Genomic DNA, 72,089 nt, shown 5'->3' on the forward strand with positions numbered 1-72,089 from the left:
ATTTTGGTTCACGCCAAGTGAAGGGGGTGACCTTTAGAGCGCCCAAAAGTAAGATAGTTATATAGATACGCTCAAAGTCACTGAAGTTGGCTAAGAAATGCTTCGCATTTTAAATACCGGCTCATGGTGGCAAGGCAAAACGTCTTTGGTGGAAGGCTTGGTGAGCAAGGTGGATGACGGTGGCATGTTGGAAGCATCGTGAATGACGGTGGCATGATGAAAAAGCACATGACAGTATGTGAAGTCACTTACTTGTAGTGTTTAATTCTTGTATGCGCGGAAATGTACGTTTACTGTCAAAAGAAACTAACACTGCTCGTTAGGCTTTCTAGCACGTTTATTTTTTTATTCCTGTGGTATGAACAAGGCTACAATTTTTGTGGAGCGTAGAATATGTGGCCGTGAATATATTTACATTTCGCGCACCTACATTAGTTTGACATCCTCGATGTGTTTCTTTGTTGCAATGTTTAGAAAACTAGAGGTACCTCTATGAACAGTGAGAATAAAGTTTTATAACAGCGCGCAGTTGTCAAGAAATAAATGAGCTCTAGTTCGCAATGGCCCCTTTGAATGTTAGAGCAAAACATAGCAGTCACTTGTCGCCACGCTAGAAACGCAACTCTGGCAATTCTTGTACACTCTATTGCTAGAAGCATACTTTCAAGTAAAAATGTGCGTCTGAACTTGCATATACTTTCCATTTCAACCTGCATCGAGATGAGCCCAGTGAATTTAACTTTCACTGTTTTGTTCTACCACCATGATTTCCCCCAAAAATTAGTCCTACCGACTGAGCTCGTACAAGTGTTATCAGTGTTTCTGGATTTCAGAATACACAATTTTGACGAGTAAAATGACTATACAGCACAGCTGCGGCATCATTTAACCTAAATGAAGCCGTTTTTTATTTTGAATGGTCCCCATGCAAGAAACGACCAACATCGATGCGCCGCGCTTGCAGCACTTCCACCGAATGTACGCCTCCCCTCACCGACAGCCACCAGTCGCACTCGCCAGCACTTCACTGGCTCTTATGAGAGAACACACACTCGTCAATTCGTATGCATACTGAACTAATATGATAGCATAGTGTTTGTGGCGCACTGCATTCCTTTTAGCCAAGCCGTTATGTAGTTGTTTCTAACGACAGAGAAATCAATTGTGTGGGCGTATCTATTGAATGAGCATAGAAGCGTCATAAAGCCTGAACAGATATCACCCTTAGAAGGAGCAAAAATCGAATAATAAACATCTCAGTCTCCGCCGATAAGCTTTACCTGCTCCTAAGTTCACTGTGGGGCAAGTAAAGTTTTTTTTTAATTGTGGTTGTAAATTGTAACACAAGCACAGCACTGTTTTCATTTTTACAGTGGCAATCGTTACAGGAAGTATTTGTTTGTGTTTATCTAAAGTGCAATTTTTATAGCAGACACAGATCCCATCCATCTCGAGAAAGTGACAAACACAACTCAAGTTAAACAGTGACCTTGTGAGTTAACTACTTCTTTAACACCAAAGTTGCTATCTGTAGGCGTGGTGCAGTAGTACGTTTGCTAAGGTCAGAATCCGAATGTGGCTGGTTTGATTCCGCGCTCTCGCACATTTTTTACGGGTGCTTTCTTCATATATTTTATACAATTATTTTCACTACTTATTTAGTGGCAGCTTGTCACTGTGGTTCTGACGCTGCTTCACACTCCAGCGTTGCCGGCTGAAGCACGCCATCCACTATCCGCTGAGCCATACGCCACCATACACCTTGTGCCACAAACATTTCCTGCACCATAATTCACCAAAATGGTGTATGGTGGATTTCACCATTCCTATGGTGGGCGTTTTATCAATAGGGTTGGCACTCTTCAAAACATTTTAAATATATTTAAAGCAGATTATATTTCATGGAGACTTGTCTGGATGAGTGAGAAAGTCACTACCTTCGGAGCCCACTGAACAGTCACCTCGGAAAAAGCAGCCGAATCGGTTCCGAAACGTTGGGTCAACTTATATATTTAGGAATCAAACTTCTCTTACTCTAACCTTGTCCTGCGTTACCAGCAGTATCTTCCGAACAATATATTGGATTGCACTGTTTATCAACATTTCTCGTCTCATTTCTTAGATGGCGTTGGTATATATAGTGTGTGCATTAGGATGGACGGACGCATAGACATACGGAGTTGTAGATGGGTGAATGAACGTTGGAAAATTTTGTATAAAGCGTCGGAAGTATAGGCACCGGCCCACGATACTACGCAGTTCTTTGACGGACGCAGGTTTGGGGAGTTCGGCCACAGCCCGAAGCTTGGCTGGGTCAGGAAGAATGCAATCCTTGGACATGACGTACCCTAGGATGGTTATTTGCCGTGCAGCAAAGCGGCACTTCTCCAGATTTAGTTGCAAGCCGGCATCGCTCACACGTGCAAAAACGTCTTTCAGACGTTGGAGATTGGTGGAGAAATCTGAAGCGAAAACAAAAACGTCATCGAGGTAACACAAGCACGTGTGCCAGTTTAAGTTGCACAGAATGGTGTCCATCTTGCATTCAAATGTCACAAGTGCATTGCACAGACCAAACGGCGTGACGTTCAATTCGTACAAGCCTTCGGGTGTGATGAATGCAGTCTTCAGTCGAGCGTCATCAGCCATGGGTACTTGCCAGTACCCCGAGCGAAGATCTAGAGAAGAAAAAAATTCGGCTCCGTGAAGGCTGGCAATTGCGTTATTGATGTGCGGTAGTGGGTGAACATCCTTGCGACTGATCTTATTGAGCCATCTGTAGTCCACACAGAACCGCACAGAACCATCTTTCTTCGCAACAAGAACAACAGGAGCCGCCAATGAACTATCTGAGGGCCGAATAACGTCGCGTCGGAGCGTATTGTCAACCTGCTCGTCAATTTCTCGACGTTCAGCAGGCTACACGCGGTAAGGACGTTGCCGTAAAGATGGATGGGCACCAGTGTCGATACGATGTGTAAAAGTGGATGCGCGACTGACAGAACTTCGCCCGACATCCAAAGAAGAATGATATTCTTGCAACAGATCCAGAAGCTGGCAACGCTGTACCGACGTAAGGTTGTCATCAATGTAGGGGTCAAATACATCAGGCGATGATGGATCAGATGTGAAAACAACACTGATGGTACGCGAATTGGGACAACGCGAGTGATCGGGTACGCCCAGGATCTGTGCGTCATCAACTGGTTCCACTCTGCCGAGACATTCCCCTCGAACCAGGGGAGCATGGTACGGAGATGGGTTGGTCACAAAAATAGCAGCGTTGCCCTAGGGAATTCGCACGGTTGCGAAAGGTACTAGCAACTATTTTCTTCTGCAAGCACGGTCGGATAGCGAAACGAGTGCAATTGTGTCGGAGAGATTAGCTCAGTAGACCGATAAACCCGTCGTCGTACTTGTAGGCACTATTGTATCATTTTTCACGAGAATCTTGCTCAGTTTTGAGGGACTGTTTTCAGCCGTCAAATGCGAGAAGGCTGAGAGTTAAATTTCGGCGGTGGCACAATGGATGACGGCGTCAATGCGGGAGAGAATATCCCATTTCAAGATGACGTCATGAGAGCATGCAGGAATGATGATGAACTAGGCGACATACAGAACGTCCTGAACTACAACGCAAGCTGTGCACGCTGCTGTAGGATGGATACATCGCAATTTAGCAGTACGAAGGAGCAAACCAGAAATTGGCGTCGTCCCTTTTCGAAGCAAGCGGCAAAGGTTTTCGTCCATAACTGATACTGCAGCGCCAGGGTCAATAGGAGCAGATGCATGAACACCGTCCACGAGGACGTCAATGACATTACATAGGCGACTTTGTCGGCTTTCACAATGCAATAGCGTTGCAGCCCTTGCCTCGGGGACTGCAACGACTAGTTTTCCTGCTCGTGAGCAGCTGAACTTCGCCGTATGGGGTACAGGGAACGATGTCGTGGATACGGTGACCTTCGAAGAGACGGACCTGGGCGAGACGGCGGTGGCATAGACGCGGTTCTTCGTGACAGGGACGGCTGAGCTGGCAAGCAACAGGCGAAGAAATCGGAGCCGGCTGTACGCAATGGCAATAACGGGCTACGTGACCAGCGTAACCACAGTCAAAGCAAATGGACGGTTGTCGGGTGTGCGCCACCTGTTCGCCGGGGTAGGTCTCACTCATGTCGCAAAAGCCGGTGGACGGAACGGTGGCTGCATGGTGGGCTGAAGCTGAGGCTGAGGGGTTACGTCAACATACGTAGCGGGCATACCCGCTGCAAAGGACGGAGGTCGAGCGGCAGCTTCGGTGTAGGTCAGATGGGCGGGTGCTGGAACGACTCGAGGTGGCCTGGCGACCACCTGGGCGTAACTCAGGGGCGCAGAAGACGGAGGATGTAGGGGGTGGTACGCAGACATCACCTCCGCTGTTTTCTGCTCAATCACTCGATGGATGGGAGGGAGAAGGGTAGTAGCCGATTGTTGAACAGCTGTTTGGTGGGCCAAGGGTAGGAGAGAGAACTGACGCGCAATTCCCTCACGGATGAAGGACTTTAGGTCTGCCATCAACGCCACTTGGTCACAACTGGCCTCTAAGCCAGCAAGCGTTGCAGCTCGTGGTGGAGAGCGACGGGTCATCGAATGCTGCTGCCGAAGCTCCTGGTAGCTCTGGCACTGTGTGATGATCTCAGCCACTTTGCCAAGTTTTTTAGTAAGCAGCATTGAGAAGGCATCATCGTCAATGTATTTCATGATGTTTCGGATCTTGTCAGACTCGGACATGGTGTGATTGGATTTGTCGCATAGGTCCAGGACATCTTCAATATACCTTGTGAATGACTCACCAGCCTCCTGAGCGCGTTCACATATGCGCTGCTCGGCTTGCCGCTTGCGAACAGCAGTGCGACCGAAATTGTGGATGGTTGTGGTATAAAAATCGGACCAGGTTACAAAATCTAACGAGTGGATGTTGTACTACAAAATGGCCACACCCGCAAGGCAAAACACCAAGTTGGTCAGCTTGCCGTCCTGGTCCGATTTGTTGGGGACGCTAACGCACTCGTAAATGGAGAACCAGTCCTCCACGTCAGTGCCATCAGCGCCAGTGAACATGGGTGGATCGCGGATTCTGGGGACATCGGGAAAAGGGGGTGGCATTGGAGAAGGCGTTTGCTGAGGGGCGTCGTGGGACATGGTAGATGGCAGGCTACGTGATCGTAGCTTCAAGGGCATTGAAGGGGAGTGCAGCACTCTACCAATTTCTGAAGGCGTTTATTGGCCGGCAACCAGCGAACATACACCATGGCGACAGTCACGGCCAAGCACGGACTCTCAGCGCCAGCGGCGTTCTTTTTGGATATATGCATATATATATATATATATATATATATATATATATATATATATATATATTGTAATGGAGAGGAAAGAGACAACACCCGATTCTGGGGCAGCTGTTCTTATTCTTCACTTCGTCTTGCTCTGCTTCATCCAGCTAGCTACAAGCACCCAGAGCCCCGATTCCGCTGCTCTTTGTCATCAGTGCTCATCACACTCGGCCATGGCGGCCAGTGCGTGGAGAGGTGGGTGCGGTTGGCTGCATCGTGGTGGTCGGACTCTTCCACGCTTGAAATTCGTGTGAAAATATTTTGGAGCAAAATCCAGTGGCCGACATTGAATGTGTCGCCGTGGTCATTCGAAATGTCGGTTAAAATGGCGAGGTTTGCTGGGGTTTGGCGTAAACTTTGGCAGATAGCGACTCTGGGTTACGACTTTGTGTTTCGGTGGTCTATAACATCGGCCATGTTGCCACGCTTCCAGTGCGTTTTCCGACGGGCGGAATAAGTTCTGTCGCTGCGGTTGATCTCGTCTAAGGTTCGGCGTCTTCGGAAGACTTGGTGAAAACAGTTCTGGTGGGTGGCATTGGCTTCCTCGCCTGGGTCAGACCCGTCTAGGCTGTGACTTGGCACGCTGAGGCTGTGTTTGTTGCCTTGGGCGGCCACACTGTCACTGTTGACGTTGGGCATTGGCATTCGCTCGCACCTGGGTCGATGAAGACTCGGGGGTATGAAACTGGTTGTACATCGGTGGTCTGTTTTTACGACGCTGTAACATGGTGTAGAGATTTGGTGGGCGACAGTGGGTGTGTTGGAGCAGTCGTTGCTTGTCGAGTAGACATTTATGTCGTCTGAGTGGGGTGGTGTGGTTTTTATGCCCATTTCAATGCTGAGCCGGAAAATGCTTGCGCAACAGAGGGTGAGTGTGAGCGCTCACAGGCCGCTGGACACAATCATGATGCGACGTGCCCACAGCTTCCTTGCTGTTATCGCTCTTGTTTTGACCGAGCTGGTCATGGCCTGAACAATCAGGAGCGATTTCCATGGTGACGACTTCATGAGGGTCTGCGCGACGTTCAGGTTGTACGTTGAGAGTCAGAATGGCGTGCTTGTCGTCGTCAGCGAGATCGTACATCATGTTGCCAGAAAGGCCGATGCTGGCTCTCTCTGCCTGGAACGCATTGATGTATCTCACACGCTCGGCCAATGACTGCAGATGTGGTACACACTGGTCCAAAATTCTCTCCTTGCTATCCATGGTTGTCTCCGACAGCTTTGTCTTGGAAAAGGCATTGCTTGCTGGCACGGAAGTTTGTGAGATGGATCCCGGTGTGGAACCTGGCATACGAAGAGCAACGCCTGCCTTAGAGCCTGTTTCAGTGTACCCTGCGGATCGTTCACCCAAGAGGTCATCAAAGCTTACGCAGGGTACAGCTGCAAATTCATGGCGGTTCAGTGTGGGTATGTCGTTTGAGTGACGTCCTTCACGAGGCCCGTTTTGATAGTGGTGTTTGGCTGAGCTGAACTTGAATTGCACGACGGCACAGAGTCCGAAAGCTCAAGTAAACTGCAACGCCTGACTGCAACCTGGAGGCGGAAACCCTCCTGCGCCTTATCCTCGGTTGTCGTCAGGTTGAACTGGGTGGTGGAAGGGTGATCAGAGAGCGTCCGGCCGAAGGCAGCTATGAGCTTGGAGCTCCACTCCACCCAAGAGTGCTGCTTGAAGCCTTCATACCGGTGCCACGCCGCTGCACCTTCCCGAAGACGGTTTACAGCCACGGCCCATTTTTGATTTTCTGTCCAGGCCTCGCGAATTGCTATCGCGTTGACGGTTGCCACCCAGCTGTTGGCGTCGTTCCGGACCCCGTGGAATTCCGGTAGTTCGCAGATGGCTGGTGATTGTGAGGTGGAAGGTGGCGACGCGAAGCAGTCGAGCTGGTGTGAAAGCTAGATCAGAGAAGACCGAAGCTCCCTGCGTTGCTCCAGTGTGCTTGCCTCAAGGTCGTATGAGGCAGCTACATCCAACACTGCGTTAATGTCCCATGATGCTGGCAACATTGTAGGAGCTCGCTCGGCGATAAATGCTGTCAGTTCGCTAGCCTCGACGCGGAGTAGCGCGATGGTATGCCGCAGGTCTGCGGTGCTGTCGGGCGTTAAGCCTGAAGTGTCACTGATCGTGGTCTTTGAGTAAGTAGCAAATGCAGCACTCACCCTGGTGTGGTCGACGAGCAGGGAAGCCTGGGCGTTCCGTGGCGGCTCGTTTGTTGTAAGAGTACCACAACGGGATTGTAGGCCATGGGAAACGTGAGCGGCATTCCCAAGGGACAGGAGCCGGTGCGGATCCCTGCCGTGAAACGGTGGCAAGGTTTCAATCACAGGTCATCTCCTAGAACCACAAGGGAGGCCTGGACACCGTCCACAGGTGGTCTGAAGGGTGGCTGAAGCGGCGGGTGGGACCCCATCGCTAAGAAAGCGTGAACGGCGTTCCTTGATGGAGCAGCCCGCACTGCCGACGAACCACGAAGACACGTACCGGTCTCTTCCCGCAGAGGGTTCACTTGTCGGCTTGCGCTGACGGCAGAATCTATAGCCAAGGACGCGTGGATGGCGTCCCTTGTAAAATGGTACCGTGAACGTGTACTGCAGCCGCCCAAGAGGCCTTGACGCCGTCCCCGAACGGTGGTGGCAGTGGCTGCAGGTGAACAGCTGCCAAGGAGGCCTTGACGCCGTCCTCAAGCGGCGCTTATCGCGGTTGAACGTTGGCAACTGTCCTGGATGAGGAAGCCGGAATGTAAGACTTCTTTTTCGTCGACTGCGCCATTTTAACGGAGAGAAAAGAGACAACACCCGATCGTCGGGCAAGCTGTTCTTATTCTGCACTTCGTCCTCCTCTGCTTCATCCAGCTAGCTCCTCGTACCCAGAGCCCCGATTCCGCTGCTTTTAGTCATCAGTGCTCATCACAATACATACATACATATATATATATTTATATATATATATATATATATATATATATATATATATATATAAATATATATATATATATATATATATATATAGGCAGGCATTGTGGTTGAGAGAGGTTCTCCGTGAGTGGTCTCAACGTGGTTTATTTCGACATTTCGGCCTGGAGTCTGGCCTTCATCAGGATTGAGGGTACAGAAAAAACTGTACCCTCAATCCTGATGAAGGCCAGACTTTAGGCCAAAACGTGGAAATAAAGCACGTAGTGACCACTCTTGGAGGATCTACATGACTATATATATATATATACATAATGTTACTTCGAGTGAACACGTGTTAAAAGGCGTGATTTATCACAGACGAGTTTTTATTTGTTTCATTTTTTGGGCAATACAACTTATTGTCCGCAGTAAGAACAAAAGAAGGTAGTTTGGTTCCACAGAGCGCTACGGAGGAGAAGCCTAAATCTGTGGCATGTAACGTGATTCAGAGAATTTCGCGACTCCGGAATCACTTGCCTCTTAAATGGTATACGCTTCTTCATTTAACGCACTATCCTATCCTTCATCCGGATATGCAATGCCGTGTCAGCAGTTAAGCATGCATGAACCAGTAATAGAAATGAAAAAGGTGGGATTGAAAATAGAGAACTAGAAAGAGAAGTAAAGATGAAAGAATAGATAGAAATACATAGAGAACAACAGCAAAAAAAAACAAAAAAACAGAATAACAAATACTGGACAGTATAAACAAAGAAGGTTGCCGATGTCCGCATTTTCTCATCCAGGAAACCTGCAAAATTGCTATGTTTGTTGTTGCAGCATGAAACTACTGCAAAAGCCACAATTTTCGTCATTTGCGACTTCGTTCTCAATGTGAACGTGGCTCCAAGGCACTTGTGTTTTAATATAAAGTGTTCTCTGATTCTATACATTGTTATGTGCGAAAAGGATTTTGGTTAGTGAACACGGCTTTCTGAAAGGTGCCGCAGATTGCGGCTGTCCACGACACTAATTGTCCTACCTTTGCGTCTCATGTTTGCATGCTTCACGCTCGCTGCGCTCCGAGAAGCGTTTGAATAAACCGGGTCTCGTCAAAAGTTCATGAAATCAATAAGACATATTGTACCATTTATCAATAGATAAACTGTCCGGGCCAGTGAATACGCCCGAATTAACCATTTTTACGATCTAACGCGCATTTAATTAAGAAGCTGTTGCTGTACTGGTGGACTCATTTAGTTAAACATTAGCGCATGGTTTTTTTCAAGATTTCCTCAAAACACTTAGCAAGTCAGGCGTATGAATCGTTTAGAGAGTGCAAATTCAAGTTTTTTACGTGATTGGAATAAAAAAAATTCTCCGTAGCCCTCCAATTTACAATGCTGAGTTCAGCATCCAGTTTTCAGAAGAAATGTCCACTCCAAAATGAACCTAAATGAGGCAAGGGCCGAGAAACCGTTTGGGGAATTTTCTCACTATGTTAGCATAGGAGAATTGAAGCAATGAAAACAACACTAGTATTATATTTCATATAAACGATAATAAATCATCTTTTTTGGAAAATGAATACAAACTTCACAACAAGAGCTAATGTGACCCGAATCACTATAATTTCTGTGACTCAAAGCTACCTAAAACATGTTGCCAAGGCTTAGGGGGTTTGCGTCGACTTGAATTGACTTGTGTGTAGTGCCAAATACAACAAAGACGACAAACACAAGCAGACTCACAACTAAAAGTTTATTGAACATGATATTAACGTGCGCACACACGTGATCGCGGTTATGTAGGCAATCAGATCTCTCTAGTATGCGGTGATATTTATATCAGATGAAGTAAAAGGCGCACCAAAGTGACTCTACAAATTCACCCCATAAAACAGGAACGCAATTACAAATTATAAAGTCTAAACCTAGGAGCACACCACAAAATCATCATTGTAAGGTACTGCATTTTTTCAGGAACGCAATTTTAGAAAGTTATTATTCAACTCTTTTGAACGATGTTTTCATGAACCAATTTCCGAGAACTACAAAGTCATTACTCCTGCCTGTACGACGAAGTGAGCACATATATATATATATATATATATATATATATATATATATATATATATATATATATATATAGTCTAGTAGATCCTCCGTGAGTGGTCACAACGTGGTTTATTTCGACGTTTCGGCCTAGAGTCTGGCCTTCATCAGGAATAAAGATACAGTTTGTCGGTGCTCAGCTTTATACAATCTCAAATCAGAGGGCAAGGTAAGAGGGAAAAAAAGAAAAGAAAAAAAAGAAAAGAAAAGAAAAGGAAAGAAAAAAAGAAAAAAGAGAAAAATAATATACGGTGAACGCCCCTCGGGTGCCCCCCTTCCACTTTTCCTTCCACTCCCCCCCATCTCTCTCCCCCCTCTCCCCTTCGCCTTTCTGATGTCAGCGGTCTGTGTATGTTTCCGTTCACTAGCGCATTCCTCCCGATCAGACGGTCCCTCCTGGCACTGGCGGTTCGGTGTGGGGCAAAAAAGAGCTTTTCAGGAAGTCCTAAGCCTTTAACTGCTCGGGGTCCCGTAAACAATTCGTCGTAGAAGGACGGGGGCCGCGTATTGTGGCAGAGGCTGGTCAGCCGGCATTTTAGGAAGTTCTAAGCCTTTAACTACTCCGCGCCCTGTCAACATTTCGTCGTAAAAATAGGGGTGCCCCGTATTGCGGTAGGCTGTGCAAGCGCGTGCAATGCGAATTCCTGGCCCGCTTCTAAATTACGCGTGTCGTGGGGGCCTCCCGGCTGTGCACATGGTTGCTGTTGGGCATGTCCTGCATGGCACAATTGATTGGGTAGTAAAATAAAACAGAAAACAGACGACAGCTGCACTTAGGAAGAGTAGTTACACTTGGAATTGTTTTAGGTTGTCCAGTGCCCTACGCAGCTGCAGTGCCGTGAACTCAGTTACTATTTTCATCGTTGCCGTTATTGTTTTCTAATGATTTAATTGCTGCAAGTGTACCAGGATTCTCATTTATTCCTCTATCGAGGGTGTTAAATCGGTGGATAAGGTATGACTCTCTTTGTTCACGTTCTCGATTTGATTTAAATCCCGTCTCTAAGAGCGTTATTGATAGTTTGTCGAATGCATGGTCGGGAAGATTGAGATGTTTTGATAGAGGTAGACTTGGGGCTGATTTCGCATGGGCTCTGTGATTATTGAAGCGAATCCTAAATGGTGTTTCTGTTTGTCCGATGTACTGCATACCACACACGTTGCATTCGAGTAGGTACACCACATTAGAAGAATCGCATGTTAGGTTTCCTCGTATGTTAATCGAAAACTTGGATTGCGTGCTGGTTGCTTTGTCTGTTTCTCGCATCGCCTTACATACAAGACATCGTGGCTTTAAGCAAGGGCGGCATGAATTATTGGGGGGTGATGTGTTAATTTGGGAGTGGACAAGGGTGTCTTTGAGGTTACGTGGTCGTCGGTAAAGGACGCCTGGAGCTGATGGGAATGCGCGTTTCAGACGTTCACTTTGTTCCAGAATGTTGTAATGTCGTTTAAGGATTTTGTTTACATTGGGGAAGTTTGTGCTGTAAGTCAAGCAGAGGTTTGTTCGTTGTGGGTCTTCTCGTGGTGGTCGCTTCATGAGTAAGTCTTCACGCTTTAGTTTTCTCGCTTTTTGAACAGCGTCATTAATTACATGTGGGGGGTATTTTTGTTGCTCGAGCATAAGTTTTAGCCTCTGTGAGCTCGTGTCAAAGTCAGCGTCTCTAGAGCAGATTCGCTTAAACCGGTGAGCCTGGCTGTATGGAATACTGTTTTTACAGTGGCGTGGGTGATCGCTTTGGTAATGAAGGTATTGTTGTCGATCCGTTGGTTTCCGATATAGGGTTGTAGAGAGCTTCTCTTCTTCTATCGTTTTTTCTCTTTTTTCTTTTTTTTCTTTCCTTTTCTTTTCTTTTCTTTTTTTTCTTTTCTTTTTTTCCCTCTTACCTTGCCCTCTGATTTGAGATTGTATAAAGCTGAGCACCGACAAACTGTATCTTTATTCCTGATGAAGGCCAGACTCTAGGCCGAAACGTCGAAATAAACCACGTTGTGACCACTCACGGAGGATCTACTAGACTATATGCAACGCTACGGCCACTCAACCACCATGCCTGCCTACACAAGACCGGCCACAGGCGCACCTCCAGTCGAGCAGGTCTCACGGAATTTCCCTAAACATGCACCAACTACAGCCATCATCGGAAACTCGCAAACAAGGTATTTACATCGGCATTTCAACCCACATGAGAAGACGACACCTGCAATCATTTCCATCCGCGGAGCCTCTACATTCGACATCGAGAAAGAGCTTGCTGGCATACCACGATCTGTGACCACGCTCGTTTTTCACGTCGGTACGAGTGAGCTGGCGTCGTACGGACTAGACGAATCGCTACGCCGCCTTCGCCGCCTAGTGAACAACACGCTTCGGACACGCCAGGAACTCGAAAGGCTCATTGTTTCATGCGTGTTGCCCCGGTACCTCAACCTACACCTGCAACGATCGAACGAACAATTCGTGCACCGCTTCAACCGGGACGCTCGTCAATTCAACGAGACAGTCAAGGCCTACTGCCGGAGACCCCGCAAGGTGTCATACATCGACTACCAATTCGAGCAGTTGCCACCAAGACGCTTTCTTGCTGCGGATGGGCTTCATCCGAGTTTTATGGGTGTCGCTTTGATTGCCGAAACCCTCAAGAAAGCACTCGGTCGTGGAGATCTTGAATCTACAACGGGGTGGTCGACTCAACCAGCAGCTCCCGTGAATATACGTTCAACACAACAAGACACCCACGAGAAGACTTCTGCATATCAACATACACCAGGAGCCCCACACCCACCCAACACCACAGATGAGTTCCCGACGATCAACGAAACTGTGACTCCCGCGAGCCTCAAGCACCCCCTCACCATCATCAACAGCGCACCACTACTAGGGGGGAAGTCTGCAGAACAGCCAACACGCGTCCCTCCATTGCGGATGTCGAGACCAGAAGCACTACACGACAGCACCACTACACCACTCCTCAAAGGGAAGCCTGCTGAACTACGGAACCGCGTCCCCCTATTACGGACCCCGGAACTGCCAACGAACACGTTCGCCGGGAGCCCAATGCCGAAATTCTCCCCACAACGACGAAGGACTGCCGGACATAACTACAACCTGCGCACCTCATCAGTGCCATCCCCGCACCCAAAAGAAGATTGACTTCTGAAATGTAAGTCCAGCTCATCACTTCCCAGTTGCAGTGCCACTTTCCTTAAAGTACGAAAACTTGCTGACAAACGAATTAGACATGAAATGCATAAATCAACACTGCAAGTGTACCTTCGTGCTAGAATAGCCCCCAAGGGTATGACACTCTCCCTCACACCAGCCGCTACAAATCTAGATAAACACGACCAAAAAACATGGAAAAACGTCCTCCTTGAGGCATCCCTTAAATTAACAGAAATTGCTCTTAATCATAGTGACAAGCAGGTAAAGAAACTGGTCGCTATGACCGACACCATTCTCCGCCACAACACTTTATCGAACGAAGAAATCACGCGATTAACAGAATTTGAGCAGAATAAATACCAAGCCATCAGGGCCACAAAACTTCATAAACTCGAAAGAGACCATGTGCCCAAACCCGCGTTCCCTGATACAGCGCCTTATCATTACAACACCACCACCCAGGAAAACACTAATGGTACAAACGAGCACCCATCTAGGAACACACCGTGTGACACTGTGGTTGTAAACTTATCGGACACGAGCTTGTCACCTGACGAAGTAAAACTGCTATCTAAGGGACTAAGCTTCTGCCCGACCACAAAATTTTTCGATGAATTCCACTTACTCCGAGACCTCGACAACTTCGCTCGAAGCTTAAGGTTGCGCGAATATTTCTTAGATAGACCTTCTAACCACAAAACAATTCACCGTCGTAAATCAAATGATTGGACACCGAACAGTAATCGAGACAAGTGCTTGGACCTTTATATCACCGCAGTACAGAAAGATATAGTACACGAATACCACAGACAGAAAGGAAACCGAGAAAACTTGACCAAATCTGAAAAAATAAGCATGAAAAATTTGGCATCTAGGACAGACATAACAATAAAACCCGCTGACAAAGGAGGAGCAATTGTAGTCCTTAATACAACCAACTACCTACAAGAAGCATACCGCCAACTAGACGACTCAAGATTTTACGAACGCCTCCCAGGTGATCCGACAGACAAATACAAACGTATCGTATCAACAGAACTAAAGAAACTGTTGGACGCAGAAAAGATAACCAACACTGACCACAAACTGATGCAAGCAGCATACCCTCGTCCAGGTCGCTTCTACATCCTCCCAAAAATTCATAAACACGGCAACCCAGGTCGACCAATCATATCAGGCATCGGTACAATAACTGAACCCATATCAGGGTACGTGGACAAACTAATAAGCCACATTCCATGCACCCTCACGTCGTACATAAAAGACACCACACATTTTCTTCGAGACATTGCGGGTATCTGTGTGCCGAAAAACTCGTACTTGGTTACCCTTGATGTCTCTTCATTATATACAAATATTCCTCACGATGACGGCATAGCTGCACTAAGAAACATGTACACAAACCATAGACAATCTAACACCCCAGATTTCTCTGCCATTGCAACATTGACGAGGATGGTTCTCGAAATAAATTCATTCGAGTTTAACCAAGAGTACTTTCGACAAATCAGCGGGACCGCTATGGGCACCAAAATGGCACCTAATTATGCCAACATATTTATGGGAAAGCTAGAATCTGAATTTCTCGCACAAAGTTCCTTGAAACCAATGTTATACAGAAGATACATAGACGACATCTTTCTTATTTGGACCCACAGCGAGGACGAACTTCTCAGCTTTATAGACACTTACAATGCTGTACACCCGAACATACACTTCACACACACATACTCGCAAGTTACCGTAAATTTTCTTGATGTTACCATAACGATAGAAGAAGAGAAGCTCTCTACAACCCTATATCGCAAACCAACGGATCGACAACAATACCTTCATTACCAAAGCGATCACCCACGCCACTGTAAAAACAGTATTTCATACAGCCAGGCTCACCGGTTTAAGCGAATCTGCTCTAGAGACGCTGACTTTGACACGAGCTCACAGAGGCTAAAACTTATGCTCGAGCAACAAAAATACCCCCCACATGTAATTAATGACGCTGTTCAAAAAGCGAGAAAACTAAAGCGTGATGACTTACTTATGAAGCGACCACCACGAGAAGACCCACAACGAACAAACCTCTGCTTGACTTACAGCACAAACTTCCCCAATGTAAACAAAATCCTTAAACGACATTACAACATTCTGGAACAAAGTGAACGTCTGAAACGCGCATTCCCATCAGCTCCAGGCGTCCTTTACCGACGACCACGTAACCTCAAAGACACCCTTGTCCACTCCCAAATTAACACATCACCCCCCAATAATTCATGCCGCCCTTGCTTAAAGCCACGATGTCTTGTATGTAAGGCGATGCGAGAAACAGACAAAGCAACCAGCACGCAATCCAAGTTTTCGATTAACATACGAGGAAACCTAACATGCGATTCTTCTAATGTGGTGTACCTACTCGAATGCAACGTGTGTGGTATGCAGTACATCGGACAAACAGAAACACCATTTAGGATTCGCTTCAATAATCACAGAGCCCATGCGAAATCAGCCCCAAGTCTACCTCTATCAAAACATCTCAATCTTCCCGACCATGCATTCGACAAACTATCAATAACGCTCTTAGAGACGGGATTTAAATCAAATCGAGAACGTGAACAACGAGAGTCATACCTTATCCACCGATTTAACACCCTCGATAGAGGAATAAATGAGAATCCTGGTACACTTGCAGCAATTAAATCATTAGAAAACAATAACGGCAACGATGAAAATAGTAACTGAGTTCACGGCACTGCAGCTGCGTAGGGCACTGGACAACCTAAAACAATTCCAAGTGTAACTACTCTTCCTAAGTGCAGCTGTCGTCTGTTTTCTGTTTTATTTTACTACCCAATCAATTGTGCCATGCACGACATGCCCAACAGCAACCATGTGCACAGCCGGGAGGCCCCCACGACACGCGTAATTTAGAAGCGGGCCAGGAATTCGCATTGCACGCGCTTGCACAGCCTACCGCAATACGGGGCACCCCTATTTTTACGACGAAATGTTGACAGGGCGCGGAGTAGTTAAAGGCTTAAAACTTCCTAAAATGCCCGCTGACCAGCCTCTGCCACAATACGCGGCCCCCGTCCTTCTACGACGAATTGTTTACGGGACCTCGAGCAGTTAAAGGCTTAGGACTTCCTGAAAAGCTCTTTTTTGCCCCACACCGAACCGCCAGTGCCAGGAGGGACCGTCTGATCGGGAGGAATGCGCTAGTGAACGGAAACATACACAGACCGCTGACATCAGAAAGGTGAAGGGGAGAGGGGGGAGAGAGATGGGGGGGAGTGGAGGGAAAAGTGGAAGGGGGGCACCCGAGGGGCGTTCACCGTATATTATTTTTCTCTTTTTTCTTTTTTTTCTTTCCTTTTCTTTTCTTTTCTTTTTTTCTTTTCTTTTTTTCCCTCTTACCTTGCCCTCTGATTTGAGATTGTATAAAGCTGAGCACCGACAAACTGTATCTTTATTCCTGATGAAGGCCAGACTCTAGGCCGAAACGTCGAAATAAACCACGTTGTGACCACTCACGGAGGATCTACTAGACTATATGCAACGCTACGGCCACTCAACCACCATGCCTGCCTATATATATATATATATATATATATATATATATATATATATATATATATATATATATATATATATATATATATATATATATATATATATATATATATATATATATATATGTGTGTGTGTGTGTGTGTGTCTGTCTGTGTGTGTGTGTGTGTGTGTGTGTGTGTGTGTGTGTGTGTGTGAAAAGTTTATACGCCACTGACCATTACTTCTTTTGATTCCGCATTTTTTATGTCGCCCACACCTTATGTGAAGTTACTTACGGAACCAATGAGGATATATTAAATAAATAAATAAAAGAATGCTTACTCAATATACCCACAAAGAGCTTAGCGTGAAGATGCCAAATTTATCGCCAAATATGTACATTATATGACAAATCCAGAAATGACGCTGCTTCTGTGATAAGTGATCAGTTACCAAGACACATTACCTATTAGCAAGTGAAATATGCAATTACACTGCAGGATGATCTCATGGTACGAGCGGCGATAGCAAAAAGCTTTGTGATTAAAAGAAAGGCGTGTGTTTTTTTTTTCCAAAGCCTGTATAGATGTTCACCCTATTAATATATTTTATTTACGTAACCTCGCGCATTCCTTTAGCATTCTGTTCTGTCTATCATGAGACTGTTCCGATCGTCTTGGTTACTTGACTTCTTCTAACGATCTGACATGTTTTCCAGCGTGCATGAGAAAGATGAAGTGAAAAGTAAGTTTAGGAATACTTCATTGCGAAATAGGGCTTGACATATTATAATATGAGGAATGATGCGTCATCTCTGATCATATTTTGTTTTCTCTGTTTAGCTCAGAACCAGGTTTAAAATAGAAACACTGACCACACAAAGCATGGATCTATTATCAACAAAAGTATTAGTACTAACATGTTAGCTGATAGGATGATCTGCCTATAATTCCTCAGCTGCTATACAACCTCGATACATGTGAATGCAAACTGACAAGTGATTTAGCATGCCAGTTGCGTCTAAGTGAATATAAAGTGTAAAAGGCTATGTCAAGAAAATTTTGTGTCAACTGAGTTCCAGCAAGCCATTCGAAGTGCTAAAATATCACCCCGCTGTATTCGCGCCATCTTTGACACATAAATAATCGCTTAACTTGCTTAACTATTCAGTCCACCACCGTTGTATCCAAGATTTAAGCCACCAATAACAATGTCAATATCGCTGCTCAACGAAGGTTTTTTATAGTCTATTCTACATACTCTGGCAAAGATGTAGAAGTTTGCGAATGTAATCATGAAGCACATTTTTGTTTCAGATAACAAGTAACTATGCGCGTTTATCAAGCAGACGTCGTCATTTTACTGGGCTTGTTTTTTCATCTCTCTACATTAGACCAAGGACCAACTTGTGTGCTTGCTGTAAACCCTAAACTAGGTTGGTACACATTTCTTCTCTTGCTTGGTCGAACGTGAGCACGTTTTCTGATATAAATTCAGATTTATGTGATTCACTACACAACCAGCTGAAGGTCCCCCCAAAAAATGCTTACACACTTGGCTTTAGGTATGTTAATATTTATTGTGAGTTAGGGCGCCTATATATTAAACAATCGACGCGTAATTCGAATGTTGTTGGTGTGGTGCCTGAGTGGCACAAGCTGTCTTTGCACCGACATCTATATTTTTTCTTTGATGTTCTTTTATGTTACATTTACTAAACTGCAAGTCAAACATGCAAGCGTGCCTTTCCTTCTATAGATACGAAGATTGATGCTTTGATTAGGCTGCGTCTACAAGAAAACGAAGCACTTGATCAATACTCCATTTTCTGTCGATATATAGTGAGGATCCAGTTCTTGGACACTTGGTGTCTTAGTATACAAGCGTTAAGCGGTAAACTTCCAGCTGACGTTAATATGCCGTTCTATTTGACGTTTGATCACACACATTTTCCCAGAAGGCAACCCTCATGGGCATGCGAAGAAGGTGGAGGAGACGTTGCGTTTCCCATAAATGCGATCTTTCTGGTGCACCTTGGTTATGGGCGATTTGGGCGAAAGGTATAGTTGTTTATTGTTGGTGATGAGGCGTCACTCCAGCTTGCCTGTGTTCGCGCGACTCTGCAGTCACACGAGCCTTCTCTTGAGAAGAGGCATGGCGCGGTTTACGGCACGCTTCCACTTGCCTCGAAAGAGCTCTGGGGTCGGTTTGCCGCCACTGTCATTTTGCGGCAGTGATTCCAACCCTGCTTTCCGCACCGGTAGCAGCAGCATATATGCCAGTGGAACTTATCCTATTTTGTACGGTGGCGTAGGCGAAAGGAGAATGAGCGGAGCCTGCGCGGTTCATATTGAATGGAGCTGCGCTGGGACCTCTAGTGTTCTCCTATGTGAACTCGGGCCTTCTGTTGCGCAAATTCAGTGGCCGTGTGTACGGCGCAAGGAAAAAACAGGCTCGACCATAAGCTACTTCGACTTTAAAGGTACTGCACACTCTCTGTTATGGCTGTGAGAGGCGCCGGCTAACACTCGCAGAGTTAAGAGAAACACAAGCCCCCACTAAAATAACTTGGAAAGTGGCTGCAACTGCTCCTGAATTCGTAAGTAATTAAATGTACTTTCCGGAGGGTGCAAGTTTGCTCCCTATCTCCGGAAAATTGACTTCTGCTTAACTTCAATTCCTTGTCGCTTATTTAAAAGACGAGGGCAAAGACCACAACTGCAAAAATTCAGTGCTGTTTCAGCACCCATAACGGGAGCCTTCTTCACAATTTCTTAGTCGGCAAAAAAAGCTAACAAAAAATGAAAGATTGTGACTCATGCTTCTGTTCCTGAGGCTTAAAGATCAATGTACTCTTCTCTTTTTGTCGGCATACTAGTCATTTTACTCAAACATTCTCTAACCAGCGAGTTTCCGTCGAAGCCTCGATTTCAGTTTTCTTATGCGTTGCTCAAGTAATTCGCGACATATGGATATTTCTGAACACGCCTTTATTTCGTTTCCGCCTCACCTCGGATAATATCTAACCTCCATGGCCAACTTAATTGAGAGTGTTCGTGCCCGACTACGCAACATTGTCATGCTGGGCAGTCCTGGGGATCTTCAGACTACAACGTACCGGTATTTAGGGTTGTTATCCGGATTTTCAACGAGGTGTGCTAACATTACCAGCTGAACAGAAGGGTCTTGCGTCTTCCTCTTATGAAACTTTGGAGGGCCGAAGTATTTACCCTCTGCATGAATCAAACCAGGTCGTATCACAGTCTTCATTCTCACAGCCAGATCGTTGAAGGCATTGATCCAACATGCCCAGCATGTGGCGCCACATCTACGTTAGACCACATTATCTGTCAGCGCCCCTCATTTCAGAGTTTTCAGTGCATGTCCGAAAAAGAATGGAGCTCTAAACTCAGAAGCTGAAAATTTTTAGATCGACTTAGGGCTCCCCAGGGGGGCAGGACACGGCCTACCCCTTCCGGAATGGGAGCGGCCCACGGCTTTACTTCCTTCGAGTAGTGTTCCTCAGGACTTCATTAAAGTTCTGTCTCTGTCTGTCTGTCCGTCGTAATTACTAAACTAGAGCTGAAGTTCGCAAGCGATGAACTCTACAGCTTCCTCATCTTATTCATTGTTGGAGAAAGGAAATGTCGCAGGTCAGCAAAGCCCCGTGTAGCTGGAGGTACCTAGGTTTTTTTTAAGATCAACAAAATACTGCTCATAAGTGTACAATGAACCGGCGCACATGTGTCCTAGTGGTGTTCTCCTTGACCCTGTGTTTTTTTTTCTTTTGATCTCTTTGTTCTTTCCCCCCTGTGCTGGACAGCAACGGACTCCTATGAACCATCTGCTCTGTTTCGCTCAAGTTTGTGAAAAGTCTTTTTGAAGAGTACTAGCGCCAACAATGAAGTCAGCCTACAGAAGAAAATTTTCGGGAAACGAAAACACCCAAATAGAAATATCTTTGTCTTCCAAATGAATTATGCGCCCATCGTCATGACAACGAGAAACTGACCTTCTTTTTGCAGATTGTGCGAAATTCAGCCCGCATTTCTGATAGACACATTTCTGCCTGTCGGAATCTTGGTACGCGAACACTCGACAATATCCCTTTGAATCACTTAAACACCAAAATGCCTGAGCAACCAGTTGCTCTTTTGTTTTGCTCCTGCAGAAATAAGTTAGTCGCTCTTTTTATGAAATATGGTTTGCGGATGTGCATGATTGAGCATCCGCATAATATATTTAGTAGACTGAAGCAAGGAGTTATTCGCAGGTGTCTGAACAATTGTTATGATAAATTCCACGATTTTAATGCAAAAGTGTTCGTGCGTAGTACACCACATCGGTTATTTTTCGTACCTGCTGTGACTTCCTCCTTAGTGCTTTTCCAAGAAACTTCATGGTCCTACTCAACGTAACGCAACATCACCAGGACCTAACAGGAATGTAGAGTATCCTATCCGCCATTCACATCACTCTGCGAAAAATTCCTGTAAAGCCACATTTCAAAGGAAGATCAGGTTACGTGAGTTTTTCAGTATTTTGCTACGAAAACTGTCGCAGCACATTTCATAATTCAATAAATAGTTTTTAAAGCAAATCTTAAGAGAACGAGAGGTTCGTTGTAGCTGTCAAATGAAACCAGGTTGAGCTTATTCGTCTTTCCAAGAAAAAAAAGATAGCAACTCTCACAAAAAGGTACTACAGTCAGTGGCTTTATGAGGCGGCAGTCGCTTCGTGGTAGGACAGCAGTAGGCAGTGAATAGGGTAAAATATTAACATGCAAGATATAACAAAGATACACAATAAATATTGATACATAATAAACAATAAAAAGCATCATGAATAAGCCAACTTTCTGTGAAAGTTCATATTATCGTCGAAAAAAGTGCGGATTAATTGAGAGAAAGTCACATTAGACAGCCGCGCACAAAATGTATTTTAGTTTTTTGGGGATGTTTTGTGAAGCTTTATAATCACTGAGTATACGTTGTCAGGCACTGTCATACGTTCACACATGTCGCTTCAAAACTACAACACTCGAAGACCGAATAATTTTTTACAGCATTCGCCTAAATAATGAATCCTTAGCATAGGTAAGGAAGGAATAAATGGGATAAAGAAAGACTGGACCGGTTTTATGGTTGCTCTGGCTTAACTGAACGTAACAAACGAACTCGCAGTCACACACCGAATAAAAGCATAACCAAATCGCGAATAGTTGTGTGAAAAAAGCAAGATATATCAGCATGTATGGTATTCTGCAAACAAGATAACAACTGTAGAAAGAGCATGACTGCTAGCATTATATTGCATAAAAGAAAGAACTTCGCTATTTTACAGGGAAAGCTGTCATGAGATTGAAATTTGGGCCACGTGTGGCGCCGTAGTTGTCTGCCACCGCTGGTGTCCGTAACCACATCGCACGATTCAAAAAATCTTAGATTTCACGCAAAGCCGAAGCAATGAACGTGGTAGCAACAAATTGAAATGTGATGCGCAGAATTGCCAACAAATCGAAACGTCCCCCACGCTTTTCACACACAAATGACGCACAAAACGTGCTCTCAGGTACAGACGAACTCGAATGAGCGTCTCAGTTGTTATTTCGCTGTGTCTGAAAAGCGAGACCTTTTCGCAAACCGAGACAGTGCACTGATTGCATGATCTTTGTGAGCGAACTAACTAAAACAGAATCATTCCAATAAACTCCGAACGCCAGCCAAGACGCACGATCCTCCCTATGGCGAGAGAAAGGCGCGCGAGTAAGCGTAGAACCCTGCTCTGGCGGGCAAAGTGCACGTGGGAAATGAGAGCGCAGCCGCTGCGTCGTGACGATGTTGCGACGCGGGCTCATTGCGCCATCTTGCTAGTAAGGCTGGAAATACAATAGTTGCCCCTCCCCGGAGATGCCCGCCATCAATGGTGAGACGTACATATAGATACCTTGCCATTTGAACTTTGAAGGATGTGTTTCTCGGTAGCTCAGTGTTTAACAACTCGAACTTACGATTCAGAGCACCCTAGTTTGATCCCGCGTGCCGGAGTCTCTTTCGGGATATTTTTGTTTCTTGGATTTTGATATACATAGATACGTATGAATATACGCTGAGTTACAGCAACGCCATCATCGACGCTGACGCCGGTGGCTAAATTCAGCCTGGAGTGGCAATATAACTGCTATCGCAATAAAAATTCAGTATCAAGGACGCAGTAGAGCTAAAGCCCAGGTCCGCTGCGCGCCAGCCTAGTATTCTACCACTGTGCCAAGCTGGCGCTTGGGACTCGTTCGCAAACTTGCGTTTGCCAGTGCTGATGTCTGGAAAGGAATCATGTTACTATGACTAATAAAACACTTTAGAATAGCAAAAGAACAACGAGGCGTCGCACAATGCGAATAACGTAACAAGTTGGTCGTCCAGTGGTCCAACCCATTACAACAGCTTCTTCTTGAGCACATATTAACTGTAGCACACCCCCACTTTAGGCATAACTCCTCATCGTCATCAGCCACTGCAAAAACAATCGCACAATGTTTATTACAAGTGTTTTGTGTACAATCCACTTCTCAAAAAAATTACGAAACATCGCATGGTGAACGCTGACCTATTAACAAGATAATATTACTATTATTGCCGTAATATGTACCCAGTAAATGTGCTTGCAAAATGTACCCAGTGAGTGTTTAGAAAAGGCTGGTAAAGGCTGCTCTTATAGCAGTTGTTGTGACTTTACTGCACCTTCCGCGCAGGCCTGGCAAAGGCCCGAAAAATTCTCGCAACACCTGCAGGGAACACTTCAACTTTGGTGGTCCCCACTTATTCTTCTAATACGCAAAGTATGTGCATATTTTATTGTTTTGTCGCTTGCACCATTCACTGCAACATAGGGTGAGAACTTAGCCTGTCACGAAATCTTGTAATACTAAGGACTAACCACAATCATGAGCACGCAGTAATTCTGCAGTAAAGAAACGCGGCATTTGTTTTTTTTCCCGTGCTATAAACAGAAACGTATTGAATCTCTTAAAACATGTCATAGGCCCATGTGCTCGGACTTCGGTGGACGTTAAAGAACTCCAGGTAGTCGAAATTTTCGGAGTCCACCCCTACAGAGTTTCTTATAATCATATAAAGTGGTTTTGGGATGGTAAACGTCACATATCTATCTATCAAACATTTTCTGGTTTGCACTTATGAACTCGAACATAGCAACTGCGGCCTCGGTTTCTGCCGGTGATTCTGATTGGCCAGGAGCCTGTTCGAAGTTCATTGATGAAAAATACTTTACATTTTTAGTCCATGCACGGCTTTGCGTATCCGCGAAAGGACGTGCACGTCTTCCTTAGTGACTTTGTTAAGGGTCACCGAAATTGATGCAGAAAAAAAAGATTCCATCTTTCTTCAAGGTTTCAAGGTTCCACCTTTCTTCTTCACGAACACCACGGGACACAACCACACACATTTGAACAGCCACATGACGTTGTCGCATATAATTTCGCCGAACTCTTCCTTGATGGCCTCACGCTGGCGTGTTGAGTGTCTATACGGGCTCTCACAAATAATCGGTCTCCTTGTGTTCCGATGCGATGTTTCGCGACTGGGTTCTGTGAAATTCTTGACAATGACGAGAAAGAGTTCTTGGACCACCTGGTGTCACACGCACATAGAAAGGCAAGGGTTGGCGTCGAAGTCAGATGGAGACCTCAACTTGTTCAATTGGTTGGGACGTTAAAGAACCCCAGGTGGTCTAAATTGCCGGAGCCCTCCACTACGGCGTCTCTCATAATCATATCGTGGTTTTGGGACGTTAAACCCCACATATCAATCAAATCAATCAATTGGTTGGGGGCATCTACGAGCGTGAAAGCGATGTTGACGTTCACGAAATTATTCTTCTAAGCGATCGTCGTACTAATGTTAGGATGGCTGTATTTGACGATAATGATGGAGTTAGTGATAATTACCACCGATTTGCCAACCAAATGCTTGGCTATGCCTCTTGCCACCCAGGTTTCATGGCTCATAAGCAAGCAATGCATAGTCACCCTTGATAACGCCTTCAAAGTCTGAGCGTTTTTTTTTTGGTGCTGAAGAACGCGATAACGTGGAGTACATTCAGAACGTTGACCGGCTCCTCGACAACATTGAATGTGAAATTCCTTGGCGTCCGGTGGGGGTTGGCAGTGCATTGTCTGAGGTTAGTGTTTTTCTCTTAGACCTCAGGTCGATGAAGGCGCAGCGTTGACTTGAGAAGTTAATCCCAGGTATCACAATCCTCGAGCAGTTTTATAGAATAACAAAGCTCAAATAATAAATCCTGTTGTAGATGGTAACTATTGCTGTTCAGAATTCAGACAGCGTTAGTAGATGATTTCCAGGACTGCAGATTTCAAGGCCTCCACAATAGCCATAGATGTCTTCAACATAGGCGAAATGCCTACTGGCGATTGTATATTCGGCCACTGTATTGATGAGAACGACGACGTTGTGCCCTTCAATAATAATTTTGGGGACACCAACTTCGCTTCGCCCTGCATTCCGGTTGGGTTGGGGTGCTGGATCATGGCTACGTCACCTTGGTAAGCTGATTCGGCTCTTATGGTGGCCACAATGTGGCGGCATATGAGCTCAGCACAACTTGCGGCCTGTTGTTAAGACTTTGGCGAGGCATCGCACCCGGCGGAGTATATTTCGTATTGAGTCGAATGGGAACCGCGCCTCCATCATTTGCTTTCCTTTTTTACTCGGAGAAGGGCTTGCGGATCGGCTCAGAATAAGAGCGGTGTAAAGACGGTGCTGTGGTAAGATATAGAAATTGAGAATCATTGACTGCAAAGCGAGTTGGTAAATAATCTTAACGGTGGTGCGTGACAAAAAATGGCGGTGCAAGAAACACTTGCTCCCGTTATTTGCAGTTGAGTTCGATTTCCCAGAAGCGCGTCTCTATGACAATCTTTGCCTGCTTACGTCCCTATGTCTTGAACACATGTTCTTGTGTAGTCGTATATATGTATGTTTTCGCAATAAATTCTCAGTTGATAGAGTGGGCTGTGTTTAGTTTTCTTTTTTTAGCTATCCTTTTTTGCACATCCCTGTTAGGTTGTAGCAGCTGTGTGATGGCAATGCAGAAGGCCGTTGGAGTGTACATCGTGCGCCTCCCAGGTAGTCGGCAATGCCGCGCCATCTATCGCATTGTTCGTGACGTGAACAGTTGTCAGCAAAGCCGCGTAGTCTCGTTTTGTCGTACTGGCAATTGTGGTAGCCGTGTCTGGTTTCCGTGCCGTGGTAGCCGAGCGGGGGCAGTCAAGGGGGTCACAGAAGTGTATTTTATTCTGTGGAAAGCGTTGCTTTACCCGAGGGCGGTACGACGCTAGCGGCTGTGTTGGTGTTTGGTGACGAAGCATTTAGCATTTTGCTACAGCATAGTCCTTTGCTTTTAGCTGTGGTGATACTAGCAGAGAAATGCTCAGTGACTATTCAATTTCGCGGCGAGAAACGTCCACAACTGACGTTGTTTCAGGCTTCAGAGTTTCCGCAGCTACTCGCACGGCAAGGGTCGTATTATTTACACCATCCACTAGAGTCGAAGACATTAAGAGCCACATTGTCTTAAATTTCAAGGTGATTGTACTGTCTGCTGCGTATTTTCAGTGGCTTCTAGATTGCCGTTGTCTTCGACTAGAATTCCTGTATGGTCCTACGTGGGTCCCGTGTCAGCTAATCGAAGAGCTCGTAGTTGATTCCTCAAATCCCAAAGCGAAGTTTTTTTCCTCATCACATGACAGAGCCTATAGAGCAGATCAGGTTGGTCATCCCTTTTCTGAGAGTCGCAACGTTTTCGTTCGCATCTGCACGCAAGTCTCACGCGTAGCCTCAGACCTCTATTTGCGGACCACGCTCGTCAATGTGGCTGGGCACCTTGTCAATGTTGACTCTTGATTCTCGAACCAGGTTGGAGCACTATTTTGCAATGCAAAACAAGCTAGACACGTCGTAGGTAGTCTTCAATGGTCCAGGCATTGAACACTTTGATGCAGTCTTATGCTTTGATGTAGCCTTCAGGTTCTGCAATTGATAAACTGCAGAAAATCGACGTCTCCCTGGCCTGCCGGAGAAGCTTCAGTGCAGTGTCAACCATCGGTGCAGTCTATATCAGGCTGCGTTCCAGTATAGAAAAGCAGCCAGTACTCCAGCTACAGTCCTTTCCACGTGTCGCTGTTCGACAAGTGGGTTTTCTTTAGCGTTTCCTTGGTCGTGGCTTGAGCTTGAGTCATCTATTCACGCGGGTTTTCTGATTGAGAACGAAGCAACACCTTCACCAGTTAACGTTGAAGAAGGTATCAGCCAGCGTGTCCAAAAGATAACTCTTCATCTGGCCGAACTTGTAGCCCCGAAACAGAAAGTCAAATTACAGCTATACACACTCTGTACTGATAGCAGTGAACAGGGCAATGACCGTTCATAAAACTATTAGCGGTAACCCGCAATGACTATTATGCATGCAGCATTCAAGATTCGAGTACTATCGCTGGCGTAATTTTAACGGAATGATCGCACACATTTCATCTCAGACTCGTTGCCATTCATCTCTGTTCAAGACAACCTGCTTCCACTCGCTTCGCTGGTATTCTTGCGGATTGGAGTGCGTCAGTCACTGATTGTTCAGACGCAACACCATGGTGTCAGCTTCGTGAATGTCACGATTCTTAACATTAATAAGCAGACATCGTTTGCCGACTAACAATAAAGATTCCCAGAACCCAGTCTTTATGAATTGCTCGTATACAACTAAAGAAATGACGCGCAATGTCCACAAATAAATATTGTCGACCAGGTCCCCTAAAAGCTTTCAGAGGAAAAAGAATCGTATATTATTCTTCTGGTAAATAATTCTTGCTAACTATATTCCTCATATACTAAATTATCTCAGCTAAGGTTGATTATTTTTTTTACCTTAGTATATGACCATTATCCGAGAGATCTGCAAGGAAGAATAAAGGTGCGCCCACCCCGACGTCTTTCTACGATACCTGAAGAAGGTGTGTATTGCCTCGTTTTTGTTACCTGTCTTATTGCCTAAGGCATATCACTACACATTACGGCAAGTTAGCGTTCTTCGTTTAGAAAAAAGTATAGTGATTGGAACTATTATTTCTATTCCGAGCAGTTCCAGCTAAAAGTTTTTGGATTATTCACCAGATAATTTTTTTGTTTGTAATTAGGGCAACTGTGCACTAGCATGCCACACATCAATGAAGTGCTGCTCTTCCTGACATTCTCGGTTTTCGTTTGGTTTTCTCCTTCTTTTCACTTTTTTTCTTTTAGAGTGGAGCTACAGACGTGCCTGCGTTGAAGGGCGTCACCATCGCCATTGCTGTCATGGCTACCATCGGTTGCGTAACCAACAGATGTGACAGGAATCGAGAAGATTTCGAATGGACCTGGACTTTAATGGCGCTTGATTGAGTGAAGTTTAAAAACTTGAGATTTATGCGTGGAAGTCGAGTGTTTCACTTCGTAGCTGCGTTGTCGCTTTAAAGCAAATTGCAAAAGCACTCTATAAAAGCATCATGTCATGTCGAAAAACGCGATACTTAAAACATCATGGCAAAAGAGTAATAAAACAGCCAGTTTCAACACAATCAAAATAGCACAACCAGTGCATGATTTAATGCTTTCCACGTACTGCACAGTAAGAGACAGCATCAACAAAATGCACAGAATACGTGTTGATAAGTAACGCATCAGACGCGTATCGGCAGCAAGGAGATAAATGGCATAGTCAACGTATTGCAGAAATGCACAGCTTCAAATACAGATGGCATTGCGTCAAACCAAAGCTTCGCTCCGCATTCGTATCAGGCAGTATATCCTTATCATCGGCCATATTTAGGCATTAGTTCTTGTTGCTCAGGGAAAGTCCCACTCTAGTTCATTGCACTCGCTATAGTAATCAGAGCAACCACCAGATGGCCGTGAATATTAACGCTATCTTTCCCACGGCACTCACATTACTCCGACGCATGCTGTAGTTCAATGTTATGCCGTGTTCGCTTACACCGCGCTCTCTCACTTTCTTCAGTCTTTTTCATCAGCAGCCGGTTGTAGGAGACATGAAAGGCCACGACAACTCTGCGAGATGAAATAACCTGCTCGCGCTGTGCTCATTTTTATCACGACAACGCCACCGCCACGACGAAAAAGAAATAAGGAAAGGAGCTATTACAGAACTACAAAACGTTCGTCACTTTGACAACTCACAGCAGTGTTCGGTGGCGATAGTTATGAGGGCAAGGCGTTGCGTCTACCACTCGTGTGATCTACAGTGTCTGAGTGTGTTTGGGCGAATATGTGTATTGGTATGTCCGGACGAATGTTTTACGGTTTTACCAATAAGCAATGGAGGTTCCCCCCACTCTTCCTCAATCACTTCTTGTAGAAGGCTTGATTTTCGTTGTTTCATTTTTTTTCTTTTTCAATAGTTATCTCTCTATTTTTACTCTGTGTCTTTCCTTCTCACTCGCTTGCTGACTTTTTTCATTTGTCATTGTATTTCTTTCTCCCTATTTGATTCCAAGTTTTGCTTATGCCTTTCCAGTTCTCCCTTTTTCATTCGTTCTACGCTATGAGGGGTTCTATCTAATCCTTGTTTACCAGTTGTTCACTGTCGAAATTCTCCTCAGCATTCTTACTATTATTTATCACACTCATTTCTTTACTATAAAGTCTATACTCTACTCTGATAGCGTGCCTGTTTCTCGAATGGTTCTGGCGCTAGCCTTCGGATCTCTAGTACGTGGTTTAGAATCCCGTCTTGCCAAGAAATATTAGTTTGTATTTCTCTCTCTCTCTCGCTCTTTTCTCTTCCTCTGTACCCGCTTTTCCATCTGCCACGTTCCTTCTTCCCACGCTTGGCAAGTCGGTACACGTGTCCAAGGAGTGAAGCCGAAGTGTAAACAGTAGTAAAGAAACACGAGCTGGCTAATAGTGATCATCGTTTCTGTTCAATCATAACCATCCATGAGACCGACTAACGATTCACAGCGACAACAATCCCCTGAATTGTAACACGGAGACACAATACTATAATCCAGGCAGAACTATGACAGGTTGCGAGTGCAGCAAAATGGCGGCCCTCTGTTCTCGCGGCGACGGTGGTTGTGCAGTTTATCGGCAAAAAATGCACCTAATTGTGTTGCTATTTTTCTTCTCTTCTTATTAGGAGCCACAACAAGAAGGCCACAGGAGTGGGTTCAGCGAGTGAGAACTGAACTTCTTGCTGGGCGCCGAGGTCGGCCTATTACTAATTTCATCCATCATCGTACGTACTTTGCTTACTCTACTTGCACTGCATCCGCGTCAAAACTATAATCTGGAGTAGTACCTGGTTTTATTTCACATGTTGATAGTTATGAATAATAGTGTAAATAACTTTGGCTGAAATGTGAGAATTCACGGTGCACTACATGTGCAAATTCGCAGGAATTTGGTAGCTTAGGCTTTCAATCTTTGTGGTGTCAACTGAAAAAGAAAAAAATAACGTTCTACGAAACGACATAATGGTTAAAATTTAGCAAAATAGACAAATCATTCCCCATGCTTACACTCACCCATAAACGACATCGCAACGTGTTGAATCCGGATCCCAGCATCATTTCCTGGTCTCATGACCACAACGATCAAATGTGCGTTCTCGCGAAATCCATTACCAAATATATCAGGGGAACTTTCAGTGTCACGTAAATTTGGGCATCCTAGTTTTTCAGCGTAGTTCTCGCGCCGCCAAAAACACTGATGACTCATTATCTTCGTGTGCGGAGTGCCCAAGGGGCTCATGCTCTCATATCATGCCTCAAGTCATCTATAGGCTGTGGGTTGGCCTCCCTCGGGCGAACAAGTATGGGTAGCATAGATGTGTGTTGAATTGTCAAATATGGTTTTAGATAATGTGAATGTGGGGCAGGAAAGGTGAGTGAGGATGCTGAGGAGTGATGCGAGAGAGAGAAACACTAACAAAATCAGGAGGCTATTAACAGCATAGCCGTATGGAGACCTTTTTACTAAGGGCTCGAATGGCACTGTCATAGTGCTTTCTGGACTGTTGTTAACATGCGTGACGCCCCCAAATTCACTGCCAGGGCTGCAAAGTCGGCTTTGAGATTGCTATGCAACAGTGAGAAAAAGAAGAGATCCTTCCCTTCTTTAAGAGCTCTATGGAATAGCACAGAAAGCGCTGTGATAAAGTACATAAGGTCAAAATCAGTTATATAAGAGTGAGGAGCAGAGAAAAGAAGGGATCCTTCCCTCCTTTAAGAGCTCTTGGAATACCACGGAAAGAGCTGTGATAAAGTATATAAGGTCAAAATCAGTTATATAAGAGTGAGGAGCAGGGAATAGAGAGGGGAGAGTGTGTAACGGCATAGAAGTGCATACAACAGCATTGCAGGCAAGCGGCAAAGGAAAGTATAGGAGGCGAATAGCGAAGTGTATGGCAAATAAAACATGTCATTCATAAAGTTTGCTTAATATAACTAGCAGGGACTTTGGCGCTACGATAGTTCAGCGACCATGGGGGTGATGGGTAGTACACAGATTGACCCAGTCTTCGTACTTACGGGCCGCTAATCGCACTCGTGGTTTTGTTTATTGCTGTGTTTGGGTATCGCTTCAACAAAAAGAGCGAACTATTCTGAACTTTGTGAACCGATATGAAACGGTAGCCTGAAAGATTAAGGTGGTTAGAAGTAACCGTTGAACATTTAATAATTTTACGTTTCGTGACAGAACAGCTCCAAGCCACACGAACGCACATGGAGACAGAAGTACGAAGATTGTACAAATATGTGTACTCTCCATCAGACCCATGCTCGCTGAAGCGTCGTGCATTACAGCTCTCATAGGCCGTAGCGGCAGAGTTTCCTCTCATGCATATTTTCGCAACTCTATGCCCCCATTGTCATCTGCAGGAAATTATTTTGATAGGGTGAAAGAAAGAGAAAGGGTTTTGTAGTGGTCTCCCGAGGCAGCACCCAGACGACGCTCGTTTCCAGTGCTGACTTACGTATCCGGCCAGCAGCAAGATTATTTGACTGACCACGGATGGATGGATGGATGGATGGATGGACGGACGGACGGACGGACGGACGGATGGATGGATGGATGGATGGATGGATGGATGGATGGATGGATGGATGGATGGACGGATGGACGGATGGACGAATGGACGGATGGACGGACGGACGGACGGACGGACGGATGGAATGGATAGACGGATGGAATGGATGGATGCATGGATGGATAGAATGAACGGAATGAATGGAATGGATGGATGGAATGGATAGACGGACGGATGGACAATTGAATGAACGGACGGACGGACGAACGGATGAATGAATGGATGGATGGATGGTTGAATGAATGGATGGATGGATGAGTGGATGGATCCGGTTGTGTTCTTTAGATCGGGCGGTGGCTCATGCTACCCAGCCATAAAGTTAAGTACTATCATTGTGTGTTGAAGAATTTAATTTCACTCAAGCTTTGATTGTAGCCACCATTTAGTTAGCCTCCTCCTGGTTATTTCTACGTGTTTAAAGTCTATTTTCCCTTCACTGTCCCTAAACCCCAATGCTTTGAAAAGTTCCGCGCCATTATAAAAGGCGAACTTCTTTACAGAACATTATCGTATGTTGAGCCGTTTCCTCCTTCTTTCCGCAAGCACTGCATACAGTGTCTGTGTCTTAGTATTTGGCTCGGTATGTCTTGGTCCGCAATACTCCCAGTCTGGCCTTGAACAGCAGAGAACTACCTCAGGAATTATCGTTGATACTTTCTTATGCGATTCCCTGCCTAACAATTTGTAGGTCTTCACTGTGATGATTTCGTAAGCATTCCAATCTTCCACATGTCCCTCTCTCTCATTCAAATTGGTTCACCTTCTTCTTAACTAATGTTTCTTTTTGGCTTAATATCTTGTTGTTGTCTTAATACTTGCTTGAATACTCGCGAAATCGCTTCCTCCATTTAGTATCAACATTCATCGTGTACAAGTTGCTTAAGAGCTTTCTTAGCTCAACACTCCTCTCCCATTTTTCTCAATCACTCCTCAAACTCTATTTTGCTGCTAGCTTCCCTTCACTCAAATGATGTCTATCCCATGTCACCCTGTACCCCCTGATTTAGGATATTCCCGTGTGCTCTCAAAGCAAGACTACCTAAGCCATGTTGTGTTTTTATAATTTTGCTTGAACCTCTGATTTCATGCACAAGACCGCATTGCCGAACGTCAAACCAGGAACCATGACACCTTTTCAAATTCCTCTCACAACGTCATACCTATTGTAGTTCCACAGTGCCTTAGTTTTATTACAGCTGCATTACTGTTACCCTTAATTATATTGTATCTTTCGTGCTCCCTTAGGTACTCAGCCCCGTCATATATCCATGCGGTCAAATATTTGTTTTATCCACAATTTCTAGCGTGACTTCCGATATCCTGAATCCTGTATCTTGTGCTCACTGCCTTTCTTATCATTAAAAATCATGATTGCCATTTTTCCTCTGCTGAACTTCAAACTTAATTCGTATCTCTCTCATTACCCCAGATGGCTATCAATCCCTGCAGATATTTCTTGCTATCGGCTAGTAAAACTATGTCATCTGCATACATCAATGCTAGTAATAACTGTTCAATGTGTTTTACTTGCTTGGCAAAAGCGAGGCTGAAGACGAGTCGACTCCCCTCTAATTTGGATTCTAGTCCCTGTATATACAGCATAAATAACAAAGGTGACAAGGAGCATCCTTGTCGAAGCCCGCGTTGTATTGTTATATGATCATATACCTGCTCTTCCCCTTTGATAACTACCTTATCACTTTTACCAATATCTTTTAGAAGATTATATCACATCTTCCATATCTAGTGTGTTCAGTATTCTCCAGTAGTTTTCACGAGTCACACTATCGTAAGCTATCTTGACACCTATAAATGCTAGCCACAGGTGCCTGTGTTCGTTTTTCGCTATTTCAATGCACTGCATCAATGAAAACAGATTGTCCTCCAACCTCCTTCGTTTGCGGAACCCATTTTCCAGTTCTCCCAGCACCCCCTCATTCTGTACCTATGTATGTAGTCTTTCCTTTACTATCTGCGTCACGAGACTGTAAACTGCTGATGTCACTGATATAGAACGGTAGTTGTTTATATCGGCTATGACCCCCTCTGCTTTATATATCATGCGCATGCTGCTTACTTTCCACCTATTGGAGCTTCACTACCAATTATTGCATTGCTCACTGCCTCTCTCAAAATTTTCTTAAAGTTTGGTCCTAGTTTCTTTATTAGCATAATTGGGATGCCATCAGGCACTGTTTATGTGCCATTAGGAACCCTTTTCTACGCCCTTTCTCACTCTCATTGTCCTAGTGGAGCCACTGCGGAATTCGGTTCACCCTCACCAGGCACGGCACATGCAGTGCTTTCTTCGTGCTCAAATTTTCCTGTATCATTGATTTTGTATCTTTTTATTGAAATAGAAAATAAACGAAAGAGTGTCACCGTTACTTGGCGATGGCTACCCCTTTCCACTTGATTGGTACAAAAAAATATAAAAAACAATAGCATTTTACAAGTATATATTACATTGCCTCATCCCCTTCTAGTCCGACCACTTGCGCTGTAGTTATATACCTTTGTTTTCATCGCCCACAACAGCGATGAAAAGAGCCACCTTGTGGTGCTATGTGAAACTACTTAAACTGATGGCAGCAGCTTAAAAAGTTTAATGAAAGAGGAAGAGATGAAAAGAACTCTATTTCTTGCCTCCCGTCACTCTCACCGGCTCAGCGCCTTCATAGATGGGGAGGGGAAAGTAAAGTTGATAGGAACAGAAGAAAAGAGAAAGAAAAGTGAAAGGCATGAAAAAAAGAACGTTGTTAGTGAAGTCAGTAGCACGAAGCGGAACCACCATGTATAAGGTCAAACGTACAAAACTCGAGAAGGGCTCGGAGGGCTTACGTGACCGTGTGTTCACAAAAAAGATGTCTTCCACCGTTGCCACAAGAACTAAGTAGGTGATAATGGCTCGTCAGGACGCGGTGTTCTATGGACACGACAGGGCAGGAGCAAATAATATGCGGTAGTGCTTCGCTGTCACCGCACCTTCAGCATGCAGACAACGAATAGCGACCTGCGGAATACGAGCATGCCACAGGCCAGGCGCGGTGGGTACGCAGGCAAATGATCAACCGCGACTCGCATCTACCCAGGCTGGCTTCCGGAAGGAATGGCGGTAGCTTGCCGCTTTCTGTAAAGAAAAGAAGCCACATATGAGGGTCACGATGAGTGAAACAGGGAGAGCAATGTATATTAGCCACGTATGATCGAGTGAAGCAAGAGTGAGGGAGAAAAAAGTGATGGATAGTAAAATTGGTATCAGAATGCACATGAGAGTAAAATGAGAAGAGAAAGATCGCCACAGCATTAAAATAGTAGGTTTCGTTTTGTGGGATGGACACCGTATAAGATTCACATACATTCTTTCCCGTGAATGCCGTGGTTGCCTAAGAGAACGCGAACTACTGCTCGACATATTTCATGGCTTTGGTGGTCAGTGCAACAATACACGTTTTTTTTACCAGCACATCGAAGACCAGCTAAAAGTTTCACCCCCAACATTTTTCGATAAGCACGGTGAATCTCTGATTTTGTCTCTTCTATAAAAATATGTCTCAACTTGAATTGCTATCACTTATATGTTCACCATCAGTTGAGAAAATTGAGAGTTTTAAAAAGTCACATCTATGCCACAAAGGTGAATCAATGTACCCGACACCAACAAATTGGTTGGTAACGCGAAAATGGCAAGTATATCGAAACGTTCGCCGCTTTTCTCACACACAAATTACGCACGAAACGTACTCACAAGTGCAGATGAACGCGAATGAGCATCTCAGTTGTTACTTCGCTGTGTCTAAAAAGCGCGCCCATTTTGCGATCGGAGACACTGCAATGAAAGAAGTTACCTTTGTACACCCGGTAACTACTACAGAATCGTTCCGGTGAAAGCTCAATGTGTACAATTCTCGCCACCACAAGTTAAGTGCACGCACACGCGAGCGTCCACTCCCTCCTTCGCTCTCTGCGTGGCAAAGTACGCATGGACGCTGAGAGTGCGAGACGTCGCATCGTGATGTTCTGGCGACGCGAGCTCATTGCGCCATTATGTTGATGATAAAAACACGATAGTTCGCCCGAGATGCCCATCGCCAGCAGTAAGTGGTAGATATAAATCCTTTGCCTTTCAACGCTGAAGGAGGTGCTGCTTTGTGGCTCAGTGGATAACACCTCGAAATCAAAAGCAATAGGTTGGACGTTTGATTGCGCGCACCGTTGTCATTTTTTCATAATATTGTTCTTGCTTTTTCATATATATAGATATGTATACACTTACGTTGATTGACGGCGACGCCGACGCTGGCGGCAAAATCCAGCCGTGAATTGCAATATAAATACTATTGCAATAACATCTCATGTCTGTAAGCATATGCACTACCATAAGCTTTCGCACGTTTGGTACACTTGCCAAGTCGAGGGTTTTGTGCTTGTTACCGACTACAAATTGTCCATTGGTGTGCTTTCAATGAGGTGCTTAAGATTTAACGTCCGTATTATTGTCTTACAGGCCAAAGGATGGTCGCTCAGCTTAATGTACCTAATTTAGGGCGTATTAATCCAGGACGGGGTATGTATTTTGCATTCATTTGAACGTCCCGACTTGCAACCTTTCAGCAAATTCATGACAGTCTTGGTAAATTGTTGTGATGATTAATTGAAAAAAATCTCTTGTAGAGATATCTGTTTGAAGCGTACTTATTTCCGTTGTGTTATATGTAGAATTCAGTGCGCATACCACCTTTTTCAACAGATTCACCTAGAGTTCATCTTTGGTGTCTCGGCAGGCTTTCTCGCCGTACGAGAACACCGCATGAATGGTGACTTAATAAACAGATGTGTGCTCAACCTTAATAGCGCATATGCCCGCAGAAAAAATAATGCAGTATTGCTTCGTAATGGGATGTCTAGATGGAGCAATTTACGACCACCATGTAAAGAAAAGCTAACTTACCTACGTAATGAACTACTCACCAGCTCAGTACGAGTGATATAACTTTTATTGATAAACTGCTGTTTCATCTGCCAGATTGCTTATTTCTACTTGGTATTCACCGTATTACTTACAGATAACACTAATCATTGTAATAGCTAGACTTATAATGAGACTTTCATGAAAAACGTCGCAGTTTCACCCCCAACAGCCAACAAATCAATTTTATAGCAACTTATTAGAACTACATACAAGCGAAGGCTAGCAGCTTTTCGATTTCAGAACGGTAATCGTATTCAAGTAAAGGGGCACAAAAAACAAAACAAAGCTTTTCAAAGAGTGTGAACTAACAGTTGTTAGCAGTTCTGGTGCATTCTCCCGCTTTTTACACGAGGGTAGGTTTTACAGTGAAAGCTTTTATGCGATAAAAACTTGGGTGACGCGCAGCTTTCTGGTTGTCCGCCACCGCCGTAGCCAGTGACAGTAGCCACTGTAGCAAAAATGGGACAAAAAACTAGCACCAAAGAGACAATGGGGCTGAAAGCTGCGTCCGCTGCGTGCCAGCCCAGTATTCTACCACTGAGCCATGCCAGTGACTACGACTTGTTCGCGAAATTGCCTTAGGCAGGTTTGAGGTCGGGAATGAAGTCGTGGTCTTATGAGTAATAAAGCGTTTTAGAACAGCAAAAGAACAACCAGCCGTCACACAATGCAAATAGCATAGTGGGTGCGTCATCCAATGTTCCAACTCATAACAAAAGCTTGCTCTTCGACACTGCGGAGCATGCCCACTTCAGACATCATTGCTCATTGTCGTCAGCCACTGCATGAAGAATTAACACAAAATTACTTGCAAGTGTTCAGCGGATACCCCTTTCATCCGGAGAATGACAAAAATTAGCCTACTACACAGAAATTATTATTGATAATGCCAAAGTGGTACCCAGCAAGTGTTCCTGCAAGAGTTACCCAATGATAGTTGAAAAAGGCTCTGAAAGGCCTGTTTTCTAGCTTTCGCTTTTACTATGCTTCGACTTCCGCGCAGGCAGGGCCTTTTTTGTGCATCCTTGTATATGTTTCATAACAGCGCTGCAAATACCGAGTGCGCTCAAAAGACGAGCCCATGCCCTCATTTTTGTGTAGCTTGCAGCAAACGTCTTTCGCGTAAGCGAGTGGTGTGGGGAGCATTGCAACCTTCGTTCGGTATTTCGCTTCGCGCTCAAAGCACAACATGCCCATTCTACGCTCAATAATGAATGCGCGAGAACTGGCAACATTGCCCTTTAGGTCAAAGTACAAGGTGGAGACGTACATCCAAACCGCGGCAAAAGGCATTCACGTTGGATGACCCTCAAAGCGCTCCACTTTCGCTATCTCGCGTGAAATGGTGGAAAGGTCTTTGTTACGCTGAAGCCCGTTAGAAATCTGAATGTCGTCAATATGGTGGAACCATTGAAAAGCTTGTGCTTAGTTGCCTCCTAATTGTGTATGCACTAAGCGGCTGAGTTTATTTGCGCTGCAAAGTGAGGATGGTTCGTTCACGGAGCAGACGTTCCAGAGAATTTTCTCGTAAACAAAATATTTCGGCATGTATTGTATATATGTTGGCACTCAGTGGCAAATAATATTGATGAAAGTCATAATAAATAACGCAATTCCAACTCAACATAAGTTAATTCAAATGGCAACCGTGAGAGCAACCCAATTAGTGGCGCTGAATAGGACAACCCAGTACGCAGTTCTTGTCAGCGACGATTAATACGCGTATGGAAAGTGTTCTAGTGGTTACCAGCCAATATCAAATAAGTTACGTCTTCCCAAAGGAAACCCTGATGAGGTCCGAAGCAGTACTCTTGTGCACAAGTGGCGTCACGCGCTTAACGGCGTTAACGCGGGTGCTCCGGTGAGTGCGGAAAGATTCGTTCAAAGCGATGCCTGGCGTAGGTCTTTTCGTTTCTTCTGAGTGGACACCAACGCTGGACCGCAGCTGGTGCGTGTATCGCGTTGACTTCCATGGCCTTGTAATTGGTGAAGTCCACGCTGAGAGGTTCCTGCAGACATTAGGCGTCGATGTTTCTAAAGACCAGATCGATGCACGTTCCTGTTATTGTTGTGAGCAGTTTCCACTAACACGCACTTCAATTAGTTTACGTCACGCATGTAATCGATGAGCCGTTCTCTTCCATCTCCACTGACACCAATGTTGAAGTTTGCCGCGACAATAGGAGGCGTGCGTCAACACGCTTTTTCGCAAACACTCAGCGTCTCCTCTAGACAGCGCTGAACCTGTTCTTCAACAGGTTCAGAGTGGGGTACAGTGTGTGGGTTGCGACGACACTGACGCGCACGGCAATGCACTCTGAGCAGGAGCATCTTCGAAATGTTCCGAATCGTTCATCCAGGTTGCGTCCGGATTGGCCAGTGGAGCCCCGTGCTTGTGGGCAGACTCTTCGCCAGAGGGCGTGCGGCGCTTTCGAGACGTTGCCAACGACGGCGACGTCAATGATTCGCCGGCGTTGGCCTTCCGCTGTCGGCGCTTAGGCTTGGCTTCATTGGCTCGCGTCTTGGAGGAGGAGGAGGATAAATGAACTTTATTTAAAGAGAAGGCGCTGGCCTGAAGGTAGCTTCACGTGGGCAGCGACCCTTTCAGCCCAGGGAGCAATAGCGAGCTGCTTTTCCTTCATGGGAGTTTTAATAAGCTCCTCCCACTCTGACCACGAGCAAGCTGGCAGGAACATTTTGAGGGGAGGAAAGCCATTGCAGCCCCTTAAAATGGGATTTTTCTATGACCAAATCTTGTGCGTTACAGTTTTCGCAGATGGAGTTCATTGATCAAATTGTAGTAGGTGCTAGCCAGTAAGGTCTAAAAAAAGAGTAAGTTTGATTGCATCGGAGCATTGTTGCCTCCGCTGTCGTAAGGTCTTCATCTGGCGATAGGTAGACGCGCTGATCACCCTTATAAACGTTTGTAATTGCAATAAAAAAAGTCAGTGCTTCCCCAAAAAGACTGTCCGAGTGACACGCCTTCCGGTCTATTATACCTGGGGCAATGCGGTGTGCCTCCTTGTTCCCAGGGTTTCCTGAGTGGGCAGGGACCCATTTTTACTGAAGTGTCTTGTCAAGCTGACAGCTCTTTAAAATTCGGGCTCCTTGGTATGATGCTTCATTTCGAAAGTATAACTGCGGCTCTCTTCGAGTTACTTAATATCGTTCAGGTGAATGCACTCGCCATGGCAAAAGCAATGGCCTCAACGGCGGAGGTCAAAGCTCGTAAGCTTCAATGGTGGAGGTCACCTGTACCGAGGCGGTGTTAGTAATCTGTCCCCCTCTGGTCACCACACTTTGCCGACGCGTTTGAGGCGCTTGAGCTCGGGTTCTTTAGCTCGCGTCTCGTTGGTGTTAACCTCATGTCGTCTCTATTATCTAACGCGAACGGCGTGCTGAACTCTCACCTTGTTAGTGACGTTCGTCTTCCACTGTCAACGCTTGTGATTGCCTTCCTTGGCTCGCGTAGTTGGTGTTGCTGGCGCGACGTCGAAGTTCACGAACGCGATCAGCTCTGCGAACTCTCGCAACGCCGGCGACGACCGGGTTAGGCCTAATCACTGTGGCGCATGTTTACGCAGGACGAAAGAACTTCGCTTACCGGCGTCCTTTGTATCACTGATAAACGAGCCGGAAGAGTGTTCACTGGATGTGCACTCGAACGTTGCAAGTGGTGGATAGGGAAGTGGGAAAGAAGTGACACGTGGCGAGCGCGAGGTAGGTGACACAGAGAGAAACTTTGCGGCGGCGTGCGAGAGAAAGCGTGACCTACTTGCCACCGACCCAACGCCGGCGGCGAGGGGAGCATGGTGCGGAACGTTGGCACGGAGACACCGACGGAAAGCGTTACAAACGCTAGTCAAACAGCTGCTTTGCATTAATAAGTGGTCCCTCCAAAGTGATGCTGTTGAGCCTAAACGACCGATTAGGGCAATGTAAAAGTTGCGGACCTGCGCGTGACAAGTGCCTTGCAGGTGTTTGGCTTTGGTAATGGGTGCAAAAAAGTAAAAACTTCTGCAAGCAGCATTACGTACATCTCTCACCCGAAGCAACGTTGCAAAATGACGTGGTTAGTCTTAAATATCCCAGACTGCACTCATAGATGAGTGGAATGCCTCGCATATTTTAAAACTTCGACCGCAGCATTTCGCGCGAAGTACCTGGCTGCTGTCAGCGTTCCAACTGCGTTGGTGCAGGAGGTTGTCGCGATGAGCGTAGTGGTGGCATTCACTAAACAATGCATGAACAGTGATGGTTGGGGCGAATCAGTGGACATGTTTATCAGTGAGGCAATTTATTATTTTTCGCAATGTGTAATAGCGATAATGTCAGTGATGATGTAAGAAATTTCATTCGAAGATAGTAGGGCGGGGGTGGGGGGGATCGACGGCGTCAGCACGCTTACGTCCGTTTAAGTACAGCACATGAATGTCGTAATGTTTCATAAAAATGCCCAGCTGGTGAGATGGCCAGAGGTCTCTTCCAATAACGACAACCAGCCTAAGGCTTGAAGGTTCGGAAGTAGAGACGGTTACAGGTCGGCACTCATGTCTCTCCTACTTCCTCGTTTAACCACTTTGATAATGATATCAAATGAATGGTCGTATAATAACGGCCGGAACTTTATGAGGGCCAAGATGATTGACAAGCCCAGCGCTAAGGCAAAGACATGTTGCGTCTGTGTGTACGTCTGTACGATGCACTGGGTCGTATCGGCGTATTATAGGAGGGGGCTTCAACAAACGGTTGAGCTTCATTGCAGTTCAACGTTTTTTTTACGAAACAGCGCCAACAACAGGACGAATTCAATAGAGCACACAACAACTGCTGTCAGGTCATTGGTAGCACTGTGTTCTGTATGTTTTTTTTTTCACTGTGCGTTATATTGAGCAGAGTTCTACGAATCTACACAGTTAATTCACAAAATAGCCTCCATTCAGCTTAGCAGGATGGGTGTTGATTCTGTCTATTCACAAGGCGTTGCCAAGGATCCTTCGAGCCCATGCTGCATATCGGCATTGATTCATATTCAGTTGACGGCCAGTTTTGTACAAACGTGATAAACATGCTGATTGTGCTGTAGATGCATGGAGAAGTTGGAATAACAAGCGACAACGAAGCCAAATTGGCAACAGTTCATGTGCGACTTCCAGTTGCCCAGAATTGTGCCCACGATAAACCCAAAGGTCGTGGTTGCATTTCTCGCTTGAAACAACTTCACGTTGAATTTGTTCGACCCCTAGCACATAGCATAATTGGTTTTTGTTCGAGCATCAATCAAGCTATCCTCGAATGATGGCTCAGGCCCTACCGGAAGCAGTTGGATCCTGGTGATCCTGGATCCTGGTGATAAAGAAGCGTAGACGACGTTCCTTAGATGGAGAGACCCACACTATTGATGACGAAGATCGCTCGTCGCCAGCGCCTCATCTCGTTTTTCAGTGCCCGGGTGGAGGAGCGAATTTCAATCGGAAGCGGCCGTTGGTGGTAGTGCGACGTTTCGCCGCCAGGTGCCGCAACTAAAGTGAAGATGATGTCGTGTCGTCTCTCGCGCAAACCAATGCTGCGACTGCATTTTATGAGCTATACGGCTCGGTTGTTGGCTGTATTCGCATTGTTGAGGATGTAAAAAAATTTGGAAACGATAATCACGAAGCACTTGCTCTTCTGGACGCCCACCTTAATTCGAAGGCATGTGTCATTCGAGACTACTTGTTCGAGGAACTCGCGTGTCATCTTCTAAGCCTTTACCAGATAGCCGAGGCCAGTAAGCCACAGAAAATCGTCTTTTTTTCTACCTTGCCGTTTGCTTGACTTAGAGTCGCTTTTTTGGCGAACTGAGGGTCGACTTTTGAGCGAAGCCTTTGCAAGTTAACTGCTATTATTAAAAGCTTGCATGCTTAATGTTTCCCGATGCTTGCTACTCACTAGTGACGTCGCACATTATCTGTAAGCCTGGAGGTCACGCACTAAATAACGCAGAATGCCAGTAGACTGTTTCCAGGGATATAGGACATCATCCAATCCCTTCGTAAACCATTACATGTTTTGCCACCGAGAAAAAGCAAGTGTCAAAGAATGAGGAAGTATGACTGGTGATTTCGCCAGTTGAGAGCTTAAACAATACAATCATCGTAAAATGAACGAAAACAGCTTCATATGTGGCGCCATTTCTGCGATCATTGCCTATGTTTTGAACAGGCGCTGCTAAAGACTGAAGTCTAATGTCGACTCTCAACTTGAGCCAAGGTAACAGGCATGAAAAATGCGGCCTGTGGTCAGTTGCTTGAGCTTATCTCTGTATTTGTGGAGAATATTGTAGCCTTAATATCCAGCTGCTCAGCTCTATTTCTTATTCCCTCTGGCCTCTTCGGTAGCGTTTAGAGTAGAAATGAATTGCTGTGTGGTGCTCATGTGCTCCCATTCAGATTGAGGGCGTAATGTAAGCGTTGCACATGGCAGGGATCGCGACGAAGCGTTGGTTATGCTAAACTAATTTTTTGAGTGCTAGGAGGCAGCGCACTCCCGTTTAGTTATACCAATTGCCAGGTTGCCAAACGTGATGCGTAATCTACAGCCACCACAACCTATACTCTATAAAATACTCGGGTTATAAATGACAGCTACGTATCAGAGCGTAGTATGAACATTTAATAAAAGACCAAGTATTCTACCTGATTACTGCAGGAACGCTCCTCTCGAGCACCAGCGGCAGCTGCAAATTCAGAGAGCTACATCAATACAGTGCATCAATGCGATAGCTCCAAATGCCTCATAAAAAGCGAAAATTATTCGCTGGTGGCGTCCAGCGTCTTCTAGCGTTGGTGGCGTGAGCACGAGTGATGAAAGAAATCATCATTGCGGATACGTCATCATATGACGTCACACATAATAAATCTTTGTGACATATCGGAAGGTCCCCTAACTTGACAGCATCAGGTAACATCCTCACTATGTTAAAATGCGCCGATCATGAGGGCAGTGCATATCCGGCTGAGGGACAGAAAGCTAGCTTTATCTCCAATCCTAGAGGCATTAGGAAAACCATGTTGGGCACAAAAATATCCCAGAGGGAAATAGGAAACGTTCAGTGTATTGAGTTGGAAGAAGACGAAAATAGATTTTGCCTTTCAGTCGTTTCAAGTGAATCCATGAAGGAACTGGCGAGAAATGTAATTATTGAGCAATGAAAAACGTCAACGTGAATTTTTACCGTCAGATATGCGAAGTAATACACAACAGAATCATATATTGAGGCATGCAAATAATGAGGTCGTAATAGCTTGAAAGAGGAAATGTATATCCTCTAAAATGCTATAAAACTGGAACGCATATATTGAACTGGTCGCCCAGCCTGACAGAATGAGGTTGCAATAGCTTAAAAGCAAAAACATAAACGCTATATAATGCTATAAAACTTGAACGCATATATTGAACCGGTAGCCAAGCCTGACAGAGTCAGGCGAAAACAACGCACCACTATATTCCTGTTACTTTGTGCCCTCTCTGCAGCCCCACCACAGTGGTCTAGTGGCTAAGGTACTCGGCTGCTGACCCGCAGGTCGCAGGATCGAATCCCGGCTGCGGCGGCTGCATTTCCGATGGAGGCGTAAATGTTGTAGGCCCGTGCGCTCTGATTTAGGCGCATGGTAAAGAACCCCAGGTGGTCAAAATTACCGGAGCCCTCCATTACGGCCTCTCTCACAATCATATGGTGCTTTTTGGACGTTAAACTCGACATATCAATCAAACCATGCGCCCTCCATCTGTTCGTGAAGGCCGGCATGAAGAACGACTACAAATTAACTCGCATGAAAACACGAACTTGCGCCGCCGTTCAGCGCCAGAATCTCGTAGTCTACTCGCGCAGCGCCATTATCGGGCAGCGGTGAGCGGAGGCGGAGCAAGTGCTCGACGGCCTGAAGAGAGCGTTCTCCCGGGCACGGAAAAAAATAGAGGAGGTGCTGGCGTGGCTTAATCAGGACTGGTAAGGTTTTGTAGACTGCGCTGATGTCATGCACGAGGCAAACAGACAGCGCATGTTTTTCGGCTGGCTAGTTTACTGCTGTACTATTGGCCTCATCGTACTTTTCGTCTTCGTGCTAGTCGAGTACGCGTGCACAATCCGTGGTGGCAGTACGTATTCTAGCAAGGATAAGTTGTTTTCTAGCACTCTTTATATGGTTGGCCTGAACGGTGGTATTTTTTCAAAAGGATCTTTTTACCATCCTAGCAACGAAAGAAATTGCCTTCGAGGTAAAGAGTAGAATAACTGCCGATAATGCTTTTCCTGTAACATTCTAGCGCCGTTTGCTTGTGAACCATATCAATACTAGATTCCTTAACTGTACCTGGAGATATCAATGAGCTGGAGCATATAAACTAAAGAAACAGTAATGAAGGCAGTACATTGTCAAATATATAGATAGCTTCGGACACCCTCACCGCAATCCAGGTGAGGCCTGGAGCGCGGCCCTCACCGGTGACCACCGCCGGCAGCACACTCTTTCACCAGAGAAGGATTGGTCACCCTGGTGCAGTATCTGGACACTTCCTCCCACACGCATACGCCAATTAACACATGACCCTCAGTCCCCAGTGGCTGCGATGCAGCTGACCGTGGCAATGTTCAGACCTACATTGCAGAACAGGGTGCTCAGAATCTCTGGTTCAGGACAGGACGCCATTAGAACCTGAACTTGGCAATGTTTAACACTAAAACCTCATCAAGTGAGGCAAGTCAAGCTGTAGTATACAGAAGCTAGAGAGTGCTAAATAAGATGTAATAAGGCTCAGTGAAGTTAGGAGCAAAGACGGGGCCTATACAGTGCTATGGAAGGGGCACGTCTTTTGCTATCGTGACTTGGCTGGCCACCTTTACGAAAATATCATAAATGGCACTCACATTGGTTATATATGGCCACATATAAGCATATATGTCAGCATATCTGGCTTCCGTTTACCAATTAAGGATGCATATCTACAGGTTTTCCCGCTCACTTTAATCCAAGTGCCACCTTATATATTCTCCCCGCCCTTGAAATAATCTGAGCGCCGAGCTATTTAATCCATGTGCGAAACATTTATTCCAAGTGCCAACATACTTATTCCAAGCGCTAACTTAATGAGGCCACGTGCCAGTGAGTTTAATCTAAGTGCCATCGTGCTTCTTCCGATTGCCAATGACTTTAATCCGAGAGCCAGTCAGTCCAATCCACGCACTAGAAACACATAGTTAGCCACTTTATAAAGAATAAATGTCAGAATAACGAAAACATCAAGTCCCAGGAATAACTTTTTCCTCGCTATACATGCTATTTCTTATGAAATCAAGTGCGCAGTGCTACTTCGCCCTAACGTTTTGGTGTCATAGCTTTAAAATAAAAAACGTGTATTATTTGCATTTACGGGTACTAAATGTATTTGCTTATGGAGTCAATGTTAGTCTATACTTCATCGCTACTGCATTATTCCGACTAATCATGAACACCATCGCATATGCATTGGTTGGTGTCGTCTGCTCAGCAGACGGAATTTGGCTACTTATTCGTTGAGACTTTCGCAGTCGTCTGCTGAGCACAGTGAGAACAACAGTGATTGACAGATTATATTCATTCATTCTTTAAATCAGAAATAACTACTTTAAAAATTCTAAACTTGCATTTTATTGGATTCATGTTAAATTAAGTTGTTATATACATGTCATCAAAGGAGATAGACCGGTTTTCATGTAACAGACGACGCCTAGCGTTGCTGAAGCGTGTTTGCTTGAAACACGTCTGTTTTCGTACGGGCACATTTGCCGACGACAACAGAGCTTTGCTTGAAGTCATGGCTGGACGCAAACGAGGACCACACTTTAAGAACCGCGATGAACCTCGTCGAAAAAAACAGCAGAATATCGATGGTCTACAGGGCTAGGATTGTGGACGTCTACAGGCGTGGCGGTGACCTAAAGAAACTGTCCAACACTCAAGGCATCAACATAAAACAGCAAAATCGATTGCGGCTTGCTACCAAGAGAGAAACATCAAAGCATGGTGGGGGTTTAAAAAGGAAGTTTGGAGATGAAGTCGTGATTACTTTGAGACGAATTGTCAACGAAAACTGTACCTTTACATCAAAGCAGATAAAGGAGGCCCTCCCTGGAGGAAGAAATTTCAGGAGTAACAATCAGTGCAAACGCAGTAGATCGCTTGCTGGATGCCCACTGCTACTCGATGAAGCTAGTGACGCAGAGTCCCACAGATCGCAACCATGACGATATCAAGCACAGCCACATGATGCACGCCCAATGACTGCAGTCTGATGGACCGCGTGTAGGCCGCTTCTATTTGAACGAGACTAACTTTAATATCTGGTGTTCCAGGAAATTCGGCAGGGCAGCTAAATGACAACCAGCTGTACACATGACCACAACGACAAAGGGAGCGAACTTGAACATTATAGCATGCATGCCCGCAAGTGGAGCTATTCACTGGACTGTGGTGGACAAAGTTCATTGGGTTGTTTTCCTCAGCGATGTATTGTGCCGTGTAGATTATGATGAGCCAAACGCCAAAGCTCTATTCTTTTTTGATTGCGCACCTGCTCACGCTCGAGAAGAACAGGCGGCTTTGGCTAACTCCCTGCACTCTCTGAAGCGCCTGCCAGCGTACAGTATCTTATTTAACCTTATAGAAAAGGCCTTCTCAAAGTTCAAGTCACACGTCAAGGGGTACCTGATCGAACGTCGTAATTTAGTTGTAGTGACGCCGCAAGCCATGACGAAAAAGGAGCACAGGTAGTCTTTGCTGCTGAATGCGGCTCGCCACTCCATGCAACAAATACAGCGCGTGGACTGCACGGCTTTTGATCGGCACAATTTCTCTTTCGTGCCTGCCTCTTTGCGTGAAGATGACTTGTGAACATCCGTCTCCAAACCCTATGAGACAGTTCTCATCTGTTGATTGATTTGTGGGTTTTAACGTCCCAAACCACTATATGATTATGAGAGACGCCGTAGTGGAGGGCTCCGGAAATTTTGACCACCTGGGGTTCTTTAACGTGCGCCCAAATCTGAGCACATGGGCCTACAACATTTCCGCGTCCATCGGAAATGCAGCCGCCGCAGCCGGAAATCGAACCCGTGACCTGCGGGTCAGCAGCCGAGTACCTTAGCCACTAGACCATCGCGGCGGGGCAGTTCTCATCTGTGCCTATGTTGCATTTCTTGAATAATTTTGCACAGAACAAATCATTTAGTGAGTCATCTGAATGCGCAAGCTTCCAATGAGCGATGAGAGGCATAATGCCGCGTAAAAGAAAACACGTATACAGAAAAAACGAAGAAAGCCAGGCCCAAGGACTAATGCGCGTTCTTATAATTTCGTTTCCTCTGTGTTCATTTCATCAGGTTGGTTAAGTGGTCACCTAGCATCCAAGCTAACCAACAATCAGTAATGTTGGTATCATTGCAGACATTTAATTTTGTTTGAATAAAAAGATAACAGCTAAAAATATTGTAAAATATAACTTCCGTTGTCCATACCAGGATTTTCATATTACGTTTTATGCGCACTGCAGGACGAAAACATATTGGAATTATCTCTGATTCACTTTGCGCCGTGAAGGCCTCCTAATATATTAATTATGAAGCTGCCCTTGACCCATCACTGACCACTGCCAAGTTTTTGATATCTTGGTATGCATTCCGGCCCTCCAATAAACATTGTTTGTCCTTCGCATTACATGACCTGCCACAGTCATGTAATGTTGTTTTGTGTACGCCAAAGCCAATTACGAGATTTAGTGACGAACACTGAATTTTATTGCGCTGTAAAATACGCGGTAATAGGTTCCTGCTTCGCTTTTCTTTTTCATTAAAATTGTTCCACCTGGTCCAAGCACTCATTATAAAACATGCCCATAGCAAAGTATAAGCAGTCCACAAACGGCTCAAGTGAACCAAGACAGTAATTTTTGTTTTCACGAATACTATCGGCGAATACCAATAGTAATGATTTATTCTACTTTCCGACTATTGTCTTTTCTACTGTGGCAACTGCATTTAAATGGCGCCGCCGTTTTTACGTCACGTATTCTGCTTTTTATGCATGGCTTAAACTGACTGGCACTTGGAATAAAGTCATTGGCAATTGGATCAAACACGGTGGCACTTGAATTAAAATCACTGGCACGCGGCCTCAGAGAGTTCGCGCTTGGATAAAGTATGTTGGCGCTTGGAATAAATCTTTGGCACATGGATTAAATAACTCGGCGCTCAGATTACTTCAAGGGCGTACAGATAATTTACGCTGGCACTTTGATTAAAGTCAGCGGGAAAACCTGTAGTGCGGTCGATTCACATATGCACAGCCATATCTGATGTGGTTGGTTCAAAAACGGAGTCAGATCGGGCCTTATAAGCACGGCCACCCCACATATATGTATATATATATATATATATATATATATATATATATATATATATATATATATATATATATATATATATAATATGAACAAGTTACCGTCGTGTACGGATTGTAATATATCACAATCCGTAAATATATATATATATATATATATAACAATCCGTACACGAGGGTGACTTGCTCATTTTCTACAACGAGTATTAGATATATATATTGTTTTTGTGGTACTGAAAAGCAAACAAAAATAAAGGTCATCTTTGTGTACATGATGGCTTCAAATATTCATGCATTTGTGTAATTTAACTTGTACGTATTTTCCATAGAATTTCGGATTGCTAAAATTGGTTTCAATATTACGACGTAAATAATGTGTACGAGAGCAGATTTGTTTTACAAGGAAGGAATCGCGTGAGGTCACAACACGCAATGAAGCTCCCAAACCACACTAATATGATCAAGCATTTTTATATAGCATAGTGTGAAAACGACACGCAAGCAACTTATATTGTTCACATTATAGCATAGGTTGGAGTGGCAGCAAGAAATGGTAATACTAATGCATTTTATCTTGAATATTGGTGGACACAATTGCCCATTATTGGGAGGTTCTGTTGGCTATATGCTTCCTTCATTTAACAGGACTTCAGTTAATCTTGTTTACCCCCATCTGAGATCGCTTTCAGCGGCCATCTGCCATAACATCATGCGCAGTGCGATAATTAACCGAGTACATTCCAAAAAAAAAGGAGCTGATGTGAATGCAACTCACAGGCATTTACAATCCTAAATTCAAGATCAAAGTTGGAATAAGTTTTTATAAAAATGCATCTTGCGTTTACTTTGGCTACGTATAACGTTCCATAGTAAATTCATGATAGTAAATAGTAAATTATTGTAAAAGAGAGTAATTTCATACTTTTTATGAGTTAACTAGTGAACAATTTCTTCAGTGTAGTGTTTAACGGGCATACTTTAACGTTAACAATTAACGGGCATACGTTAAGAAGGCCACAACTGACTTTCACACGATACTCATTTATAGGCCATTTATTTAAATGCTGAAGCTTTATTGCAATCTTTAACGTAGGCTGCCGAATTCACGAAACTTCGTTTTTGGGTGGGTGTGTCAGTATTAGGTTGAGGTCACACGTACCTTGTAAGAACTAGCTTAAACAATACCTTGCGAATACAATTTGTATGACACATTTCAGCGAATAAGGGCTGGCATGATGCCTAAGACAAACTCTACATTATGCAAACATCCCTGCGTGGTGCAGCCGCGTAATAATTAAAAGTGCTTGCGAATATATTCTTTCAACATTAACACTGTAGTGTATTTACTCATAAAATATGTATGCCGGTATGTGTACTCCCCCAATTGTGCAATCACAATTACGTACAGAAGTAGATGGACACCCGGACATTAGAATTTGATTCAATGTGGCCAGATATTTTCGGCCATGTGAGTGATACGAGTGTAATAATATCATTATTTGTCCTAATATTATTAATATTAATAATATTATTATTGGTAAAATAATTGTTGTTGTTGTTGTTGTTGTTGTTGTTGTTGTTGTGTCTCGCAAAGCGTCCAACGTGTGGATTCCATACTCTGTCAATACTGTGTCGTTATGTAAGGTTTATGAGATCGGTAGTCTTGGTGTTATTTTTGATAGCATGCTAAATTATTTCTACTCCTATTAAATGTGCCAATATGGGAGGCCTTAATTTTCTCTGCGTTAAAACATTATTTCTCGAAAATCTAGTTCTCCCATAGCCTTTACTATTTGTACACCGCGATTTGTGTTTCTCAACTTGAGTATATATGCATATCTGATTTGGAAGGGCTTTGCTGAGTTTAGCAGTAATGCCACTAAGCGAGTTCAGAAAACATTCATAAGCATTTACACTCATCGTTTCATTAAACTATTTTCAACACTGCTAGATTATGGTCTTTGGGATCACTTACGGCCAAACAAATTGCGCTGAGCTGTTCTTTTTTATGAGCTAGTTAAGAGTAAGATATCCTTCTCCGTTGTAATAATTTTCTAATTCAGCGTAAGGTGTCCAGAAAGAATCGACCATTGCATGTACCTGTTAGCTTCTTCCCACACTCTATTCTTCACAGAATACTGAGTCTCTCTAACATCAACTTTCTTGATTCATTATGTTTTCATTGTCTTCAGTCATGTTTTACCAGTGAGGTTTGCCCTGTCCTAACGCAGATTCATACATGTACAGATTCTTCCCTTTTCCATCTTTCAGGAAGCCTTTCGCACAGTTGTGTATATTCCGCATTCGTTTTCAGTCCCATTCCATGAATATGTTCTCTTTTATTTATTGTTTTCATTGTGATTTGATTTCTTTTTGTCTGCGCGTTTTCGCTCTGTTTATTGATTTGCTTTTCTGTAGACACGGTGTAATGTATTGTTTCCTAAAATGGTTTTATTTTTCCGTGTCCCCAATGGTTGTTCCTTGATATGGTAAACAAATGATTTATTGATGATTGTTTAATTGTATATCAAATAATATATTCTAATTGCTTGAGAAATAAGATAAAAATCTGTCTGAAACTAGTCTTGGCAGCCAGCGTAAGCGAAGCAGTGACTGCAGACTTACTTAATGGCTGTCTCAAAGGTCCTACAGCTGCGGCTTTCTAAGCCCGTGGGGAGAAGCTCAGCTCCAGTGTTTCAAAATAATCGCCTGACAGCACTGAACGTTGCAAGTTTGCATGGGATGCGCGAGTAAAAATTGTGAAATGAAGACAGTCGGAAAGTGAAAAATTCGGGGAACGTTTTCTGTACACAGAGAACGGTTGATACAGAGACAAGAAAGTGCTGTGGTCCATTTCTAGTAGTGACAAAGAAAATAGTTTGCGCAAACAATCAGTTTTATGGTAATAATATTGCGTGAATAATTGTGAACAAATTAAACTTCATTCGCCAATAAGCTCAGGAAAATTTTGTTCGAGTGAAAACCACGTAAATCATTGATCTCAAGGGTACTGTAGGTTATGCTTTCAAGGCTGCAGTGCATTCATCCGCGCCATTGTTCCTTCTTCGCTCGCTGGAGCTATGGGTGCTGCGCCGATCATGTCACTTTTCATTCCCCTTGCTCTTATTTCGTGTTCAAATACTGCTGCAATTTACACAAGATAATTACGCAGCTCTCACAAATCCTCTTCGCGGTACGTGGTGCAATTGTGGACGGTCGTGGAAGTATTTTTGTGTGCGTTTGCGTGTATAGGCCGGTGTTGGCGATCGTCGATTTTCGTGCGTAGAAAAATGGACACCCATGCTTGCGGCCAAGCTTTCCTTCACAGCTTCTTTGAAAAGCAGTACAAATAAGCGTGGTAGCCTTGAGTCCTGAATAAGTTAACTGAAATAACCGGCTCCGTCAAAAACAAGTCTCGGTTAAATGTTCGGGTAAGTTCATCATTTTCATTACTGTGTCACAATGCTCGCAAGTATTACTACTCAGAAAACACAGCGTATTGCATGTTTTGTGGGTAATTAACTTCGTAGTAATCATAGCTACGAGATTAGGCTGTTTCGTTAAAGCAATGCGACAACACTTTCTTTTTTCTATTTCTTCCAGTCAGGGCTCTATTTAATTGGAAACTCTACACCCGCAAAAGATTGTTTTCTTGCTGCCCCGCCGTGGTGGTCTAGTGGCTAAGGTATTCGGCTGCTATCCCACAGTTCGCGGGATCAAATCCAGTCTGCGGCGGCTGCATTTCTGATGGAGGTGGAAATGTTGTAGGCCCGTGTGCTCAGATTTGGGTGCATGTCAAAAAACCCCAGGTGGTCAAAACTTCCGGAACCGTCCACTAAGGCGTCTCTCATAATCATATGGTGGTTTTTGGACGTTAAATCCCCCATATCATATATGGGTTTCCTGCTATTGTACATTTCGTAGAAATATTGATGTAAATATATTTGATCTTTCTATTTTTCTCCTTTTATAGCTTTAGCAAGTTTCAAGAATAAGTTGCAACTTGCGCAACTACAAAAGAAAAACAGGTATCTCCATCTTCATAGGTGTCAAAAAATTTATGAGCCTGCCTTTTATTTTGTCTTTCTTCGCCTACTTTCCTCTTGTTTTTAAAATTACGTGTTCTTTTTGTAAGGACATGCAGTGGAAATATTTTGCTAGTTTGGTTCTTCAAAGCAGGGCGCAGTGCTCACGGATCGAAACGAGACAAGCAAGAAAATAGCCCATAATTTTGTTTCCATCATCTCCAGTTCGGGTTAATTAAGAGTACTTTCAACCAAAATGCGTTCATCGCAGCCAGCATTATCGTTAGAGACGTCGCAACACCACATGGTTAACTCGAGGAACTGCACATGCCCGCATACATAGCTACACAACATAGTCTGATGTCACGTTTTAATTCGTGAACACTGTACATAAATTTACGCCGTATAACAAATAAACTCGTCTCATGCACTAAGGCTTGTTACTGTAAAAAACTGGGAATCAATAAGCAACGTTTTTCCTAGTTGAACGCGATAGCGATATCCTGTCCCTTGTGCGTAATTCAACCACTTAGTGTGTACCTTTCGTTGTAGGTTGCTATTTGCATAACTTTAGTTGTGGAACAGTACTGTGTAATTGAGAATGTAAAAACGCCTTGTCTCAATGAAGGTTTCGCATAAGGCTGCATTCTCTGTAAAAAAAGGGTAGCATAGTTTAAATACCGAGCAATACTTTGTTATCCTAACTGAGTTGCGCGAAAAAGTTGAAGTACAAAAGGAAGACACTAGGACACAGCCCACACTAACAACTGAAACTTTATTGGAGAAAACATACATATTTATGTAACTAGGAAAACACGTGAGGTGAAAGAAATTGATTAGATGAGCAGACAGATTGTATTAATGATGCGCTTCCAGAAAAGTTACCTCAGCGGCAAGCAGCATAGTTGAGAGCTGCGCGACACATTAATCACCAGCTTCGTTGATGAGATACGCCCTTTCGATTTCCTGTGCTACTTTGTCCTTGAATCTAGCTTTAACTACCGTATCATCAAAGAAGGACGTGCAGCCGCATTGTCTACAATGCGATGATAGTTTAGTGCATATTTGTTCCTTTAGAAAAACTTTGTGATCTATATGTATCATATCGAGTTGAAAAATTACTTTCAACACGACAGAGGAGTGTTGCACACCACATGATGTCCAAATGGGGAAAGAAAATGATTACAAGTCTGCTCATCTAATCCTTTTTTTTCACCTCACGTGTTCTCGTGACCGCGAATATATGTCTGTTTTTTTCCAAAAAAAGTTTCAGTTGTTAGTGTTCGCTCTGTCCAGCGGTCTTCGTTTTCTACATCAATTTTTTCGGAAACTCAGTTCAGATGAATCACTTCGTCCAGCAGACCGTTCTTCCTCATATTAGGTGCGTAAAATATTTTAGAACTTGCTATGCACCAAATACGCAGCCTTGAATGAATACATGCAGTAACATGTGTGCCTTTTGTAATGGTGAGCTATCTTTCAATGGCAAAGTCACGTTGGTAATAACGTGTTGTGATGCCCGTTGGAAATGTACGTTTGTATCAAGCAACATTGCTGCGATGTTACATGTTGTGTTGTGAAGCCTCTATGTACGATGCGCGTTTTCTTTAATATTTATTTGTGGGGTCTAACGTCCCAAAACCACCATATGATTATGAGAGACGGCGTAGTGGAGGGCTCCGGAAATTTCGATCTCCTGGGGTTCTTTAACGTGCACCCAAATCTGAGCACACGGGCCTACAACATTTCCGCCTCCATCGGAAATGCAGCCACCACAGCTGGGATTTGAACCCGCGACCTGCGGGTCAGCAGCCGAGTACCTTAGCCACTAGACCACTGCGGTGGGCCACGTGTGTTTTTTAAATATGAAAGCAGTTTCTTGTTTGCATATCCAACCAGAAATAGTTATTCATACTTTATTTCCAAGCAGACGTATAGCTGTGTAGTAGCGCACTTGCTTGCAATGCACATGGCCCACATAATTTCAATCATCACTCATACCCAAAAATTTTAATATTTATTTTATTTGCAATTTTGTGAGTTATTGGTCATGGACAAGATGACTTTTCCCTCAGAAGCACCAACGCCTAAGACGGAATTTCTGAGGATCGAGCTCTTTACCACTGTTGCGTTACCTAAATTGCGATTGAAGTTTTTCATGCTATTTATGATTGTTAAGTCGTAATCTATAAAGTGAAATTTTTGCTTGCATCATACCATGTCACAGACCGCGTTGACTCTAGGTTAGAGATAAGAGAACTGGCATGCAAATTAATGCAATTTGTAACAATTTTTCAACCTAAACAATCAGATATTAGAACCAAGTGCCTGCTTTTGTTGCTTCTACTATTTCAAATTATTTGTTTTATTTTATGTCGGCATGAGTGTGTTGCATTTTTATATATGTATTTGTTTTGCGATTCATGATTAAGGCGACTTTGATTATCTGTTTGGCTGACTATGTATTTTTAGTATTCTATTTTTGCAAACGATCCCCTACTGTAATTCTAATTGACGCTGTAGGTAATTAAATAAATAAATAAAGTTTAGGCAGATAAGCATCAAACTTAAACACAATTATTGTAACTATACAGAAAAAGTGGACTAACAGTGACATGCGCCCACCACAAACAAGAAATAGGTTGCCAAGTTTAATATTCAGCAATAATTTCTTCAGAATAACTCGGAATTCAATAAGAATAGTTTGAACACAAATGTTGAGAGGATGCATACAACCTTTGTTTTAGAGACAATGGTGACTGCACGCAGACCTATCACAAACAGCGATATTACTAGATGTAGAATGGCTGGTGGAACTTTGATTTATGCCGGCGACACAAACTGGCTCAATTCATGAAGATGTATGAACCAAATACCTATATATAAAGGTATCCATATAAGAACATGTTTAAGCTTATACGAATGCTTCTATATATAGCCATTTGTCAATGATTACCATATTACTCATAAACAGCAACGGTCATATATGGGTATATAAATAATTAGGCATATCAGGTTAATTAACGCCAATGTGAGGCTATATCACAAATTGGGCATATAAGGTTATATAAGGCACATATATGAAGAGTACATATAGAGCCTGATATGTCCAATTCCCGATGTAGCTGTATAAGGAATATTGACATAGGACTATATATGGCATTTTCATATGTGTAAAGATAAGTTAGCGTGGGGTTTCTTGTCGACAGAGCTATAGCTGGTACCTTACAGGAATACTATAGCATTAATGAAAAGGTGGTAGGTATTGCAATCAAACTCAATAACAGGTACACATCAAAGGTTGTACATGCTAATGCTCCTAAATCCAGCCTTTAGGATGTGGAAACTTTTAAAAGAACGTGGAATCGGTAATGAGCCAAGTAAAAACACAGTATGCAATACTGTTGGGCGACTTCAAGGCAAAGGTAGGCAGGGATAAGGTTGGAGACCAGGCAGTAGCACAATATGACACAGGTAAAAGAAATGTCAGAGGAGAGTTATTAGAAGAAATAATAGAATTCAATTACTTGCGGTTCTTCAACACATTTTACCAAAAACAAGAGCACCGTAAGTGGACATGAAGGATCCCTAAAAGTAAAATCAACAACAAAATAACGAATTAAATGAAAATTTTTGAATTTTTAATCTATTTGTGTTTTGTTTTATGTCCGCAGGGTGATTGCGGGGCCCCACCATAAATTTGCAACACTGTGGAATCTGAAGTTGTGACGCCACTGAAATTTAGAACCAGTTGAAGCGTGGCAATACATGGTCTTAATTTCCAGAGACATTGAAATGACTGCGAGTCTTTTACTAGTATCTATCACATCTTTCTTTAGCTAACATTCATCGCTTTAGAGTTGTAGATTGAAGAATAAACTAGAGTTAGCAGATCACTGGAATCAGCTTGTCTGGGAACGCAAGCGCTGGAATTCTGAATGTACTGATTAGTGTATATAATATGTTGGCCGTTATGGCAGGTGTGATCGCGTGTATATGCACCCATACTGCAGGGTAGTTCTATCACCATGGTGTGACTACTCGTAACCCTCATTCCGATAACGCTCTTATGAGTGTCTTCGTTAGCAGGTTCAAGAAACATTGACCATTCTTTTGTTCCCAGTTAGAACGCAAGAATTTCAATTTTGAATAGATTGCCAACCTCCTTTTATGCATTCATAAAGTGAACATCGTAGTATGTCTTGAGGCAACGTAACATAAAAATTAGTTTTGAGACTGCAGTGCAACATAAGAATCAGTTCTGAGACTGCAGTGCCGAATTACTGAAAATATTTATATATAGATTCAACTCTTGTTTCTTTTTTTCAATTTCGTGGCGATGGCTGGAAAATCAATAATAAAGAAACACTCTGCGTGTCGCTTTATAAACGGTTGATTGTTACTATCTCGAGGTCACCGATATTGCAGCTAAACAATGTCACTTTACATTTGTAGATAGTTAGCTGTCTATGAACAAAGAAGCTCTCGTGCTGTAGGCAATCGAAACAAGATACGTAAAACGAGCCTTAGTTGCACCTCGTATAGAACTTTAGAATGTATCTTGTAGGTTAATGTTGTTGCGAAGTATTTTCTAACCTAAGTATATGCAGTGCAGTGTCCATGGCACGTGCAAAAGTGCCCTGATAATCGTAGTGATTAAGAAGCGTTTTTTTAAATGTCTAGTCATCGTCTGCAAATCTAAAGAAGCAACCAGAAAATAATAACTTACATTTTTCTATTTAGTCTAAACGTTTTGATGACTGTTAAATCTGACTAAAGCAGTGTACAGTTGCTTATGTACCGTCCGTTGCCTTCACGAGAATCTACAAATTGAGATAGGTAAACTACGTCTGTTTTTCTAAAGTCGGCTCTTCGGTATACCAAGAGCACTTATTACATAGTAATAAATTTGGGGTTTTATGTGCGACAACAATAATACGACTGTAAGGCCACCAGAGTGATGGCTCCAGATGTTCTGACCAATTGGGGCTCTTTGACGTGTTCATGAATCATAAGAGATGGACATCAAGTGTTTTCATATCAATCATACGTCACAACACAATATACACAATATTTCTCATGAGACTGCAAAGACAAGAAGTGAACTGTGTGGCTGGATGTTACGCAAAAATGAGCACTTGATCAGCCTCCTTTGGAGAAGCCTATTTGGAGAAGTCCTGAGTGAGCATGCGGCAAACCGAAACTACTTAGACTAATTTGTGCTCTTAAACGCTCTGCCACGCAAAAAGCTCTCAAATAAGCAAGTTATCAGCTGTTTAACCTAAGTGACCTTCCATTCACCGAACAAAAAACGCTACGTGGAGCCGGTTCTCTTCTCAGAATTCCACCATAGTAGACACTGCAGGGACATGCTTGTCGTCTCTTGCCTGCCCTTGATTTTCCAAGCGAGTGTGGTGGGGCGCTTTGAGGCACCGGCCATCGAAAGCGTTGAATTTCAGACAAGTTTGATCGACAGATTATGCATGATGGCAACTGCTACTGGTTCCCTTTAGTTAGTGTAGCACCTTGTTGTCGGCATTGCTACTTGGACTTTCGTGGGTGAGAGTGGTTCCGAGACCGTTTTCTTTCATGATAAAGCAAAAATGTGTGGTCTGCATTGCTTTTGTTCTTCATCGCCGTAAGTGCCATCGTCATGCTGCATAGCGGGTGTCTTGCATACGCTAAGCATTGATGACAGCGTCATCGTCATCGGATACCCAAACGTACCAGTGATCCTGAGCATGACCTATTAACGGCTTATAGTCACTATTATTCATCGTCATCGTCTTGTTCTACAGCCGCTACCTTGCGTGTGGTGCACCTTGCGTGCACTGCTTAGTCAAGTAAGCAAACTATACCTTGCGAAGTCATCAGCCACGTCCTTAAGCCCACTGTATTAGGGAGAGAAATAAATACAATATTTATAAAGATCAAATAATCAACAAATAAATGAGAAAACCAAAATACAATGTTTGGCAGAGCTTGTTTTCAATTTCAAAAATCTCCTACTGCAGAGACTTGACATCAGAGTAGAACTTGAGCTCTTGACCTATAAAGTAGCAGGTGGCAGGATCTAATCCCGGCTGTAAGGTTGCAATTTTAATTTTGGCAAAAATGCTGTAGGCCCGTGTGCTCAGATTTGGGTGCACGGTAATCAACCCCGGGTGGATGAAACTTCCGGGGCGCTCTGCTACAGCATCTCTCATAATCTTTTGGTGGTTTTTTGATGTAAACCTCCCTAATCAATCGACAGACCGATGATATTCTTGTAAGGTGCACCTTGTGTGGGAAAGTGCCCAGCGTTTCGTATCCTATAAATGTAAAAGCTTTTCAGTTATTGGCTTGCATTCTTGTCATTGCAGGAATGATGGCTACATTAAAACACTTGAGGTAGATTTAAAGCAGAACATGATTGATTTCATTTGTGGGGTTTATTGTCCCAAAAATACCATATGATTATGAGAGACGCCGTAGTGGAAGGCTCCGGAAATTTAGACCACCTGGGGTTTTTTAACGTGCACCCATATCTGAGCACACAGGCCTACAACATTTCCGCCTCCATCGGAAATGTTAAAGCAGAACATATTTGATAGATATCCTACTGGCTGGGTAAAAAAGTTGCTAACCTTGGAGACGGCCGAACAGTCACCCCTGAAAAAGAGACCAAATTAGTCCCGAAACGTCGACTCAAATTACAGTTGTAGGGGCAAAACTCCTCTAAGTCTAGCCTTGTCCTGCATCCAGCGTAAGTGGAAGTATTTTGGGATCAGTGTAATAGATGGCGCTGCCTGATTGCCATTTCTGTATTCTTTTCTAGATAGATTGATTCAATAAAAGTGTGTGCTATTAGACAGATGGAATGATGAATGAACGGAAGTTTGAATGGATGATCGGACGCGTGGACGGAAGCATGGACGGATACACAGATGAACTGAAGCGTAGTAAGTGGACGGACAAAGAGCGAACGCACAAATTGACAGGTGGTTGGATGTATGGATTGGCGGACGTACCGATAGACGGAAGCATGGACGTATAGATGCCTGCAGGGACGGACACAAGGACAGACGAACGGACGAACAGATTGACACTTCGCCCTACTCATCATTATTCACCACGGGGACGTCCTGTGACTTCTTTATTTTGCGAATTAAAACAGGAATATAAGTGGCTGGAGAGTTAATTCTATTCGTATTGACTTTAAGACATCATTTTTTTCAATTTAATTTATTGTAGACTAGGCTTCAAGGCATTTTTAACATGCAGCTGTGTAGTCTGGCAATACGCATGGGTGATTTCCTGTGGCTTCTGCTGATCAATTTTCGCTATGCTTTGTTGGGGCTGAAAAATCATGGAATGGTTCCAGTAAATTAAGTTTAGACAGACAAAATACACTTTTGCCCAAGGTCGTAGAACAGATTGACTCTGTACACGAGTTTGTTGGGTGTAACGACATAAAAATTATTTGAGGATTATTGTGAGAATAAAATTTCAGATGAAAACTTCAAAGCGTTTCATCGTGAAGTGCAAGCGATATACAATCTACTATTCCTTTTACAGGCTTTGTAACACTTCCTTATTCCTGACGAACAATAAAATACAATATTTCTGTCAACAATATTTTTATATGCTCAATAAAGGGTATATCACGAAGTGTGCTTATATTTACACATTGAGCCTATATTGAGTTAGCTAAAAGATTTCTTCAAGTCATTAAAAGTCAGTTCAGAAAAGATGTAGCCGGCTGCATTTGAACGCCAACATGATATTGATTTCATAAACAGATATGAATTTAATCTTCCTAATAATGGCCAGAGCTGTGAATTCGCTGAGATTGGTGACACGAAACCTCCCTACAACCGGGAGGTGGTGACGAGCAATGTTGTACGCTATACAGAATGGCTAAGGTTCTGCCTCAAATGACTCGTCATCACATATTCTCGAAATGCGGTTTATATTGCGCTAAGCACTATCACTTGTAATGCTTTTTCGTACGAATGTTAAGATGCGAGTATTTGGTGGTAATGCGCCTGAGCCCTGCACGGCTTCCGGCCTGCTTTAAAAACTGTCGAGGCATCGTGCGTAGTAGAAGATCACTAATAATTTGTCCTAAGGAAACCGCTCCTACAGTGGTTCTAGTCCTTAATTATCTCAAAAAGAAGCTTGAAGATGGGCCAAGAATACGGAACGTGTACTGGCGGCACTGTGGTAAGATGTAGATGCCGAGTGCTGGTGATCCAGAAGATTGTCGGGCTGTCCAACTCACACACGCCAGGTTATCGGCAATGACGTGGATCTATCGAATTGCTCTTAACCGGAGCAATTAACGCCAAACTCACGTAGCCCCATATGATGGTGCTGGTAGCAGTGGTAGGTGTGTTCGGCAGCTGCCAAGGTTGCATTAAAAGTTGGTCTTACTCGCAGCAAAGCGTTAGCCGACACGTGTGTTGTACGAAGCGGTTGGCGGCGGCGGTGTTTGGCGACGGAGCCGTGGAGGCGCGGTGTCACTGAGTGGCTCCAGAGGGGCGAGATGAAGGCGGGCAGCAGCAGTGCAGCCCTTTGCTTTCGCTGTGGTGGTACTAGATGAGAGCACTCAGTGACTACTGGATTTCCTCTCGTAGAACGTCCGCAGCCCACGTCCTTTCAGGCTGGGGAGTTTCCTCGGGTACTCGCATGGCAGCCATGCAGTCTTGAATTAGGAGGTGATTTTACAGCCCAGTGCGTAGTATCCAGCATTTTCTCGAACATCCTTGCCTGCAACTGGATTTTAAATGCGCTGCATTTCTTAGCGAACTTGGGAAACTTTCAGCGTATCTATCTATCTATCTATCTATCTATCTATCCATCTATCTATCCGTCTATCTATCTATCTATCTATCTGTCCGTCTATCTATCTATCTATCTTTCTATCTATCTATCTATTTATTTGACTATCTATCTATCTATCTATCTATCTATCTATCTTTCTATCTATATTAATGTGGCACCCATGACTTTTAGCTTTCCTGGCCGTCTCTATAATGGTATCCCTACCAAAGTTGATATGCCATAGCATGACTGAATGACGAGCATAATTGACAAGTCATAAAGTGAAAATTATGATATGTATGTCATGAATGTCAGGATTTACATTTCATGGTCTTGCTGTTGTTGCATTGGTTTAGTTCTCATGGGATTTTGCAAAGTTGTTATCGTGTGACATGAATACATAGCGAAAATAAGTGACAGACCCTAACGTGAAAATTATGACATGCACGTCATGATTTTCATGTTGACTAGTCATGACAACATGCCACGCTCATGGTCCATTCGCGGTCCTTTCACTAACCTTGCATATACCAAATTCGGTGTCATGTGGCGTCAATGGATGCCGAATATATTTGACTGGCGCAAACATGATAATTATGATATGGTTATTATGTAAGAACGTGGCAACATACCACGCTTTTAATGCGCTCGCGGCCTTATCGCTATGTTCACATACACCAAATTTGGTATTAAATGACGTGAATGGAACACGAAGGTAAATGGCACGTCCAAACTTGATACTAATGACATGCGTGTCATGAAAACATGACTACACGCTACGCTCATATCACACTCGCAGTTATTTTGCTAGCTTCACATATACCAAATTTGGTATTCTGTGACGAAAATGGACGACAAAGGTTCGAACATGATAATCTTTTATGCGTCTCAGGCGAATTATTAGTACATGCTATGATCATTGTGTGCTCCTGGCCGTTTCTCTAGCTCCACATAAACGAAAATAGGTGTTACGTGACGTGAACAGGCGACGATGGTAAATGCACTTCCAAGCATGACAGACATGGCATGAAAGTTATGTACGGCATAATTTACGTCAACCTCGTAACGTTTGGCTTATTTTAAAGTGACATATTAACCTTCCTTTTTCGTGCTTGGCAAATCATCGATTCCCACAGTAGGTGGCATCTGCCAATTTTTCTGGACGGCCTTACTTGGGTGTCATATCATATAAGTGAAGCGCTCGTACCTATTCCTGACCTCACAAACCGAGCTGCCTCTTCTAACATTACGTGGATTATAAAACGAGTCAGCCTGGTCATCTCTTTTGTGGAGAACGCAAGGCTTTGGTTAGGCATGCGTATGCAAGCGTCGACCAGATCATCCACTTTCTACTTGCGGACTGTGCTCGTGAATATGACGGGGACTCTAGTGCAAAAAATATCCCATGTGGCCAATGTTCCCTCTTGGTTTTCAAAACAGGCCTGAGTGGTGTCTTCAATGCAATGGAAACTATTCACGTCACAACTTGTCTTCACTGGTCCAGGCTTTATCATTTTGACAGACTTGTATGCTTCGATTGAGCTTTAACAAATTGCAGTTGACAGCCTGTCGTAAGTTGGTGGCTCCCTGTGCTTTGATTAGTGCAGATAGTGGGGGGGGGGGGCATTTATTGTTGCTGCGGTTATTATTGGGCTGCGTGGTTTAAATTTATCGGAAAGGAGCCCGTGCTCTCGCTGCAGTGCCTTCCGCGGGTGATTATTGGAGGACCGGCTTTTCTTTAGCACCTCCTTGACGAGGCTTGAATTAGGGTCAGCTATATACGAGGCCTTTCTGATCGAGATGAAGCCGCTATATATAGCTACTATATATACAGCTATATATACAGCTACTATATTACCGGCTACCCTCGGGCTGCCAGATTCAGCCCAAGCGCTTGATATTTTGGGGTACTCTATCCTTTCCGCAGCGCACTTCTCGTGGGAGTTCGTTTTTTGTCGGATTGAACGGTTCTGGCTACCCGCGGGGAGCCCGATATCCGCCAGAATCATCCGGAAAAATTTAGTCGTGGAAGCTCTCTGGAAGCTTTTGGGCTAGCAGACGTCGAAAACATACGATACGCACTACGCGCCAACTTTTTTAAGACTCGACAAATTGCAATGCGGGCAAATGGAAACTGTGCTTTCGCTTGTAGGCATTGTCTTATAAAGCCTGTCTCGCCGTGTCAGATGGGGCAATAATGAGCAGCGGCAAGCATTTGAAACTACTTTTTATCGCTTTAGTCACATTCTTCATGAAGCTTCCTTCCGTGAACAACGCGGCGAATATTGTTGCCTGGTAACTGTGTCATGCACATGCCTACAACGTTATGTACGCGTTCGTCCGCACGCACGCATGGATACAACTTACGAGTTATTTTTTTTTCGTAGTAGTCACTCGTGGTACCGCACCTTCTTTCTCTGCACTTAGCAAAGACGATTGTGGTCGAACTAGCTCGTTCCGTCGTGTGTTTGCGTTTGTGAACCTCTTTGAAATTATCGCTTTGTCGTCTATGGAGATATAGTTCTCCAATTTAATAATAGAGATGACGACAGTTGTTTTTGCATGTCTGACGCTCGCTGGTGGTGAATGGCCTGTGAGCATGCTTCGATCTACGGGTGAGCATATGTGGCTGGTAATAAAGACGATAGTCTTTCTTGGGGAACTTCGACAGAAAAATTTTGGTTTGTCCATCTGACTTTAGGTTTTTTGTTTTTACGCCCCTGACAATACCCCAAACGGCAACTAACGATACGCCAAACACTGACCTCATCCGCAGCGCCCACCAATATTGCTGAAGATTCAGTGTTCATACTTGTGCGATTGGCAAATAAAAGACAATTATTGCGCATAGCAGAGGCAGCATAACAACACGGCAATATTCTCTGTGTTTTTTACTATCAGAGGCATACATAAGTAATTACAAGAACCGTAGCGTTTACCACGCTGCGCTGACAATGCAGTGCTTGCACGAAAAGGCAAGTGTTTCGAACGCTTTGTAAGACGCCACGGTGGTAGCACCTACACGTCGCCTTGCGTTCTACACCTTATCGCCTCCGAGACGGGCGCACGCGCCACGCACTTTGTTTTCGAAAATAACTGCCAAATAGCGCCCATGAATACCCTTTGACGTGACTTGATGCGCTCGTTTGCTCCGCGCTAACGCAGCGCCTGCAGAATACAACTCACCAATTTTCTTGCGCAGAACATCACGTACACGTTTTGTTCACTATCTCCGGACGCAAGACGATTGTATTTCGACGACATTCGCAGTGTACCATGCAGATACGGGGTCCATTTTTTTAAAGTTTGCAACGAAAAGACGTCGCAAGAAAAAAAAGAAACGGAAATGCATTTAGAAATGTAGGCACCTGTTCGTTGCCTGTTTCATAGCCAGCTTTGTCTGTTTTCACCCCTTAGTAGTTACGCTGTGCAGTATGTATGGTTATGACCTAGTAGCTCAAATCAAAGCTGAGGTATATGATATTTTGTAAGTGCCACTTACGATTAGAAGAAAGTCTATCTACGCAAGTTCCAAAATAAGTGGAAAACGCGTCACGCAGTAATTCATTTTAGATATGAGGCACACTCGTGGTACAATAGCGCCATCATCAGCATCACCGTTTTCTTGACCACCACCCCGCGTCTCTCGCACAGCCAGGGGAGTGAAACTTCCTATACCCTCCATGGAACGCGATATTCGCTCGCAGCGCCGGACAAACGCCTGGTGTTTGGGGGCGGTACGAAAACATGGCGGCGCATTGCAGACATGCACTGGGGGACGCCATCTTGATGAGGACTGAGGATCTTAGTGGCGAGGGGGGTATTTAGCGCCAAATTCAATTGGGATGCACCAGCAAGCCAAATTGAGCGAGTGGAAGGTATTCAGATGGCGAGCACGCGACCTTCTTCCTGTTGCGGCCCGCCACATGATGAAAACGGCCATCATTGCGTTCTGATTGATGGTCTGCCCATCCATCTATTTGTGCACTACTTATTCTAAGTAAGACATTGTTTTTCTTTACGTGTACACATAAACTAGACAAGAATAAAGAGCAGAGTTTGTTTGAATGCTTTATTGCATAAACGTACGATTTATGCAGTACAAATACAACTTGAATGTTTTACGTTTTTGGTCGCATACAAAAGTGGACCGCACATGCCAGCATGCTAATAACCTAGTATCAATTCAGTGCACATTGCCGCACATACTTATATACAAAGACAAAAGAAAAACAGTAATAACTATACACAAGTTCACAGCACGTATCTCGATATAAAATCATCCCATGAGTGGGACAAGATAATACGGCACACCGCACACTTAGGATGGAAGGGGAAATGATACAAAAACCATAAGGTACCGGAGTTAGACATTGCTACAATTTCTATTCAGCATCAGGTTTCTTTATAAAAGCTTGAGCAAAAATTTACAAAATACTGAAGCCACTATAGAGTGTTTTCATAAAATCACACGAAGGGTTTATGCTTTCTTCAGCGTAACATACCTATATTGCTTAATGAAAAAAAAACAAAAACAAAATACAAGCAGATAAAAGTACACACACATGTCCACTCCAGAGGCAGAAAATGGTGACCACAGCTATAGAAGTAGCGGTGACTCAAAAATATGGAAGTAGCGCCTACTTTTGCGCATATGTGTGTCTTTTTGTCGTCCGTGTTTTCTGAGCGCTCAGTTTTTCAAGACCTCAAATATGCAAACAGAATCCGAAAAGTTACAAAAACTTCCGCATTTTTCATGCTGCAGCTGATTTTCTGGTGCGTTGTTTAGTCAAGGAGATGTTCTCAAAGCGAATATGCCACAACAGGTGAATCCTTGCAAAGAGGTGCACAAAGGCTTTCTTGCATTCTTCAGAGCAGAATTTTTGCCTTCCCATACAACTGTGCAAAATGGCTGACAAAACTCCACTCACATTAAGCAGGTGTGCCACAACACCGATATATTCCAAAAAGCACGCTTCCAAGGCCTTAATATCCTAAAATCAATCGTCAGAAGGCATTGTTACATTGCCAAATAAATCTGAGGAGATGTTGCTTGCCTTAAACATAGCAAAATACCGGTGTGATGCACAAAGATGGCGGTCGGCATTCTTCAAAAGGGTGTTGCACACACAGTGTGGAGGCCTGTGCAACAAAAAATGCCGTACGAAATATCCCCCAACATAGTAGAGAACGTTATCCTCTAATATATCATGGCTAACGGGCTGTTTGTTCCTCATCAGGAAGCATATCGACTGTTGGTGCTGCATCACAAGTAGAAGAAAGCGAATGAGGTGGCTCTGACATTTGTGCCAACACAGTGCTGCGATCCTGTTCACAGTTTCCTTCTGAAAAAAGGGCAACCAGTTTGCCAACAGAAATGTGTTTCAGACCTGATGTGAACTGAAGCACATTTGGGCTGTCATTGCAGCCATGCTTTAACCTAAGAAGCCCGAAAAGGTTCTCCAGGGGGTCCTGCTGTAGCCAGCGAGTCAAGAGAACACGAAAATCAAAATCTTGGAAGAGATCGTCCCAGAGGGGAAGGATAGCCTTTAAGGTGACCTTCCATGCCTCAACTGTGTGTGGTTGCCGAGGCGCGTCAAATTTCCATCTTTCAATCGACGACAGGCACTCCCGCAAAAAGGCTAGGTGTTCAGACCCTTCCGAAATTGCATAACGTAACTTGTCACTAGCTTTTTTTACAGAAGAGCTATTCAGACAGTCGAATAAATTATCTATCTTCTCGAGAAAATCAGCTGTTAGTTTGGCGGATGCCGGCAACACGCCAAGAGCAATGAATACATCAATGGCCACTGAGACTGATTCGCTCATCACCTGGCTGGCATATTTAACTTTCATGTTATTGAAAGGCTTCCGGTAAATGTGGTTTTGGTTAGTTTTTTCGCCAATTTGAGTTTGAGAGGATGCGAGCTTTCGTATAGTTGCAAATTGAAAGACCAATCCACGATTTCTTGCTCGATATGGAGCTTGTGAAGTGCGCAGAGATTATTCCTTGTGCATTTAAGTAAGTGTGGTGTGTCATATAGGAAATAAATCTTGCAGCCTTCAAGCACAAAAAACGGCTCTTCAGGCGTCACACCTAGCTTACTTGCCTAGCTTACGCCCCTGACAATACCCCAAACGGCCACTAACGATACGCCAAACACTGACCTCATCTGCAGCGTCCACCAATATTGCTGAAAATTCAGTGTTCATACTTCGGCGATTGCCAAATAAAAGACAAATATTGCGCATAGCAGAGGCAGCATAACAACACGACAATATTCTCTGTGTTTTTTACTATCAGAGGCATACATAAGTAATTACAAGAACCGTAGCGTTTATCACGCTGCGCTAACAATGCAGTGCTTGCACGAAAAGGCAAGTGTTTCCAACGCTTTGCTAAGACGCCACGGTGGTAGCACCTACACGTCGCCTTGCGTTCTACACCTTATCGCCTCCGAGACGGGCGCACACGCAACGCACTTTGTTTTCGAAAATGACTGCCAAATAGCGCTCATGATTACCCTTTGACATGACTTGATGCGCTCGTTTGCTCCGCGCTAACGCAGCGCCTGCAGAATACAACTCACCAATTTTCTTGCGCAGAACATCACGTACACGTTTTGTTCACTATCTCCGGACGCAAGACGATTGTATTTCGACGACATTCGCAGTGTACCATGCACATACGGGGTCCATTTTTTTAAAGTTTGCAACGAAAAGACGTCGCAAGAAAAAAAAGAAACGGAAATGCATTTAGAAGTGTAGGCACCTGTTCGTTGCCTGTTTCATAGCCAGCTTTGTCTGTTTTCACCCCTTAGTAGTTACGCTGTGCAGTATGTATGGTTATGACCTAGTAGCTCAAATCAAAGCTGAGGTATATGATATTTTGTAAGTGCCACTTACGATTAGAAGAAAGTCTATCTACGCAAGTTCCAAAATAAGTGGAAAACGCGTCACGCAGTAATTCATTTTAGATATGAGGCACACTCGTGGTACAATAGCGCCATCATCAGCATCACCGTTTTCTTGACCACCACCCCGCGTCTCTCGCACAGCCAGGGGAGTGAAACTTCCTATACCCTCCATGGAACGCGATATTCGCTCGCAGCGCCGGACAAACGCCTGGTGTTTGGGGGCGGTACGAAAACATGGCGGCGCATTGCAGACATGCACTGGGGGACGCCACCTTGATGAGGACTGAGGATCTTAGTGGCGAGGGGGGTATTTAGCGCCAAATTCAATTGGGATGCACCAGCAAGCCAAATTGAGCGAGTGGAAGGTATTCAGATGGCGAGCACGCGACCTTCTTCCTGTTGCGGCCCGCCACATGATGAAAACGGCCATCATTGCGTTCTGATTGATGGTCTGCCCATCCACCTATTTGTGCACTACTTATTCTAAGTAAGACATTGTTTTTCTTTACGTGTACACATAAACTAGACAAGAATAAAGAGCAGAGTTTGTTTGAATGTTTTATTGCCTAAACGTACGATTTATGCAGTACAAATACAACTTGAATGTTTTACGTTTTTGGTCGCATACAAAAGTGGACCGCACATGCCAGCATGCTAATAACCTAGTATCAATTCAGTGCACATTGCCGCACATACGTATATACAAAGACAAAAGAAAAACAGTAATAACTATACACAAGTTCACAGCACGTATCTCGATATAAAATCATCCCATGAGTGGGACAAGATAATACGGCACACCGCACACTTAGGATGGAAGGGGAAATGATACAAAAACCATAAGGTACCGGAGTTAGACATTGCTACAATTTCTATTCAGCATCAGGTTTCTTTATAAAAGCTTAAGCAAAAATTTACAAAATACTGAAGCCACTATAGAGTGTTCTCATAAAATCACACGAAGGGTTTATGCTTTCTTCAGCGTAACATACCTATATTGCTTAATGAAAAAAAACAAAAACAAAATACAAGCAGATAAATAGTACACACACATGTTCACTCCAGAGGCAGAAAATGGTGACCTCAGCTATAGAAGTAGCGGTGACTCAAAAATATGGAAGTAGCGCCTACTTTTGCGCATATGTGTGTCTTTTTGTCGTCCGTGTTTTCTGAGCGCTCAGTTTTTCAAGACCTCAAATAGGCAAACAGAATCCGAAAAGTTACAAAAACTTCCGCATTTTTCATGCTGCAGCTGATTTTCTGGTGCGTTGTTTAGTCAAGGAGATGTTCACGAAGCGAATATGCCACAACAGGTGAATCCTTGCAAAGAGGTGCACAAAGGCTTTCTTGCATTCTTCAGAGCAGAATTTTCGCCTTCCCATACAACTGTGCAAAATGGCTGACAAAACTCCACTCACATTAAGCAGGTGTGCCACAACACCGATATATTCCAAAAAGCACGCTTCCATGGCCTTAATATCCTGAAATCAATCGTCAAAAGGCATTGTTACATTGCCAAATAAATCTGAGGAGATGTTGCTTGCCTTAAACATATCAAAATACCGGTGTGATGCACAAAGATGGCGGTCGGCATTCTTCAAAAGGGTGTTGCACACACAGTGTGGAGGCCTGTGCAACAAAAATTGCCGTACGAGATATCCCCCAACATAGTAGAGAACGTTATCCTCTACTATATCATGGCTAACGGGCTGTTCCTCATCAGGAAGCATATCGACTGTTGGTGCTGCATCACAAGTAGAAGGAAGCGAATGAGGTGGCTCTGACATTTGTGCCAACACAGTGCTGCGATCCTGTTCACAGTTTCCTTCTGAAAATAGGGCAACCAGTTTGCCAACAGAAATGTGTTTCAGACCTGATGTGAACTGAAGCACATTTGGGCTGTCATTGCATCCTTGCTTTAACCTAAGAAGCCCGAAAAGGTTCTCCAGGGGGTCCTGCTGTAGCCAGCGAGTCAAGAGAACACGAAAATCAAAATCTTGGAAGAGATCGTCCCAGAGGAGAAGGATAGCCTTTAAGGTGACCTTCCATGCCTCAACTGTGTGTGGTTGCTGAGGCGCGTCAAATTTCCATCTTTCAATCGACGACAGGCACTCACGCAAAAAGGCTAGGTGTTCAGACCCTTCCGAAATTGCATAACGTAACTTGTCACTAGCTTTTTTTACAGAAGACCTATTCAGACAGTCGAATAAATTATCTATCTTCTCGAGAAAATCAGCTGTTAGTTTGGCGGATGCCGGCAACACGCCAAGAGCAATGAATACATCAATGGCCACTGAGACCGATTCGCTCATCACCTGGCTGGCATATTTAACTTTCATGTTATTGAAAGGCTTCCGGTAAATGTGGTTTTGATTAGTTTCTTCGCCAATTTGAGTTTGAGAGGATGCGAGCTTTCGTATAGTTGCAAATTGAAAGACCAATCCACGATTTCTTGCCCGATATGGAGCTTGTGAAGTGCGCAGAGATTATTCCTTGTGCATTTAAGTAAATGTGGTGTGTCATATTGGAAATAAATCTTGCGGCCTTCAAGCACAAAAAACGGCTCTTCAGGCGTTACACCTAGCTTACTTGCCAAAGTGATGTTGCTGCCCCCCTGGTGGCAGATGAGCGCCTTCACAAGCAACCGGGCTCCCTGCAGCTGCTTGATTATTGTTATGATCAGA

The 72,089-nt window shown here is 44.1% G+C and overlaps 1 protein-coding gene across 1 annotated transcript; it reads left to right on the plus strand.

Moving 5' to 3' along the window:
* Nucleotides 1-17,756: 17,756 nt before the first annotated feature.
* On the plus strand, nucleotides 17,757-57,502 carry LOC142768590 (uncharacterized). The gene is made up of 6 exons (XM_075870595.1): nucleotides 17,757-17,840; nucleotides 18,413-18,531; nucleotides 28,057-28,137; nucleotides 30,321-30,419; nucleotides 36,781-36,840; nucleotides 57,358-57,502. Exons 2-6 carry the CDS (start codon nucleotides 18,426-18,428, stop codon nucleotides 57,360-57,362), a joined length of 351 nt encoding a protein of 116 aa, XP_075726710.1. The 5' UTR covers nucleotides 17,757-17,840; nucleotides 18,413-18,425; the 3' UTR covers nucleotides 57,363-57,502.
* The last annotated feature ends 14,587 nt before the right edge of the window (nucleotides 57,503-72,089 follow it).

This window comes from Rhipicephalus microplus, chromosome 8 (assembly GCF_043290135.1).
Source record: "Rhipicephalus microplus isolate Deutch F79 chromosome 8, USDA_Rmic, whole genome shotgun sequence".
Classification (NCBI taxonomy): Eukaryota; Metazoa; Arthropoda; class Arachnida; order Ixodida; family Ixodidae; genus Rhipicephalus; species Rhipicephalus microplus.

What these genes read in the sequence shown, in the direction of transcription:
- LOC142768590 (XM_075870595.1), top strand. Translation starts at nt 18,426, where the DNA reads ATGCGCGTTTATCAAGCAGACGTCGTCATTTTACTGGGCTTGTTTTTT. An exon ending in TGCTGTAAACCCTAAACTAG is followed by an intron (nt 18,532 to 28,056) that starts GTTGGTACACAT and finishes TTTTTACCTTAG; the next exon opens with TATATGACCATTATCCGAGA. An exon ending in TTCTACGATACCTGAAGAAG is followed by an intron (nt 28,138 to 30,320) that starts GTGTGTATTGCC and finishes TCTTCTTATTAG; the next exon opens with GAGCCACAACAAGAAGGCCA.